The sequence below is a fragment of the Gobio gobio genome (genome assembly GCF_949357685.1).
Source record: "Gobio gobio genome assembly, chromosome: 11".
Lineage (NCBI taxonomy): Eukaryota > Metazoa > Chordata > Actinopteri > Cypriniformes > Gobionidae > Gobio > Gobio gobio.
In genome coordinates, this window is record NC_137104.1 from 21,274,953 (window position 1) to 21,332,604 (window position 57,652).

Below are 57,652 nucleotides of genomic sequence, written 5' to 3' on the forward strand. Positions count from 1 at the left end.
ATTGTAACTGATTTGTAAAAAATGTTGTAACAAATTATGTAACACAAATCTATTTTCTATAATCTCCCATTGATTTCAATGGGTGATTTCTAGAGGCTGTGTGTGTGTGTGTGTGTTGGGGGAAATAGCGGTGTATGTGTGTGTGAGCCTTAGCGTTCCACATTGTGGATGTGCTATAAGGTAGCCACTTCACTTCTATGTATTTGTGTCCTGTGTTGTGGATGATTTAGTTTTTTTTATTTGCCAAAAATGTATCGATTTTTTTAATGTCCCAATTAATTCGATTTAAAAAATATATTTTTTTAATTGATTTATATAAATTTACAAAATACATTAAATCCCCCCAACACAGCACAGATGTAAAGTAAAAACATTAATAAAGAGAGTGATATTACATTTGTTTAAAAAAAAAAGAATACATTACTATGTTACAAAATCACATGTTATAGTCTGGGGTATCAGGAGACCCCGAACATCCTGAGTGTGACTTTTTTTTCACACTAACATGCAACCAGACGTAATTCCAATTCTTTTTTTGTTTGTTTGTATAGCTAGCAAGTGTCAACCACAACATCACAAGTCTCATGCCATTTATATGAAGGGGACATTTTTTACTTTTATTTCAGAAAACGTCATTTGGGGTCAAAAAGACCCTGAATAGCGCATATAAGGGTTTTACTCATACAGAAAAATGCACTAGTCCTCAACACCTAAGAGACATGCAAATGAAAATAAGAAATAGATGATTTGTGAGGAGAGCAATCACTTATTTTCAAAAATCAAAAAAGGCTAAAAGCTGAACACCTCAAAATTGCAATAAATCAAGGTCGACACAGCAGCCTCTTAAACGTCAACAAACACCCAAGTCTCAGGTATAAGCAAAAGTGCTCAAAAAGGGTATAAGTAATCCAATAACCTTAAAAATGTATCTTCAATATAATTGATAAAAAAAATAAAGTTAAGTAAAATTAAATAGTCAAAGCCTACTTGGACTGGACGTTTCGCTTCATCAGCGGCTGCATGTCCTCATCTCTCATAAATGAAACACCTGCGATTCACAACTACCTGCTAATGTACTCACATTCTCGTCAAGTAACCATGTTGACAAGTTTAGGCGGAGTAAGGGCAAAATGCATAAGATTAGTACCTCCAATGACCTGTAGATGGCGATATCACTTCTTTTGTAGCAGAAATAAACTGCTGCAGGAAAAAGTGCAAATTAAATGTAAGGAGCATTAGGCCTACTTGTCACAAATATATTTGAGCAAAGAGTAGCCTACATATACTTATTCAAAAATGTAGTCAAGTAGAGAGTAAAAGTTGCTAATTTATCTTTGATACTCAGTAAAACTACAAAGTAGCCAAAACGTTACTTAAGTACATAACTAATTAGCCTACATTTACTCAAATACTTAACACCACTGACCACATTCTAAAGTCTCGTCAGTCTCAATAATAGACAGTAAAAAATAGGTCGAAATGGGTAATTTTGACAGTTACAATGTTCTTTACCGCTAGAGGGCGCTGTAAGGCTGTTAAAATGACCAGGACATGCATTTTAATGTAACATATTTTTGTTTATTTAATATCTCTTAAAAAAATAGGTGAACGTTTTCATAGAGCACCAGATCCACACGAGATATAATCAAATGAAGAAACACACAAATCCATGCGGTTAACGTCTCATGGATTCTTGACTGGCCGAGATCACACAAACGTCTTGTTTGCCAAATTGAAAATACCTTCATGATTGTAACTTGAATTTAATTTCGTAAGGTGCTGGTGTTGCACACATTTACAGAGGCATAGCACACTAACATGTCTTACATAACACTACTATATATGGTTGCACACTTCATTTTAACCTGAAGGAGGAGCAGGTTGTGACCTGCACAGGTGCCATGGCCTATATGCACATGTCATGTGGGTCAAAACCAATTTCCTTTCCCTTACCAGGCAGAAGTGTGCAAACAAAGAGACTTAACAAGGAATATCTGCACATGCTTGAAACATTAATTATTTACTTGCCAAAGCCTGTAACTTACTCAAAATCCTATAGTTCATCTCTAAAATGTAAGTGTTTATGTCAGTGAACATATTAGTGCCATCAAAATGACAAGTCCTTTTGTCATTGATCACAAACAAGAAAATGCTTAGCCATGCTGTCAATAAAACAGTGTACTCTGGCAATATTTCCTGATATATACAGTGACAGTTTTGATGTCAATGATTGAAAATATACAAGGCTGCACCTTTTGTTTATGGCAAATATTAATTTAAACTGTACAAATTTACACATTACTATATGTGGGGTATTGATTGCAACTTGCAAGAGACCAGTCAGTTTCACTTTTACTGTTGGTCTAACAACTATTACGCAACAATCATTGTGATACAGAAAGGAAAAAGACAAATATTAGACTATACACTCTATATATGTATCTGGGTAAAGTACATTTACTGTAAATTGTAAAATGCAAGTATATAGTATTACAGTAGAGTACACATTGTTGGATTACATACCTGTTGTGTATACAAAACGTTAGAATGAATGAGGTGTCCATTCTGTCCAACATTCGGCTGCATCTGTCGATTTGCCTCGGCCATTGTAACATTGTTTTGTGCTCTGTCTATATCTCTGTCATGAGATGCACCTTGAGCTATTTTAGAAAACTAGTTAATCATTGGTTGATCTAATGCTTTACATTCTCCTATTCTCCTTCTTTAATCATTCACACTCACAAAAAACATCTAATAGAAATGTATGTGTTTGATAAATTATGACCACTAGATCAAACATTTTGCATTGGATATCTTATGCAATGAACTAATGCGATTTTTTTGGGGTAAGACTATTCAACAGAGAACCAGTATAATATGACATAAGCAACTGATAATATAGGAAACGGCAGACAATTATACATAATCAATTGCATGAATGTACCAAAGCATTGGCAATTTGTTCAAAAGGATGAACATGAAAGGATGAAGTTATAATGTGCACAACTGACTAGATGATGTGGAGGTTGAACAAGTAGTTTTGAGAATTTCAATTGTAATCTGAGAAAGGTACCAAAGTGACTGAGAAAAACTGTATATTAAATAAAAATTGTATTTGTTAAGTTCTAAATTTCTAAAAAGTTTCCTAAACTTCTAAAGTTCTAAATTTACGTTTTCTGATATTTTTTGTTGTTGTTTACTGTGTTTTACGTTCTAGCCCACTAAAATAAAATAAAAATAATAATTGAAAATATGTTCATATCTCCTTGGACCAGATGATGTAATCAGGCACTCTAAGGGTATGCTTACAACAACGTATTAAAAACGGAAACGTTTTTTATTTGTGTTTTTCACGTACAGATGACAACGTTGTCAAAACGATTCTGGTTCATACAGATCCACAAAAAGATTAAAAACGCTGTATTCTGCTGCCAGGCCAGTAGTTTGTGACGTCACTTTCTAAAAAGAAACACTATAGACTGAACATGTAATACACATGCACATAACTGGAGACAATAGGATCAATTTCAAAAACTTGCACTATGAAACTATATTAAAAAAAAAGGGAAAAAAAGTGTTTATAAAAAAAAAAAGTTGTTTTGTTGTTGAAAAAAAAACAGAATAAGCATCATGTAAGGCCACAGGTTAAGCCTAAACTGAACACTGGAGGGTGATTGTGTAACTTCATTAGTCTAACCGGAATTAATTTCTTAATGGCTGATGACAGAAGGACTTTTGCCCTCAGAGTCATTTTGACACTCTGGCAGGTTCAGAGGCATCTTTTTATCTCGGCATGTGCATTTATAACTTAACTTGCAGTTTAAAATGTGCCCAAGTAAATTGCCAGGCTCTACCATGTAAAAAAAAAAAAGTAGGAAACTAAGACAAAAACAAACACAATGTTAGTTAAAAAACAGCTTTATTAATACCTCTCGTTCAAAGAAATATAAAAGACTGAGAGTTACTTCTATATTTACAGAGCATAGTTTTTGCTTCAAACAAACAGAAACAAATCCTACTTGTACAAATTGAAAAAATATCCCCTGCTGTGACGGTTCGATATTGTGTCAGCAGTAAAGAAAATAGTCCTCTTCATCTCTCAATAATAATCTGTGCAAAGAAAGAATGCATATCAAACACACTGTGTTGCTGCTACATTAAGGCAAACCCCTAGGAACAATACACTTCGGAAACTCCTTGGTAAAGTGACAGTGTCAATTAGATAATTTCTCTTAAAAAAACAACAACTTTTCAATAGATAACTTCCCACATCTTCCACAAAAACAAAGCGTAAAAAGGTCAAAATCTCTTAAAATGGTTAGCAGATCATTCAGTACCCTTTAAATTCAAAGCTAATCGCTGGTGGACCATGACTGTGAAATAAAAGCTTTAGAATGCATAAACCTTTGAGGAGCCTTTACGGACCAGGTTTTGGAGTGTCGGATATGGAAGCTGTTACTCTACATATGAATGGAGGATCAGTAGTTTGACAACTTCCTCTCTACTCAAAGTGCTGCGAGGGTCTGTGCCCCTTGCCATAAATACCTCTTCATTGGCATGGAAACTATGAAGACAAACTCAAATCCACTGCAAAGGAAACGTGCTTAAAGTGGACATTGCATTAAAAAGCATGACATAAAATTCATTAAATTAAGAAAACAAAAGCTACTCCCTAAACAATACAATTCCTCATGGCATACAGATTTGTGCAGGTTATGAGGCAAAAATATCAGCTTGAACGTTCTGCATGCTGTTGCGTATGGAAAAGTATAAGAGAAAAAAAAAAAAAACACTTTCAAAAAGTACATTTATCAGATCAACTGATACAATTAATTTAAGAGACAAACATTCACAAACATCCTAAGTTCACAGTCTCCTCAATGGTTTCAAAAACAACATTTCTATGAAGGAGCAACTCAACCGCCGCGGCGCTCAGACTCTGTCGGCTACCGCGTCAACTGAAATAAAAGTCCTGTGGAAAAGCGGTAGGCAAGCTTAGTTTTGGTAGATCTTTTCACTGGTGGAGTAGTCGTTGGTAGTGCAGGTGTGGGTGGCCACCCCTCGGTGGATGGGTTCGGGGCTGTTGCCACCGCTGCCGATGGTCAGGTTGAGCAGACTGGTGCACGTTGGCAAGTAGACGTGCTGGACGTGTTCCACCTCTGACCGACACACCGGGCACGACTGTAATGATAAAACAACAGATTTCTGTCAGCATTCAGCGCAATAACATTGTAGGAATATTATTATATAGCTCTTAAATAAAAAAGGTATAAAAGTCATGTGGTAGATGTTTGCAAATAAGGCTGGGCAGCATATGCCATGCTACAGAAGAAGTGTCAATAGTAGAGATTTTTCCTATCGCTTATAATCACAATAGATGTATTTGCACAGCAATCTTTACTTTGTTTAAATACGAGATTGATAAAGAAACATGGGCTAAAGTGAAGGGATGCGTCTCGAACAAGTCAATAAGGTCTATAACACGAAGCAGGGTTTACTTTATTTAAGTGAGCTTTATCGGTTTTATAATTTTGCTGCTTTATTAGGTTTTAGCTGCTTTGAATATTGGTTACATAATGTGGAGTCGTTTTGTACTGATGCCATTTATTATGAATAAACCTTTTGGTTTATGTCCATCAAATTATGAATTAAAAAGATACTTTGCAAATGAAAAATGTACATTATTTAATTCACTGGATTGAACAAAACTAGGCATCACTACATTGTTATTTAACATCGATGGTAAATGTTTTCAGTAAAACAAATATACGACAATATAAATAGCAATGGCATTTTAAAAAATGTCAGTGATTAAGAAACATAATCGTTTGAAAATCTAGTTTAAAGGCCAAATCACACCACACAGACAAATGCCAACAAACTCGTCTGTTGGATCAATGTGATGCCCCCGTCTGCATTTGTTTTCTCCCGACTGAACATGTTCAATCGCCGTTTGTTGGGTCGTGGAATGTCAGAGCAGTGTGGTATAATTTTCCAACAAACGACAACAAACTGACGTAATCTGACCTGGCCACGAACCGTTGCCATGACGATGAAGCAAGTACTTTGCAAAGACTGCATGTAGGTGCTGGGCGTTCTTAGTAAATTATCCTTGTAGTGAAAATGGCAGGTTTCTGGACAAATCAGAAGACTTCTATGTTTGAAAGCGCGCGTCCAGTAAGTCGTGCTATAGAGTGAAAGAATCCCTGCGATTCGTTACATGGATGCACTTTACAATAATGTGCTCTTGACATTTAACGCCATAGAAACAACCTCAAATGAACTATAAAACGAGAAGAAAGTCATGTCTGAAAGCTGCAATCTTTTATTTTTATTGGTTAAAATGAATGAAGAATATCTCGTGTTTTTCCGTGGGTGCTCAAGTTTGGCAGTGTTTAATGGGGCAGTGTGAACATGACTTTATTTTTCATAAAACTCTAAATCCAACAGCCAACTTGTTTGTTGCCGTTTGTCTGCGCAGTGTAAATTGGCCTTAAAACGTGCTAAGTTTGAAAAAAAAAAAATACAAAACCTATATACGAACAAAAACTTTACACGTTCAAGTTTCAATTTAATGAGTCAATTTAAAAAGGTCATGTGGTCCAAGTAAAAAGCCATTTCTTTACACTGAGTACATGGGAACAGTGTTATTTTAAACTAAAATGTAAAACGTTCTGAAAAAAAAAAAAAAAAAAAAAAATTTATTTATATATATATAAAATATTTTTTTTTTTACACAAATATCCTTAATTAATACATATCATTAAATTGTCACACCACATGACATTTTACGACCTAAATTAGTCTTGCCTTGTCATAAAAAGGTTTGAACTCTTATATTTTTGTTTTATTTCTGCATGTTGGTTGCACCACATGACTTTGAACAAATTTTTTCAAATATTAATAAACTGTTTTGCTAATATATATATTTTAAGATATTTATGAAATAATACTAAAAGATTATGCCACGCTACATTTTTCTTCATTGTGATATCAGGAAAGTTTGATCTGTTGTCTGACCTGCAGCTGTGCAGCACAGTTCTGGCAGCACACCATGTGACCGCAGGGGCAGAATGCGGCGTCGATCTCTTCTTCGCAACACAGCATGCACAGTAGCGCCTCCCGGAGTTTCTGCAGCTTCTCCTGTAGCAAGCGGCTCTGCTGGCATCCCCCGCAGTCCAGCGCCTCTTCCTGGTCCCGGGACGGCGAGTGGGACGACGGAGTGCGCTCCCCCGGCCTCGACATCATGTCCACGATACCGGCGTTGTACAATGCGCGTCTGGCGTAGTCGTACACTTCCTTGGAGGTGCGACGGATGTCGAATACATACTTTTTGCCCAGGTTGATGTTCTCATTGAGGAAAAGTGAAGCCAGGTGACCCTTGAAATCCCGGCTGTATTGCATCATGACAGCGTTTGTCACGGTGTCGCACCTGCAGACAAAAGCAAGAGTGATTGGTTAGCAAGACGGCATATTACACATTAGCACATTTTCTGCCCAGCGCCTGCCACACAGCAGCTCAAATGATCAGTTATCCATCAGAAATAATGAGCTTTTGAAAAGCTGCTGTAGTTGTGAAAATGAAGGATGGTGCTGCTTGTTAGAGTTCAAGGGCAGAGAGCAGCGGCAGGCTGGGTTCTTCCAATATCTTCGCAATAAAAGCTCTTATTGAAGGCTGAAGAAACAACACCTCACAGGTGAAAGCGGTATATATAGGTCTCAATCAGTTTTTTGTTGTTGTTTTTTTTGCTCCTCAAAGATTGAGTTCAACTCAAAAGCAACAACAACACAAAAAAAGCATAATCAGTGAGGTCTGGGTCATACATTTCACCCCAAATCAAGAGACAAATTACTTTGCATAGAGAAGCCTTTTTTTTTTTTTGCATATTATGACAACTAAGCATTCCCCCCTACCCCATCATTACAAATAATTAGAGTAAGGAAAAAAGCACCACCACCAACCATCTGAAAAATATCCAGACACATTAATGAGATTTTTAGGTGGAAAATAGATTGTCATGAAAATGGTGCATAGCAAAAACAATGGTTTTAAGATGCATTTTGATTTATATATATTTTATTTTATTTAGGGGATTTTATTTTTTGATTGATGACTTAAAGAATTGTTATAGGATTTTCTTTATTGATCTATAATGAGATTTTATTGATTGAGATATAATTAATATAATATAATTATAATAATATAATATAATTTAAAAGGTACGTTTCCATAAGGCAGACCCACTTGTACTGCTATATTATTGTTAGTTACTTTGTAACATGTTGGATGATGCAAGACGTTTTCACAGCCGTTTACAAATAAAGGCCAAAGTTGGTTTGCAGTAAAATATGCTTAGAGAAAGTCCAATACAAAAGCGGCTAATCCTGTAAAGCACAAAACGCCTCAAACAGAGCAAACTGCTGACACAGAGGCTTTCTACAAAGAAAATACTTTAGAACTTTAACAATAGCCAGGTCAAATAGATTATTACCTCTCTATGATAACAATGCCTAAAAAAAATACATATCAAACAATCATATTTTAAGTGGACCAGACAGGTAAGCTAAAGCATTCCAGACACTAAATGCCTTGAAAAATGTTTTGCACAAGGTGTGTAGCTAGAGTAAAGACTGGCAAAACTGCTTAATAGCACATTAACAAGAAAAAAAGAAATAATGTGTCATTGTGGTCACTGAAGGGTTTTATTCACCTCTGAATGTGCCTGTATAAATGAGTCTCACCTGTAAAAGGCATGCGTCTCTGTGATCGCCCGGTACAGCCCACTAGCTGCTCGATTACTGATTAACTTGAACAGCAGGACCACACTGTCGCTGGTTTCCTTGGTGACAGTCAAGTACACACTCTTCCCTGATTGCGTGGCAATTTGTATTATGGGATAGGATATCCTGCATTGAAGGGAAAATATGACTCATTCAAAAGGCAGTAATGGCACAAATTGAATTAATGTTACATGACTGATCCGGAGATGTGCTCTGTGCATCATTTGATGAAAATTACGCCATCAGGAGCACTTAAGGCTGTGTCACTGCATCACATTCTAACCTGTTAACCAGGGTGAAGTCCTCTCGGCAGATGGCTATGCCCTCTGGTCCCACTCCGATAGCCAACCTCTGTCCTTCAGCGTCCCGCACCCAGTGCCACTCCACCCCATAATGCTCCAGCAGTGACACCAGCTGCAGGGCCTGGTACTCCACCGAGGCCTGACTCAAACCCTCCAGAGCCTTGTGCTTGGCTATGATACTGCCAAAATCAAAAGAGACACATTGAGTCCAAGAGAAAAATGGCACCAGCTGATCACATCAAAAGTGGGAGAGAGGTTGAGGAAGAGGGACAAGAGTGAAAATATTTCGGATTTCAGGTTGCACTATTGCCGTGTGTGAGGTGAGAAAAAGAAAAACAAAAAAAACTAAAACATTAAAGTTAAAATCAACCTAAAGAAATAATAAACAATAATTATTGGACCAATACTGAAATTAGACACTCATTTTTATTATGCCTGGTAAGTTAAATAAAAACAAAATGATTCAAATCACCTCAAAATTATTTAAAAAGAGAATCAGAAAAAAAGCCCAAATATTACCCATTTCTGCCAAATAATAATTTATAATATAGTACAATACAGTAAAACTTTAATTTGATTTAAATGATACTGATAGCTGATGATTACTTTGACTAATTATGGCAGTAGATAATAACAGGTCTTAAGTATTATTTCCTATTATAATCAGCCAAAAACAAACAGGCATGTATAGATAATTTTAAAAGAAAATGTTACTATGAGAGATACCAATAAAGTCACCAATATTTTGGGCATGTCACTGATCTATCACTGACAAAGTCCATGGCTTGGTGTTAGCCTGTATGAAGCTCTTTGATTTTCTTCTGGTAAGCATTAGTCCTAATTTGATTAGTTGACAAGGATAATTAATCACTAGAGACAGATTTCATTTATCCACTTTGATTGTATTTGATTATCATCTGTTATATAACCAAAACAAGTTAAAGAGTCTGAACAGAACTCTATAAAGGAGCTCTGCAATTAGTCAAAAACCATTAGTAGAGCTTTGTTTGCATTCACACAGCCCTGGATAACATGTACGCATGAGAGCACAGATTAGAGCTCAGCTCCATTGACTTGTAAGTAAGTAACCAGTAAATAACCATCTAAACGCCTAACAACCAGTTGACAAAAAAAACAACAAAAAACAAATCTTTACACTAGAGTACCATCTTAAGAAAGTACAGTCTCAGCTTCTCCTGAATGGTGGTTTGTGGGATTTGTCATTCCATTTGAACAAGCTGTGGGTTTCAGTATAATTTTTTTTCTTTCTAATTATTTATTTTTTAATTTGAACACAAATCGTGTTCAAAAACACAACAAATCTTTTGTTATATTATGTACAAATGTCTTTACTATTTTAAATAAATGCTGTTCTTGTAAACTTTCTATAAAAGGAATTCTTTAATAAAATAAATATATTTTATTTATACATCTTCATATTAGAATGATTTCTGAAGACTGGAGAAATTATGCTAAAAAATAAATCACAGGAATAAAATATACTTAAATATATATATATATACACATTTTTTTTTACAGTGTTTTACTACAGTTAGTTTTACTATCATTTTTAATCAAATAAATGCAGCCATGATGAGAAGACTTTTCAAGTCAGTCCGCCAGAAGTTAGTTATTTTAGTCTATAAAGTTAATTATGGATGTTTCTTACACAACAAGAATTATTTTGCTCTACCCAGGAGCTGTCTGGAGCACTTTTATAATGGATAGATGCACTTTTATGGACAAAAACAAAAGTCACTGCCATTATAAAGCTTGGAAGAGCCAGGACTTTAATATAACTCAGATTTTATTCGTCTGAAAGATTGTTATATATACCTAGGATGACAACACTCATTTAATAAATCACCATAAAAGCACAATAAAATGGAAGTTGAAGGTTGTAGAGATAATTGTGATTGGCATGTTGGTTTACCTGTTGATGGTGGCTTGGTTGGGTTCTGTGGCACAGAGTTCTGTGTACCAGTACTTGGCTGTGTTCTGGTTATAGTCACCGAACTCGGCCTGGGCTAGGAGGGCACTGAGCTCCTCGGCTTGTTCGGAGCACATCCGCAGATGTCCACGGTGCAGATCCTCTTTCACATGCATAAAAAACAGGTGCCTGTAGAGCAAGAGAGAAAGACAAAGTGTGAGTTTGTAACGGATAGAAGCAGGTGGCTGGTGGTCCTGTGGAAAGCAAGGGAACTACGTATGGATGTCGACAGGTGGTACAATAGGAAAGCGAGAGCGATATACACCGACTGAAGCAGGTGATGGGGAACTTGAATTACAAAAACACATCTTGCACATGCTGCATCCAACTAGCATTTTAATATTACCCATGGATAGAGATCATTTAGGTGAACGGTCCCTTTAAAAGGGAACCGTGAAAACCAGAAGTGACCAAAAAGCAATTGAAAATGGCAAAAGGCCAAACAAAAAGCAGAAATGACGGTTTCCATTCCAGATGAGAGACAATTTCGCTTCGAAAACACAACAAGTGAACTTTGCATGAGTGTGTGTGAAGTGGTTTGACTTTTGCTCTCGTCTCTCCCTTATCTTTCATATCTGGCACTGGCAGCGAAACAACTCCTGAGGTTATCCGGCCCCTAATGCACAACCCTGCCGGCGTGTTACCAAACGATAAGCATGCCGTCTCATACGTTCCATGAAAAGCACACTCACTGCTCACAGCTGACATACTGACATAAAGCTGACATAAATCCCTGTAGCTATAATTCAGAAGTGCTAATCATGTGTTTTACTGAAGATGGATCTCCTTTCAGCTGTCTGTGGAACTGTCAGGATTTGTTCTCTGATCGATCAATAGCAGGAGAAGTCTCAAGGATAAAACTTGACATTAAAGTCACAAACCAGGCTGGTTTGTTATTGACTTATCTTTTTATTGATTGATTCTCTCTAAGGGAATGTTTTTCACCTTGACTAAGCGTTAGACTGTTTCCTGCTCAGCTACATAGACAGAAATTAACCACATTGCACAATGATTTCCGGGACCAAAAGTCACTAAATGATTAGATGAGCAGGACTTGAAAATCAGGAGAGATTAATCAAAGTAAAAACAAAACTCAAAATGTTGGTCATTGTGTATGATTCAACATATAAAAGGAAAAAAATAGAGGAAAAACACAAATAAATGCAAATAATAAAATGTTAAAGTAACTAATGAAACTGATGTTTGTTTTTGTATTCATAAAAAAAAAGTAAATAAAGTAAATAGAGTAAATTAAGAGTAAATTAATAGAAATGTAAAAAAAAAAGAAAAGGAAAATTTAAACTACGAAACAAATGTTTGGTTTCTTTTCCGCATCATACTATAGTTAAGATAAAACAAATTAGATGAATAATAATAATAATAATAATAATAATAATAATAATAAATATTAACTAAAATGGTAAGTGGCGTTAACATTATTTTATTTATATGTTATTAAAGAGTAAAATTACTGTTATTGTTATTAATAATGTTCTTATTTTATATTACTAACAATAATTTTACATTAACATTTAAATAAATATTTTATTATTGAATATACTATAATATAAAAATAATAATACAAATATATTTTTTTAAATAATTAATATTAAGAAATTGTTGGCATTAACATTTATTTATATTATTAAAGAGTAAAATTGTTATTGCTATGAATAACATTATTATTGTGTGTTATTAATAACAATAGGTATACATTATATAATACAATATTTATTTACATGTTAATGTATTATTATTAAATTCTAAAGTTGTTGTATTCATTTAATAATAACTCATGTTATTAACAATTATTATTATTAATACTAATATTACTACTATCATATTAATACCATTACAAACATATTTGTGCGTGGTTGTATGTCGGCATCATACTCATGTCCAAGGAAAAACAAGTTGAAGATGCCTGTACTATAGCAGCGGTTCATCTGCTCTTGTTCCCCGAAAAAACCTGTTTAGCAGCATCATGGTTAACGACTGCCAAAACCTCCCTTCTTCCTGTACTAACCAGATCTGACTCCTTTAGGTTTATGTATATCTGACCCAAAGCCCTTATGTCCCCATAACCTTATGTCCACTACAATTTTGCAAGTCCCCTGAGATGAGGTTTGGAGACCAAACAGGGCTGATGTTTACCCCAGTATGCCTCTGTTCCCCCAGCCAACAGAAGAGCATGGGAACACCAAAACAGGCTGAGAGACATTCCAGCTCTGCTCACACAGGCGATGACTCTTTAGGAAAATAAACAATCGCATATCAGTTTGCGCAGGGCTGCCGACAAAAGCCCTGGACTGATAAACATTGACTTTGGATGAAAAAAAGAACATTAAAAAGGCGGAGAATGAAAGATTTGAGGTGAATTCATAGACCAGACAAATAAACAAGACCTGCCGTTTGACAAAGGGAGTCTCGCCCGGCCTGACGAGGCACTTCCCTGTGATGACATCAGACTCATGTGATGAATTACCTGGCAGGCAAAACAAAGGAGGCTGATGGGGGCAGGGAGAGAGGCAGGGAGAGGTTACTAGCGGTCAAACTCCAGCTACTCGAGGATGGAACGTGCGGCGCTGGTTCAGTCAGGCTCATTACGCCACTAATCTTAGAAACGCGCAGCTGTGCTGATGCAGCCACTCGTCATCAACAAACACTGCCATACAATATGCTCCTACACTGTGTGTGGGTCTAATGGGTTGGTGTGAACATACAACTGAAAAGATGCCAAATGTTTAGTAAAGCAATATGCCACTAGAGACCACGGTACAGGGATTTTACAATTGTTACCAAGGGGCATGAAACTAAAATGACCAGAGGAAATATCAAACGAATTCACACAAACGTTCCATATCGGCCACACCTGTGAAAAAGTGCACTTAATTGTCATGGATGTGCACTTATAGTGTACTTCAAATCTTAAAAGTATATATATATATAAAAAAAGTTCTCAGATCATAGAATACAAATGAAATAAAAGTGTGTGAAGAAACAGTCATGAAAGTGTATTCCCATTAAGCACACTTTTTAAAGTTTTACTTTAAAAGCAAGGCAAAAGATTATTGAAATATAATGATTTAAAGTACACTTATTTTGTATCTGACTAACATACTGATGCACATGAAAAGTGCAGTTAAAATGATAATTAAGTAGTGTTATTCAACATTTAAAAGTTGAAAGTTAATATAATTGTACTAAATTGCAACGTCAACATTACAAAAATATTTAAATACATGACATATACTTTAATGACATTTCTGTTAAAACTTATGTTTTAGTTGACCGTAAATGCTTGTCAGTACATTCTGCAGAACATAATAGAAGTCATTATGAAATTACATAAAAATATACTTAATTGGGTTAAAAATGCACCCTAAAAGTTCAGCTTATTGCAATTTAATATAAATTTAAACTATAATTACATTTTTATTTAATCAACATGCAATTAAGTGTCCAAAAACATTACATTCAGTTCGCACAAATACATTCTTTCAATGTATATTAGTCCCACAATAAGTCCCATAAAAGTATGCTGCAGTGTCCTTTTTCACAAGGGAAAGCTATGAGCAGCTGAGAGCAGCAGTTGTGTTGGAGTCTAGTGTCTTAATTCCATCAGATTAGTGGGGTTGAGGGGGGGTCTGGGGGCCACAGGTGTGCTCCACTCTCTCACCAATTGTCACTTCATGGCCCTTTCAAGTGAACGTGAAAGCTGTACACTACATGTGCACAAGGTCCAGCCTTCATGTTATAAAGATTCTGTGTGTGGATACGCAAACTGCTTATTAAAGTATCCACAACCCATTATATTGCGTTCACTGCATGAAATCATGTCCTAAACCTAGTATTACCACACCTCAACAACAAAAGTGAAGCTTCCCCAGATATTACCAAAGTAATAAAAGTATCAGTATGGTTTATTTAATGTCATGTCAGCATCTGTGGCTCCAAAATAATAATAATAACAACTAAAAAGCAAAAACCTACATTCCTTTCTTTGAGGTTCCTAAATCAGCTGAGAAGAATGCTACTCTGAAAATACAGTTCCTCACACAAAGGAGCACTTGATCGCGTAGCTGGAAGAATTCAATTAAAAATCCCTGTACTCTTCTGCTGACAAGAAATGGGTCATAGCATGATGTCTGAGAGAGCTTGAGCTTTGCGAAGGAGGGCTTTTGTGGGTTTGAGGTTTTGGCTTCAAATGCAGGGCACTCTCTGCAGAATTTCCTCTAATGTTGGGCTGGAAACTAAGCACTTTCAAATTAGGTTTGTGTTGTGAGACACTAAAGGGTTTGAAAAATTAAATATGAAATATATATATATATATATATATATATATATATATATATATATATAGGCTGAAGTTTGGCATGATTGTAAATGGGTTCTTATTGAATTTGCTTGAAAATGCGAGAAAAAAAAATTACATTTCAGACAAACCTACACAGCCCCTAAAGGGACAGTGGTGGGAAAAAATATAGGATGGGAGGAAAATATACATTTCAAAGCTTTTGCTTTCTCTCACAAAACCTTTCGCAAAGAACTCCAAACTTCTGCGAGAGAAAGCTAAATTTCTTGGTGGAACGCCAAACATTTGCGAGAGAACGCAAAAGCAATTCTCCCCTCGCACCTCATTTTTTTTCCCCATCACCATCTCCCTCTAGGGCTCCGTACAAAACTATTTAAAGTTGCAAGATTAACCTTATAGGATTCTGGTCACTATTTTTTGCTTAATTCTTTCCTTACTAATGGTTCTCTTCTCAGATTCAGGCAAAGTCATTGTGGGGGGCCAGATGTTTTGGGGTCTGACGCAAAGAACAAAACATTCCTCTGAAATGAAACGAGAAGCTTCTGCCCGGAGACAGCAACAAAGAGGGCAATCCGCACAGGAGTTTCATTCTTTCCAGGCGCCCTTTGAAACAATGTGGTTTCAGAGTTAGTCAAATAACATTGCTCTGAGCCATGTTGCGGAGGTTACTCGCAGTCAACGAACTCTAGTAAACCCTGCCATGCATCACAGGTAACCACCTCCTCACTAACCCACAAAGTGTTAATCATCATTCACTCAACGCGAGAAAATTCTGATGAAAACTGAAATCAACAACGGGCATTCAAACAAAGAGATGCTTTGTGAGCAAGCGCCTCTGGTAGGGGATGTGTTCGCTAATAAACAGTAATAATGCTGTGGGCTAAAATGAGAAGAAAAAAAAAAAAACCCTAACAAATGAAATTGGGTGCGGAGACAACCTAACATCATTCCTGAGTAACACACACTCAGCACAGAGGTGTAGGTTACTATAGTTCATCCACAAATGTGGTTAAACCTGTTCTGCTGTCAGAGCGCACGAAATGAAAGTGTTTTATGGACCATTAAAACAAAGAGGTAGAGTGCAAGATACAAGTTAAAAACTGAACAAATAAGTTTGCATTTGAATTTCTATCCGGTTAAATATTATGCTAATGATTTCACCACTTTTATTTAACAAAAGCTGCCTCAGAAAAGACTCAATGTACTTAATTTAGCTTCGATTCAGAAACATGACTTTACTGGAGAACGTTGCACACATTTGCAGGTTGTGTCGTCGTTTCGGTCCTTTTGTCGCCTTCTTTCAGAGTAGCGTGCAGACAGGAAATAAGGTTTGTTTGTTTCGAATTTGGTGACATGTAATCTAGCACACACAAACACACACATAAATAAATAATCTGGCCTCACTTCATTCCTTTCACAAGAATCCTAGAGTCATCAAAGTTCATCAAAATATGCTTCAGATATATTGGAGATATTGGTCCAAGGGATTTTTATGGACAATTGTTTTCTAGCACAGGATCGAACGTTTATTTGTCCTACACTGATCCCATTTGGCTTGACATTTGAGGATAGAAGTTTAAAATGAGTTTGAGGTCTGAAGGTGGAATAGGGCAGGAATTAAATGTTAACAAATAATGGAGGGGAATAGGATTTGAACTTGCATTTCCCATGTTAGCGCCACAGCTCAACATCTCAATATATGGCTCTAACAGAAACGTCTTGTTTTGTGATCCATATACAAAGCTTTGGGAGGATCTTGCATGTCACAGTCTTCCTGCGGTAAGGAGGTAATCAGGAGCTTACTGGGATTGCTGGTGACCTTGTTGTCAGGATTGGATGTGGGGTGAGACTGGGGAGATGTTTGCCTCGGCAGTTGTCTGCTTGAGATCGCGTTGACCCTGAATAGCACCCGTACTCCAGTTCCTGCTGACAACACCCAGGGCCCTGACTGTGAAGATAACAAGAGCTGAGATCACCACAGCATGTTTTGCATATTTGCAGGCGCAAAGAAAACCAGTGGTGTTGCAAGTATGAGCGCTCTGTGGATGTTTTCATGTTTCTGAACATGAACCAAAATAGCCGGGGTAAGAGAATATGCATGGCTTAATCTTTTAAACATTATTTGCTGCTCTCCCCAAGGGCTAAAGCTAAACCAGTGCACAGATTAATGTTTAAAGAGCCCTTCTCTTATTTAAAGTGTCCTGTGCCTCTGCTAATGGTGCTGGCCTCTGTGGATCAACAGGATCATTCAGTCCTGATGAGAATGCTAAACACTCAAGCCCTCTAAAACAATAGAGCCATATTTACACAAGCCTGGCACGTATAGCATGCCATAAAGACTAGCTAGAGCACAATCAAAAGCATGCAACTATTATTGAGTGCCAACTACTCAACGATGACCTTATTTCTCCCCCATAACACCATAAATGTTAGCTGTGCATAGACAAACCAACCATTTTTCAGCCATAGGTTGCCTCGCGGATGGGTTAATGAAGGTTAGCTAGGTAGCATTAAGGCCACTACATACAAGCTTATGTCATGTCAGTTGAAACTGTCAAATCTATTGATAATGGCTTGTTGCAGGGATATAGATAAAAAGCAGTGCTTTAACACATCCACATTTTTAAAAATAGGTACCATTTTCAAATACACTGTAAAAAAAAGTATTTTTCAAAGTTGTACATTTTAATAGAGCAGAATATATTTCATTTTTTTCTACTTCAAAATGTCACTTAATTCTATGTATTACTTGCTGTTTCTTTGTAATTAATTGTAAAAAAAAAAAAAAAAAAAAGTGTACCGCGTGAGAGCTTTTGCTACTTTTTAACAACCTTTTTGGGGGGGGTCCTCGGTTACATGAAGCTACATTCGTTTCTGAATCGGAGATAGCATGAAAGAGTTGAAACATATCAACTAACACTAGGCTTGACGTAAGTGTGAGCATATCTGATTATGCATACTGAAAATAGAGCAGGACAGATTAAGAGATGCTGTTTTTTGGGGGTGGGGATTTCTTTAAGACATGCAAGTGATTGTGGTTGGGAGAAGTTGGACCGCTCAGATCCTCAAAGGATACAGTAAAGATGCAAGCAGGATTACGTCCTCAAGGCTGGTGGTTATCTTTAAACTGTGCCTCACTTGAGGATTTTCCCTAGCCCAAAAACCAACAATAACAAAAACATAGATGTCCAAGCACTGGAAATAATCATTTGTTCTGAATCCTTTTGAAGTACTCGTAAACATTTCTTCTATCTGGCACCCATCCACCAGCACGCTCCACAGAGGAAGTATAAAGATCTATTTTTGGAAAATGCACTTATACTAATGAACATGAGGAACTGTCATAATAAATGGACTGCAGAAGCTAGTCTTTCCAAACGGCACGCTCTGGGTCTTATATAAGCGGCTCTTTTGCATTCAGAGGCCTGTGTGCACTGTTTAGTGCATCTTACATAACAGAACAGACAGAGATAGAAAGTAAGTAGGGAAAGTGTGAAAGCATGAGCAGATTTCTAGTCCTGGACAGGAGCTGAGGTGCAGCAGGGGGTCAGTGCATGACCCCTTCTCATTGTGACATTTCCGACTTGGGATTCTGTCAAAGCACAGATTTTTTTGGGTACTTTTTTAATGGGCTAAGGCAGAGTAGATTTATCCTATTCATGGAAAAAAAGGTCTCTCTCTCTTACAAAAAAGTAAACCTTGTGTCAACAATTAAGTTTAAATTCAAAATCTTCTCCCTTCTCAAACCTTCTCAGCTTCATTCTGGTCCGTAACGCCCACTTTTCACAATCTAATCAATTCCTTATAGATAAAAAAATAATGTTTTCAAGAATAGGTTTTGTTAAATACTCGGTTACACTCATAAATGTGGCACATTACGGAAGTAAAATGGCTTATGAAGGTTGTTCCACGTATGTTACAGCACCATTTCAATGCCATGGTACACATAAATAGTAATCAAACAGTACCACGGTATTACCATTTTAATACAGTCACTGAATTATGGTACGGTCACAGTATTTTTTTGTAACTTCCAGCACAGTTTGATTCAGTCACTCTCTCTCGTGCCTGTTCCTAGTGTGCATGTGAGCTAACTTTTAGTTATAAATCATCACTTAGGTGCTCTGAAGCCGTTTTACAAGGTTTGTAATACTATGGCTAGAAGATGTTAACGCAGTTTCTAAGATAACATCAATCAAAAGTACCAGACACAAAACAACAAGAGGGAATGACAGACTTCATGCGCATGCACGATTCCACTTAAATTCTGTGGGGAAATTCATGTGGCTTCAGGCTGCCTTTGTATGAGTGTGTGATAAATACATGCCACAGCTCACTGCCGGTCAATGCGATTGGCAGTGGAACGCAGTGTCGAAGTAGGGCAGAGGTCATTGCGCAAACAAGGTTAGAGAACATGACCCTTGTAGCCGGAGGCAGGGCCGCATCATGCATGCATATGCGCGCACACATACACACACAAATCTACAACACTGCCAAAGAGAAAACAAAGGACTGTTTTCATGTGACCGCAGCCTGTGTTACACTCAGAAATGAGGCAGGCAGCCATCCATATTCTGCCATTGGTGTCATTTTCTCCATTTAGTCAAATAAATTTAACTCTAATATCAAATACATGTATTATAATTTAAATACAATTTATTACAGCAGTACAAATGTACAGTATGAAAATTGTCAATTCAAGTTAAAGACTACATTGAATATTGTTAATAAATTATCAGGGTTTCAATTTACCTTTGATTCACTTTACCTTGGCTTTCTTCTAACTGTTCACCAATATATTTTACAATGCTGTTCTTTTGAACTTTCTATTCATCAAAAAAATCCTGGAGAAATGGTGTGACTTTACACAAAAACACCTCAACCATTTTCACCATAATAAAAAGATTTAAATGGTAGGACGAAATGTTTCTGGAGCAGAAAATCAGCATATTAGAATGATTTCTGAATGATCATGTGATACAGAAGACTGGAGAAATGGCTACTGAAAATTCAGCATTGCCTTCATCCTCAGGGAGTAAAAACTACTTCAGGAATGATAATTGGACTTGTGGGGGAAAATAATGCACATAATGTCATGCGACAATGTAGCATACTACAGTTTGAAATGTTCCTGGTTGTATAACCACATATACGAAAAGGTAGCCAGTATTCAGTGTACACTGCTCAGTAAGCAATATGCTAATATTCCATTCTGAACACTTCCAGCTCCTGCCACATATACCACACAATGCCTGTGTTCGTTGTTATTCAATGTGCTTTACAGTTCCTCTACCAAATATTCAATTTCAGCCTGATCAAAGCATTGCTCTTGTCCTGATGACGACCGAGAAACAAAGTCTCAACCCCCCGCCATCGCAAATTTTCCTAACACGTCAGCCTTCACACTTTCACACAGTGCAAGCTGTTTTTGTGCCCATTTAGAAGGCTGTCCAGGGCGCCTTAACAGCTTGAATGATATTACATGCGGAAGCTCTGGGAGTGTGACGTCCCCCCCGCCTCGCATCAAGAAGTCTTGCGGAAAGAAGCGCAACACATGCAACTTTTAATTAACAGTAAAGTTTCTCCTTCCTCCCCCCCGAAATCCTTCAATCCTCCCATTTGCCATCTGTCAGTGACCCCCACTAATCTCCCTCAGGTCAACAGAAGGCCATCTAAACCAAAAAAAGTGGCTTTTAAATCACAATGCCTTAGAAACGGACAGTGTCCAGTAACCAGGAAACGGAAGCAAGTGCACATGCTACCCTGCCAGAGATGTTCTGTCCAGAGGGCGCATTTGCTGTGGGAATGACCGCGGGAGCTGGCACGCAAGCCCACTTCATTTTATTGAAAAGGACCCAGCACAGCTTGGAGCTCACAGAACGCAAGGCTCCAAAACGGGGCAGCTATCAAATAACAGCACACAGCAGATACCGGAGGAGAGGGTATCCTGTGGGGTAAAAAAGTAATACGCGGCAGGTACATACTCACTGCAAAGACACGCACAACCTGAAGCTAATGCAGTACGAAAGCAGGTCACGAGAGACCCTATTTATAACATCAAACAAGGAGAGAAAGTGGAAAAACAACCTGTTAACACCTGTCTGTGCCATTCTTTGTCAGAGACAAACATTTGTGGGACCAGCATCCTGACAATAAGAGTTCATTTAAATGACAAGCATGACAAGCAACTACTCAGTCAAATTACCTACCAACACTCTGAGGAGGACGTTGACTGCAAGAGTGCTTAAAAACATTGGACTGACAGCTTAATTTCATTGTTGAAGAAATCTAAGCTTTGGATGGGGCTCTGAACTAAATAAATAAATATATTTTTAAAAATCAGAAAAGAAAGGGGGAAAAAAAATGGGCAATTTAATTTTCAGAGAAATCCAGTAATGGTAATCTGTACAAATGTATGGTATAATGTCCCTGACTAAAGAAAATAATTAACTGTTACAGTGAACAGTGGTTACAGTCTGGCACTTATAACAGAGTATACAAGCAAACACATTAAACATTCAAATAAATTATTCCCAAAGACACATTACATGTGACTAGTCAGACTAGTCTGGCCTTGTTAGTAGTCAAACAGGGCCTGCATAGTTCCTGTGGTTGAAAACATCTCAATCTCAATTTTGTCTTTTATCCTAAGATACAAAATTCACCGTCTTTACATGGCCATGACAGGAATCGAAAATATATACAATATGACTAAACAGACAAGGATACCACACTAGTCTCATCTTTACACATATAACACTTAAAAGGTTAGTTCACCCAAAAATAAACAATTGTCATCATTTACTCATCGTGCCAAAACTGTATGTAGACATTCTTCAGCTGAACACAAAAGATGATATTTCGGGAAATGTCTCTGTTTTATTTTTGTCCATAAAACGGAAGTCAATGGTCAACAACACCATTTGGTTACCAACATTCTTAAAAATATCTTAATTTGTATTCCACAGAAGAAAAAATTATTCATACAGGCATCTATACTTTCAAAACAGTGTGCGTTTTAACATTTATTGTGTTGCCCATGTACATTTTTTTAAATGAAATTTGGTCACGAATAAAATGCCAAAAATGTTGCACTAAAGTTGAACTTGTATCCTTTAAGCTGTACTCCACATTTGTCTTAGACAAAGAAAAGTAACAAAACTCTCCAGTCAGAGTGAATAAAAGAGCATGAGGTGGTGGTGACTCTGCCAGCTCAGTCTCTGTGGGTAGGAATCTTTGAGCAGGGGGATCACATTTCCTGCTGCTCATAGTACAACGACCTACAGTAACCCACAGGCAGCAGGGTTACTACAGGGCAAACCACTGTACTGAGGACCAACAACAAAAAAAAAAACCTTTTACAGGCTACTGTGCAAAGTGCTATTTCTCGGCGCAAGACACATGACTTGAACACTCATAAAACCAGCGTTGTTAAATTAATATTTAATATGGAACTTGCCCTAGATTTTTGCTGTTAAATCTTAACTCAGGCACGCTCGAAAAACAAGATTTAGCTCAAGTCGGGCATGGAATTCACATTAGACACAGAGAAATGGTAGAAAAATGGTTTTACTTCCAGTAATCTCACAAATCATTCACACACCCACATACTATGTTGCCTTTCTTCCTGACGTTTTTCTGACATCTTCCACTGTATTGGAACAGAAATCTAAAAACATCTCTACTCACAGACGGTGATGAAATGTTCTCAGTGACAGCTTCCTCAAACAGTTTTTTTTGTAACGCACACGTTGCTCGTACATGCGTTTTTAGCTTACGTACCTTGTCTGCTCCTGCAGAATAAGGTGAGGCTCCACAAAGAACTTCACTCGGAGCCGTAGTCTGCAAGGCGTAAGATTGTCCATCTGCTGGGAGATTCGGTTCCTCAGGTTCAGCCACAGGTTCTCTCCCTTACTGCCAGAAAACTGCAGCCCAAAGTAATCCACCTCAATAATTCCCAACTTCCGACATACCTGTTAAGTCAGATTTCAGATTCAGAGTCAGATTTCATATTGTTAAACATCATTTAATAAAACAGCATAGAATAGAAAATATATACAATATGACTAAACAGACAAGGACACTACACTAGTCTCATCTTTACACATATAACACTTAAAAGGTTAGTTCACCCAAAAATAAACAATTGTCATTTACTCATCGTGCCAAAACTGTATGTAGACATTCTTTTGCTGAACACAAAAGATGATATTTCGGGAAATGTCTCAGGGTTTTATTTTTGTCCATAAAACGTAAGTCAATGGTCACCAACACCATTTGGTTACCAACATTCTTAAAAATATCTTCATTTGTTTTCCACATAAGAAAAAATGATTCATACAGATATCTATACTTTCAAAACAGTGTGCGTTTTAACATTTATTGTGTTGCCCATGTACATTTTATTAAATGAAATTTGGTCACGAATAAAATGCCAAAAATATTGCCACTAAAGTTTAACTTGTATCCTTTAAGCTGTACTCCACATTTGTACTCTGACATTCCATGTCAGATTTCATATTGTTAAACATCATTCGTTTTCTTGTCCCCATCAACTTTTATTGCATGGAAAAGAGCAGGTTGGACATTCCCCCCAACATATTTTGTGGGCCACAGAAGTTTAATTTTTTGTGAGTGAATAATTATTTTAAAGTTTTCATGAAACAGAAGTTGCGATAGTCTGTTCTTCCATATAGTTATCTATATCGGAGTGAAATGGCTTCTCGAACAAGGTCATTTTTTTGTTTTTGTCCATCGGGAATTGATCGTTGGATCGTGCAATCTCATGTGATTGACGTCATTGCAAGAGGGATGCAAAGTTATTTTAATTACTAGGGCATATGAATTACAAAAAAATAAATAAAAAATAACAACGATGTGCATAGATATTGCTGCAATTTTCCATAAAAAAATAAGAATTATCCATTTTGATTTTATGGTCATTTTATGCATAGACTTTACTAAATGTATCTATATTTTACAGATAAATGAAAAGGAAATTATTTCTTAAATTTCGCAGTTAATTTAACAAATCAAGTTAATGATAATAAAAAAAATCTAACAAAGGGTTAGATTCTTATTCTCACGTCTCAGACAATTATTTCCCACAGTGTCTCAGTCATTTATAACAGAGACAAGAAAAATCCCCTTTAAAAGGGCAAATCTGAAGTGGCAAAAATGACACCTTTAACACTATTCTATAAGCAGAAATAAACTTTGTAAAGATACATGCTGAAATGAATTCAGTAATCTGAGCCTTTTTGTTATGAAAGCCCAACTTTCACCTTTTTTGCCAATTTGATTTCTAGCTTTCTAAATTACTGCTAGACTTAAAACGTTTAAGTAGTGAAAATTCAGATAATAGAACTTCGGAGATGTCCCTAAAACATTTAATATAAAGTATAACGTTTTGAAAACCCTTTCACTTTGTCACATACGTTGGAGGTAATGCAGAGCCTCCATGCACGAGCCAAACATCTGCTACGCGAATGAACTTTAGTAACCTCGCGCATGCCATCACACATGCACACTATTGTTTTAGAGTACCCAAAACATCTATTTCTCTAAAAATAATAAAGTAAACGTTTCACATACACATACGGTGTCTGTTAATGATCATGCAAAATCATTTAGTTTTTTTAGGAACGATTATATATATCGAACATTGATGATTATTTGCCTGAATCATTTGACGATAGAAAATAATGCGACTCAAACACTTCAAAATGAAGAACATTCCAAATATAATTTGTCATTTTTACCCCAAATAAACGTATGCAATCAGATACATAAATAGGTTGATATTAAGTTTCCATGTGCCACAAACTCATTCATTCCGCGTTCAGACTACAACTTTTGATTTTCAACATTTGCGTTTATTTTCTATGGAGTAATGCACAAGCGCTAATCGTGTAAAAGGCACATTTCAGAAGCGTTTAATAATAAATATCACATCTATTTCACATTGAGACTTTCATTCATGATCTTACCTTATTCAGACAGTCCTCTCCGTTCGCCTTTGCGTCCACTTCAATCTCCATCACCACCGCGTCCGGTCGAGTAACATGGCAGAGCATTTTGGAGAGGTGTTTTGTCTTTGGTCTACCCGTCCTGTATGAAAAACACTGCAAACAGCTCTCACTGTTGTCCTTTCTAAGCACCCTACATCAGCCCTCGATCACTTTCCTCAAGCCTTCTGTTTCTCTGGTTTCTCTAGTGGCCGAGCGCTTCCTGCTCTATATAAATCAAGCAGTGTTTAAACCCCGCCCACTCCCACCACAGCCAATCACATGAGGCGCATCAAAGCGGACAACGAACGCTCTGACAGCAACAGAAAGCCCTGCCATGATGTCCATTTAGTAGTGAAGACAGTAGACGCCACTAGCGTCCCCTACAGGTGCTTTACATTTATCGTGACGATGCTGACAATGGATAATGAAAAAACAAGATGATAAAAAACGACATTACAAATATATAACATATAGGCTATTTACACATGAACGTACTAGGCTACGCTACACTAAAGTAGGCTATACGCCTACAAATTCAGTAACATCACATCACAGATCACATGACCATATGTAAACCTACAATTTACCCAGAAATCCATCTTCCACAAGTTTGCATCTGATATTCCAGGAATTCATTAAGGTGCCACTGCCAATGATTTATTTATTTATTTATTTTCATCTTCCATCAGCTATCTATAAATGTAATTACATAGCCAGGGTAAAATAGGAAATTTCATGTCCTTTTCAGGTCTATATTTAGTAAAAATAAAAGTCCGTCATTTAACATAATTTCAAACAAACCATCATTTAACAGTTTTACCAAAAGCGATTTATAGCAGGCTATAGTCTTTAGTTCAAGTTCAAATCATGATTAATAAGATTTTTTTTTATTTATTTAGCCTGTGTGCACAACTTTTTGTCCCAAGTATGTATACAAAACTACTTGTTTTGGGAATAAAAATAAATGTTGATCCTAATAATCATGATTTGAACTTTGTCACTATAAAAACTATATAAAACAAATAAATAAATATTTCATACATTTTATACAAAATTATATTTGATACAAAATAATAAAAAATATATAATATAATATATATAAAAAAGAAAATAATATAATAATAAATAAACATATAAAATATACACTGCCGTTGAACTTTCTATTCATCAAAGAATCCTAAAATATTTTACACAACTGTTCAACATTGATAATAATCATAAATGTTTCTTGAGCAGCAAATCATCATATTAGAATGATTTCTGAAGGGTCATGTGACACTGAAGACTGGAGTAATGATGCTGAAAATTCAGCTTTGCATCATAGAAATAAATTAAATTTTTAAATATATTCAAATAGAAAACAGTTATTTTACATTTTAATAATATTTCACAATATTACTTTTTATTACTTGGGAGATTCGGTTCCTCAGGTTCAGCCACAGGTTTTCTCCCTTACATTATGTTTATTTTTAATAAAATAAATGCAGCCTTGGTGAGCATAAGAGACTTTAAAAACATTAAAAATCTTACCGCTCAAAAACTTTTGAACGGCAGTGTAAATATAAAATAAATCATAATATGTTGTCAGACAAAATTAAGCCTTGCAAAAACTTATTTGCTTAATGCTTGTCCTTCTGAGACACCATTTTATGATCACATTTACACTTGAGTGAGTCCTAGCAAATATCTCGAGTGAGAATGCCGCCCTGTGCCAGAGCCTGCGGTCTTGTCCAGTGCCAGAGGACGGTTAGAGTGAGTGCTAGCGTGTTACTGACTTGAGATTACACTTCACATGTATTATGCATGTTTGCCTACAACCCTCCCTTGAGGAGTACCTTGACACTGTGAGTGAGACATCAGCCAAAAAGCTTTTGATTACGAATATTTAAGTGGCCGGAAAAAAGAGATATTGAGTAAAAATAGCATCAATGCAACTTCCATCATGCCAGACCAGAAAGAATCCACAGGGATGTGACTAGATTTTGTAGTCGTCAAAATGACCTTGCAGTGGATTCGTGCGAGACAGCCCCGGGACAGGCGCCCAGCGTTCCAACACCTGTCCTCAAACTCCACACAGTGTTCCCTGAATACATCACATCAGGAAAGCAGTGTGCTTGAGGCTGGTTGGAGAAAACAACAAGCATGAAATGCCAAGACGGATCTGCTCAGTGTAGCCTGCCCACACGTTGCCAGTTCAAAGCTCTTTCTCCCTAAGCATTCAGAGCCAGACATGACAGCGGTTTCACTAAAGTTGGCTGCACAGACAGCAGAGACAGTCCATGTGCCGATGTGGTTGTTAGTGCAAGTCTGCAGGTGTTCTTAAAATTGTCAGAAAGTGATCCAATGGACAAAAAGTAAAATACATTCATATAAAACAAACAGGAAAATGTGGCGTTGATGGTCCAGGCTCTTTATATAAATTGATGGCCAACTAAATATCATTATATGGCGCCCTGTACATGACATGGAAGAAAAAGTAGCCACAATTTAATTCCCACGCTTTACAAATTTGTTCCATCGTTTTAAGTAAATTGAGGCCATATTAATTCTAAATACTAATTAGTAATTAATTCCACTTATTTTAGTTCAATTGTGGACATGTTTTTCTAATTCAATCCCTTTGTTTTAGGTCAACAATGGACATTGTTCCCTCATTTTAGTTCAATAGTGGCCAGATTATTATTATTATTATTATTTTTTATCCATCCACTGTTTTAGTTCAATAGACATGTTCAAATTTGTTTAAAACCTGTGTCGTTACCTGGATAATCACTGTTTTTTGTTTGTTTGTTTGTTTTGTGATGTTTTTCATGAGTCACTGGTTTGTCCCGAGCAGTTAAACTGCCCACTGTTCTTCAGAAAAATCCTCCAGGTCCTGTACAGTTTTTGTTTTTCCAGCATATTTTGAATATTTGAACCCTTTCCAAAAGTGACTGTATGATGTTCAGATCTGTCTATTCACACTGAGGACAACTGAGGGACTCGCACACAACTATTACAAAGGGTGAAAGATAAGTTATATTATAGATAAGTTAAAGTAGATGACAAACATGTCTGATGTTGTTCATTACAATGTGCTCTTAATTGTTCTGATATGGTCAATTTTACTTTTAAATGTCCGATTTCTAAAGAAATGTTTAATCAATTAATTAATTTTACTGCAAGTATTGTAATTGTATTTTTATTGATTAAATGTTAATTATTAAGTCAGTATACATCATAGAAGGTCAGCTATGTATGTAACTCTAAAGGCCAAAGTATACTTTTTTTATAGACACAGTCAAACACACAGCCTTGCAAAGTATACTTCTTTTGACCCGTATGCACAGGCATTCGACGCATGCCCAGTTTTGAGCAATGAGTTACAAATACTGCAAAAAAATGTAATGCGAATGTGCGAAAAATTCGGATAACAAAAATGTGGTGGTGCGCACTGTACGCTGACCCTCCTGTACACGTAAAAAGTGAAGTACTTTGGCCTTAATTAAGCTGTTGTGAAAACAAAACTAGTTTTAATGATTTATTAATGATTTAATACAAGATAACAGAAAAATATAAACTGGAAAGTTTGAGTTTAGTCTATTTGCCTTTTAAGTTATCTGTACTTAAACGATTTAAGTTAATTTAATGAAAAGACCACATTAGGTCAACTCAATTAAATTGAGTGGTCCATTTTCCCATTACTCAATTGAACTGAGGGAATCACTTTCCTCAAATCATTTGAGTAGTCTCAGCTTATAAAGTGTTCTAGTCTAGAATCAAAACATGCACATAAATACCAATAAAAAACATAATGGAAAGAAATAATTACATATGTTTTCTTGTATTGATCAGATGAGCTGCCTGTCACAGTACTGCTTGTCATATTGAATTAACAGTTTTTAATGCATTATGCTGGCACAGCATTAAAGATCTGTTGTATCACATGGTTAAAAAGATGACACATAATAAATCAGTAGCGTGTTAAATGTTACATACTTTAGGCTATTAAATCAAATGCTTAGCATGGTCCAGAATCCTTAAGCTAATGTTGGACCACAGGGGATTTCACAGTATTTTCTCTAGGTTAGGTTTTCAAAACAAACTATTCTAATTTGCAAGGTCTCAGAAAGCAGTACTCAATGCGTGCACAATGTGATTAACCACATAACACACGTTCCTGGATCAACATACATTAGTCATTTCCCTCTGGTTTCAGAGATTAAAGTTAGGAATTGTTTGCAATACCATTAAAAAGGTGAAAGCGTTAGTTCAGCCAAAAAGGAAAATCCTGTCATTAATTCCTCACCCTCATGTCGTTCCAAACCCGTAAGAATTTCGTTAATCTTCGGAACACAAATAAAGATATTTTTAATGAAATCTGAGAGCTTTCTGTCCCTCCATTGACAGCCTACGCAACTACCACTTTCAAGCCCAAGAAAGCTAGTAAAGACATCATGAACAAAATATCTGAACAGAAACATCTGAGGAAAGACTTCTCATCATACTCCTTGACATTGAGTTTGTCTCTTTGAGTCTCTGATGCATCTTCTCTGAGGGGGGGTGTGACAGTAAGTGATTTCTGTAAAAACCTCAGGGGCTGTGTGAGATATTGCAACCCTATGAGCGCAGACAGAGGTGCAATCTTACTCTAATCATTCAGAGTTATTTTGACAGGGATGATACGCATCCTGACACAAAATCATATTTATCTGAAAGAAACACACTTCCTGTATGTAGAGTGGCTTTGTGTTTACAAATTAGGCCACCGTTGCACATCAGCTTGAAGCTCTGAGGAATTCAGACACTTGGCCGTGTTTCCACCGCAGGAACTTTCCCCAGGAATTAGGGACTTTGGGGTGGTACTCGGTGTGTTTCGACCGGTCTAATTAAAGTTCCGGGTAAAAATTTCCCCCTCAAAACGGTCCTGCTTGCGAGGTAGTACTAAATTTCAGGAACTTTCGGGGGTGGGCGCTGAACATGCTGATTGGTTGAGCTCACCCAGCATTTGATTTCAACCTAAAAGTCTGTTGCGGTGCGTACAATGAGAGTTATTTGCTATTTGAATCAACAATTAAGTTTAAAAAAGATGACTGATGGACCGATGACAAGGTTCAGGCTTTATTAAGTGTATTTGCGGAAGACGAAATCCAATGGGCTCTGGAAAGTTGCATGCAGTCCTACGTCACCGCACAAGATCTGGGGGGAAAAAGTTCCTGGGACAAATTGTTCAAGGTAATTTCAGTGGAACAGCTCATGGAAAAAGATGGCCCTTCATGTGAATGTAATTTTAGTGACAAACAATAGAGGGAGAGTGGGGTAAGCTATGCCACCTTTTATTTTATTTATTTTTTGTCCGAAGAGACTGAGCTATTTCATTTACAGTCAATGAGTAAAACTAAACAAAAAAATGTATACATTAACATGTAAAAAGGTTATTACTCTTCTTTTGCAACTCTCAAACAGCTGTTTATGATGCCCACTTTCTAAATATTTGGTCACATGACAAAAATAAATACATTTAAACTGTGTGGGGTGACATCTCTTTTGCTCTCTAACCTAAATGTCTTTTCTATTTCATTAAAATCACACATAAAGTGTCCATACTACCTGACCGATAACACTGAAACGTACAGGACCTGGCTGGAAATCACCTGCAGGAGAAAAAAGACCCACAAATCCGTCGCTTTTACAATCCATTCCAAATGTACTACAGATGTGGCCCATCCCTCATTTTAAAAATCTGTAGTCAGTAGAACAGAATCTGTTGACCAGAAGAAGCTCCCAGTTATGTTAACAAATCTGTTTGTATATTGTTATATGAGTGAGTGAGTGAGTGAGTGAGTGAGTGAGTGAGTGAGTGAGTGAGTGAGTGAGTGAGTGAGTGAGTGAGTGTGAGTGAGTGAGTGACGTGACATCTAGCCAAGTATGGTGTCCCATACTCAGAATTTGTGCTCTGCATTTCACCCATCCAAGTGCACACACACAGCAGTGAGTATTGAACACACACACACACACACACACCTGGAGCAGCACCTTTTTCACCCAGGGAGCAATTGGGGGTTAGGTGCCTTGCTCAAGGGCACCTCAGTTGTGGGTAATGAGAGTGGAAAAGAGCACTGTTCATTCACTCCCCCAACCTATATTTCCTGTCGGTTCTGAGACTCGAAAACTCTCTAACCATTAGGCCACAACTACCCATTAGTGTATTATTATTATGTATTACATTTTTTATGAATTGCTAAAACACATTTCTTGAAACCATCACTCATTTTCTCATAACATTAAACACAAATCTAAATCTTCAAACTACATTCACAAAACCCCTGAAACGTTCAGATCATACACACAAGCCAATAATATAAACACTACAGATCATTCTTTAGACTACATCAAAAAAGGGAGAACACAACATCCAGAACATGAGGTTACAGAAATGTTTTATATTGCATGCAGTAAAAACTGTTGCAATTATGTAAAAAAGTATCAAAAGCTAAGAATGGTGAATATATTGTATACTGTGTACTGCAAGTACAGTATTGTATTCAATATTGCATGGTAATGGACACTTCAACACTTTTACTGTAAAAAATACAGCAGTCTAAATGCAAAAGCTCAAAAAGTTAAAAGAAACTCTAAATGTAAAGTATGTTACAGTACACCATTAAAAAAGTTGTGCAACTGCAATATCAAGGTCAGTGAGAGGTTGATTCTGCCTCAGCATCACGTCTTTGTGCTCGGTCCGGCCTGAGTCAAGTCAAGTCCTCTTTATTTTTATAATGCTTTATACAAAGCAGCTTTACAGTGATAATAGGAAAATGATGATCAGTGACGCAAAGAGAGTTAATTTCGGCTGTACAGTCATTGTTTAGCTGAAGTCAGTTCAGTGTTGATTCAGTTTCATTGTAAAGATCATCAATTATACAGTTTTTTCCTACTGCTTACACACAAAATATGTTCATGTCACACGGTTTTTTAAACCCCTCACTCAAAGTGCAAAACTACACATCAAATCTAAGCTATTTCTCAGCCTTTGACTCTTTTTTCAAAACTACAAAAATAACAGGAAGTGACTTGCTTTCCTTTTCCAAACACAACCAATCAAAATGCTACACTTATTCACCAGGTCACACACTCCTCACATGTGCAAACACTAATTGCTTAACTGATCACTAACCAATCACTGCTTTACTGTAGTATAGGCCTGTAAAGGTCAAAGGTCAGATTACCTGTTTTGAACAATGGATGCTAACAACGGACAGAGAGCAAGAGGAGTAGGAGGGAGAGGCAGGGGACAACAACGAGGACAAATTCAAAGACGAAGAGTTGGAAGAGGAGGAGGAGAAGGAGTTGGAGGAAGTAGAAGATGAGGAAGAGGGCAAAGAAGAGAAGGAAGGAGAGCAATCTCTGATGAGATTAGGGCAACACTTGTTGATCATGTGATTTTCATCTATAAAGCAGCTCTGGAGAAAACAGTGATGTCATTGTCCAGCTCATTTCAGTTCTCATTTAGTAATACTGTCATTGCAGTCAGATCAATCATATTGTTGAATATTATTGAATATTGTTGAGGATTTTGTCCACATCACAGGCAATGTTGTCTCTTGTTGAGGCCTTGAGCCAGATCTCTGTTGTGCCAGATCCAGCCTTGACAACATTCTCCACACCTTGCTCTTTCTGATCCTCAGCCTCTTCCTCCTCGTCCACCATCTCTTACACGTACTCTTCCTCTTGTCCCTCTCAGACAGTTTCCATTTATTGTTGGTATCCTTATTCAGTGCACCTGCACCCACCTTTGCACTCTGGCCTATATTTCCATACAGTTGGTTTCACATCATTAGAAATAAATGTAAACAATTTTGAGTCGTGGTGTATAAACAATGACAACTGTGTTTTAGTTGTGTTTAACTTTTGCCTCTTGTGTTTAGTGTTTTGCGACTCAAATGTATCACAGTGCAAAATGTGTTTTAGTGAGTGAGAATGTGTATAGAGTTTTGAGTGCATGAGATTTGCAAATAGCATATAACTGCCTGAACTTGTTTAACGTTTTGCAGAAAGAGTGATTTATTCGACAAATTGGTTTAGGCTATTGAGAACATGGTTCAGAGAATGGGGTTTAGTGTTATGCAATTCAGAAAAACTGTATTAAGTTGAATACATCAAACTGTCTTAACTGCTTGCTTAAATTCTAGGCTATAATTTAGTGGGGACAGGGTAGAATAGACAATGATTTAATAAGAATTATGTACATTATAATTTTGTCCATCTATTTATTTGTGATATTCTAATACTCTCAATGCTTACAGACTGGGGTTGGTGTACTTTCCATAAAAAATAAGTTAAATATTTTTCATTCCCCTTATTTTTTGTAAGGGTGAGCCACTGAGTTGTCATTATTAGCATTACATTTACTTTAACTTTTATTTCTTTATATTGATATTATGATGATAGTAAGTTGAAATCTGACCAAACTTTCAATGACCTCATCTTATTTGGCATCACTGCTTTAGACAATGATAATACAAGAAGGTGTGGGGCAAATGACATCAGATTTCCAGAAGAGATGTGTCATAGTTATGCCATAAGAACGCAGTCATCCCAGGATACAGGACACAACACCACCCTTCTTTAGAGATCACATTTGGCTGTCTCAACCTTTTCACTGAGCATTGTTCTCCAGACAATCCTTAAAGCATGGACCTGACTGCAAGAAGACAAACATCCAGACAGGACAGGAATGATGAGAAGACGGAAAAAAGGTCAGATGAATCTAAACTGGAGCTAGTAAACAACACACAGCCTGAGAAGTTTGTCTTGCACACACTGAGGAAGGACACAAACAGCCAGACTTCAATACCAGAATATCAGAATCAGCGCTTACCACCAAATCTTGCATCCTGTTTGCCTCTGTGCCACTGTTTGTGGGTCTGTTTACCTAAATGTGTTGAGGACATATCAATCTCAGTGGACTCCTGTTCAGCCACCAACTTTGTCTCTGCTGTTGGCAGCCCCACGAACTCTGAATCCTCCAGTGATATATCAACTTCCATAGATACAGGATTGATGGACGGTTCCCGTGTTGAGCCGCGTACCCAAGGACAGGAAATGGCTCTCATGTCCCCTCTCTTCTGCAGTAATATGGCCAGTGGAGGAAAGCAAACGAAGATGGATTTGGCCCTGTGGGAGATCAACATTGTGCTAAGAGTGGAACTCTGGGATACAGAAAATCAGCACGGGGCCAGACGCTCCATGGCAAAGTGGCAGCTGTCAGATGGAAATACACTGCTAGCAGAGGACTTATGGGTGCCTGGAGTGAATAATTGAGAGGAGAAACAAACACTTCAAGAGTAATTCAGCATTTGTTCATGTTTTTGGAATTATACATTTGTTTTGTGTTCCTTGTTTGTAATGGTTTCTCTGTTGTTATAGCTCATACTTAAGGGTTACTGATTTGAACAAACTTTTAACTAAATTAAAGTGCAATTTGTAACTGTTTGAGCTGCAGACATGAATGATACCTCATATCATACTAATTGTTGAGGAGAGGTGCTGTTACTTTCTAATTGATCGAAATTACAATTTTCACCCAACAGTCAATAAAACACGCAGGCATGAAAACCCAGAACACACTGGCTATAGAAAAAAAATTCACTCAGAACATGTTAGTCACCACATTTCAATGCCCTAGCAACCACCCACAACACCATAGAAACTATATAGCAACAGAAAAAGAAAAAGAAAACAATATGTTAGCAAACACATTTCAATGCCCTAACCACCCACAACACTATAGCAACTGTATAGCAACAGACAAAAAAAACCACTCATATATGTTAGCAAACACATTTCAATGCCCTAACAACCACCCATAATGCCATAGCAACTGTATAGCAACAGACAAAAAAACACAATCTCTCAGAACATGTTAGCAAACACTTAGCAATTCCATAACAACCACCAAGAACCTATTAGCAAATGCAAATACATGTTATAAACCGCATAGTAAAACCTTTGCAACAGAAAAAAATGTACTCTGAACATGTTAACCAACACATTGCAAAGGCAAAGCAACCACCCAGAACACACTAGCAACTGAACAGAAATGACAAAAAACACTGAACATGTTATCAATCACATAGCAACACCGTAGAAACCACTCAGAACACACTAGCAACTGCATAGCAACAGACAAAACATCCCTCAGAACATGTTAGCAGCTACATAGCAACACCATAGCAACAGACAAAAAAAAATCTCTCTGAACATGTTAGCAGCTACATAGCAACACCATAGCAATGGACAAAACTCACTTGGAACATGTTAGCAACCACATAGCAACACCCTAGCAACTACTCAGAACTCACTAGCAACTGCATAGCAATAGACAAAAAAATCTCTCAGAACATATTAGCAGCTACATAGCAACACCATAGCAATGGACAAAAATCACTTGGAACATGTTAGCAACCACATAGCAACACCCTAGCAACTACTCAGAACTCACTAGCAACTGCATAGCAATAGACAAAAAAATCTCTCAGAACATATTAGCAGCTACATAGCAACACCATAGCAATGGACAAAAATCACTCAGAACATGTTAGCATCCACATAGCAACACCCTAGCAAACACACATAACTCACTAGTAACTGCATAGCAACAGACAAAAAAAATCTCTCAGAACATGTTAGCAGCTACATAGCAACACCATAGTAATGGACAAAAATCACTTGGAACATGTTAGCAACCACATAGCAACACCCTAGCAATTACTCAGAACTCACTAGCAACTGCATAGCAATAGACAAAAAAATCTCTCAGAACATATTAGCAGCTACATAGCAACACCCTAGCAATGGACACAAATCACTCTGAACATGTTAGCATCCACATAGCAACACCCTAGCAACTACCCAGAACTCACTAGCAACTGTATAGCAACAGACAAAAAAATCTCTCAGAACATATTAGCAGCTACATAGCAACACCATAGCAATGGACAAAAATCACTCAGAACATGTTAGCATCCACATAGCAACACCCTAGCAAACACACATAACTCACTAGTAACTGCATAGCAACAGACAAAAAAAATCTCTCAGAACATGTTAGCAGCTACATAGCAACACCATAGCAATGGACAAAAATCACTTGGAACATGTTAGCAACCACATAGCAACACCCTAGCAACTACTCAGAACTCACTAGCAACTGCATAGCGATAGACAAAAAAATCTCTCAGAACATATTAGCAGCTACATAGCAACACCCTAGCAATGGACACAAATCACTCTGAACATGTTAGCATCCACATAGCAACACCCTAGCAACTACCCAGAACTCACTAGCAACTGTATAGCAACAGACAAAAAAATCTCTCAGAACATATTAGCAGCTACATAGCAACACCATAGCAATGGACAAAAATCACTCAGAACATGTTAGCATCCACATAGCAACACCCTAGCAAACACACATAACTCACTAGTAACTGCATAGCAACAGACAAAAAAAATCTCTCAGAACATGTTAGCAGCTACATAGCAACACCATAGAAATGGACAAAAATCACTCTGAACATGTTAGCATCCACATAGCAACACCCTAACAAACACCCAGAACTCACTAGTAACTGCATAATAGACAAAAAAATCTCTCAGAACATGTTAGCAGCTACATAGCAACACCATTAGCCTGACAAACCAGAACCACATCAAGATGTTGGGTCTGGGAACTCACCATTGCAGGGTTCAATCCGAGGGGCAGGATAAACGGTTGTCTTTCAAATTCCCTCTGCACTCAATAGGATAGCACTACAACCAACCAGAGCAACGAAGAAGGTGAAGCGGAGCTAGTTGATTGATTAAACTTTCGCCGTATCCGGTCGGCAAAACTCCAAACACATCTTCCTTTCTTAACAATGACTTCAGTGCTGTTCTTTGTTCTTTTCTCAAAGAAAAGCTTAAAGTCTTCCAGAGTCGTGGCCAAAGCCGATTCGAAAGACTGCTGTTCGCCAGCTTCTTTGTTTTCAAGTAGCATGCGGAACTGCCGCAACTCTGCCGTCATTATGTTAAGCCCGCCCACCGACTCTATACATGATGTGATTGGCCTGACTAGAGTTTGGTTTTTCCAGCTCACAAGCCAACAGAGAGTTGCTAGACAACCCTGGCTGCAAATTAGCTTTCTTTAGGATTTTTTTGTTTGTTTAAATTTACAACTAATATACATGGAACAGTTTGAGTAGACTAGTTCAGCATGTGCTCTTTTCCTAATTTCACATTCTCAACACCTCTTTGCAGAGAGGACCAAGCCGAGCAAAAGGGCACACACATAAAAGCTTAAATTCACACGGTACAGCTTAATATTTTTGGCAGACCTAACAGGTTTTTATTCCTGTGGAGAGGATTATCAACCACAATCGTGGCTATTAGGGAAATTCTGCTCCAGTGTATTTTATATGCTGCTCTTGGTGTGTAACAGAGAGCTCACGAATCACCAGCCCTAAAACTGCCAGAAGGATCAAATCCGTCACAGAACGAGGATCAAAGGAGGAAAGCAAGAAAGAGAAGACAAGGGAAAAGAGAAAATTGTCTGCTGACAATGCAACCTCACAGTATGAAATAATTTCTGATAAACTCAGTCAAAAGAAAGCAATGTAGCATAGCTCGAAAATTTTGTCTGAGGAGAATTTGATGAGAAATGTGCATATTGAAATATTTGACTTTTGATTGTAGACTTATCTTGGGAAATTTGACTACAGTTTGTGACATCTCATCTAAAACTCTGGAAGAGGCACATGTGAGATTACTTTTTCTCAGGGGAAAAGTCTGTAAAGTTTGAGACTTGGGCAATTTGCTGTCCATTTAATCTCATTGCTGTCTAGGAGACCATAACCAAATATTCAGGATTAGGGGGACTAAATGTAATAGTTTAAGAATCATAATTGAAAAACCCATATTGGATGACCACTAATCTAAATAATGTGGGGACATGACTAGGAAAAACAATTGAGAGAGATCTTTTCTTTCCTACATGATTTTATTATTTAATATTATATTAAATAATTGTATAATTAATCATCTAATTGCAATTTTTATATTTTATATGACATATTATTAATTATTATATTATTTGAAATATATTTATTTATAAATAGTTAGCCCAAAAATGTAAATGATGTCCTTATTTACTTACTCTCATGTCGTTCCAACCCTGTAAGACTTTTCAATAGACAAATGAAGATAAATAAAGAGAGATTTCTGTACCTGAAAGTCCATTCCACTAAAATGTTCAAGCTTCAAAATGTTCACATCATAAAAGTAATCCATATTAATCCAAGTCTTGACACACAATTGCTTTATGATGAACATATTTAATTTAGGCTTTTATTCACATATAAACATTGATCAACACGCATAGCAGAGCACATCAAATATATACGGGTCATACAGGTCAATTTTTTAAAATTGAGATTTATAAATCTGCAAAAGGTTCAACCCGGCGCTCAGGGTTAAATAGTCCGTAATAGGTGCTCTTGGGGTAGGGAAAAATCCAATGACACACAAAAGGCAGGTCCCAGGCACTCAGATGACTTAAGCCATACCAAATAAAGGCTTTTTAATTAATTCTTTCTCCTGTTCTTACGTCTGACTGAGTGCCTGGGACCTGCCTTTTTTGTGTCATGAGATTTATAAATCATCTGAAAGCTGAATAAATAAGCTTTCCATTGAGGACAATATTTGGCCGAGATACAACTATTTGAAAATCTGGAATCTGAGGGTGCAATATTGAGAAAATCTCAAAAGGGATAGTTCATCCAAAAATGAAAATTAGCCCATAATTTACTCACCCTCAAGTCATCCTAGGTGTATATGTCATTCTTCTTTCAGACGAATAAAATATTCGAGTTATATTACAAAAGTCCAGGCTAATCCAAGCATTATTGGATTTATAGTTGCTCTGTTTTTGAAGTACATAAAAAGTGCATCTGCCCATCAAATAACGTGCTCCACGCGGCTCCGGGGTGTTAATAAAGGCCTTCTGAAGCGAATCGATGCATTTGTGTAAGAAAATTATCCATATTTAAAACTTTATAAAGTAAAGTTTCGGCCGAAGGCCTTCCCTGTTCAATATATGGAAAATTTGTTGAAAGTTCCCCTGCCGATCGAAAGACTAACACGACCTGGTAGGCTCGTCATGACGTCACATACGCATCTTAAGTTTCACTTTCAACATTCAACACTTTTCCACAGAAGGCAGTCGGCCGAAAGTTTACTTGATAAAGTTTTAAATATTTTTCTTACACAAACATGTCGATTCGCCTCAGAAGGCCTTTATTAACACCCCGGAGCCGCGTGGAGCACGTTATTTGACGGACAGATGCACTTTTTATGGACTTCAAAAACAGAGCAACTATAAATCCAATTCTAATTCATATCTTTATCCTAATGATTTTTGCCATAAAATAAAAATCGATAATTTTGACCCATACAATGTATTGTTGGCTAATGACACAAATATACCCATGCGACTTATGACAGGTTATGTGGTCCAGGGTCACATTAGGTAAATGAAGCTTAAACATGCTTGCTTGGCATAGAATGAGAACCTTTTTTTTTTTCTCTTGCATGACAAGCAAGTTTCAGTTTTTAACCGACATGAGGGTAAGTGAATGATGACAGATTTTTTTTGTGTGAACTATCCCTTAAAATATATTATACCATACTAGGATCTACTTTTGTGAGTCTTCTGAGTACGACAGCGACTCATTTATGCATTTGCTGTAAGAAGGGTTAATGCTTGTAATGTGTCTAGATGGTACTGCTCTGTTGTAGTGCGCAGCTGCTGTGGTTTAGAACCGTCAACACTCTGAGATGCTTTAATATGGCTTAATGGCCTCCTGATGTTACATGACACTACAGAATGTAATAGGCAGAGCACAATTTTCTTTCCATTTGTCCAAGCAATAACTAGCTTGCTTTAATCCCTCTGAGGTGTTGGGAAGGTTGTTTTGTTGCGTGCCGGGAAATTAAATCGCATACATGAGCTGTGCAATTTTGCATGTGAGTCATGGCTTTTGTTTGACGGTAAGCCCTCATGCACTCTCAGACAAATGCTGCAATAATGACCCTGACTTTAACACTCATTTAGCTGAGATATGACCCTTAACCTTGTACCGATTAACCTGTGTTTTGCTTATCTTGACAGTCGACTCAAACAGCTTCTAATGATTAGTCAATTAGCAATCCATATAGATTAGAGATAAACACTTCGAGATAAACACTTCACTTAATCTCTGATGATATTACTCCACACTTCAGAAGAGTCTGCTTTTAACACATTAACATGCCAGTAGCTATGTTTCCATCCAAAGCTGCAAAAAGTTGGTGGATTGAATTGGAATCTGACACAAAGTGTAAATGATAAAATTGGAAGTTGCTACAAGCAACTGAGGCTTGATTTTAAATGAAAAAAAAAAGAAAATAATAATTTTTATAATAATTTAGACATTGATTTTTTTTTTTTTGACCGAACAGAGCACCTGCCCAAGTTTGGATGTGAGCACAAACTTCAAATTAATGTTTTTTTTTAAAAATTATTTTACCAAATAATTTTGATGACAGACTTTGGCATTTCAGAATTTTCTAAAACAACATTTAAAATGATTGAGATTGAGATTGGGCAATGAGATTGGCCCACTGATTAGCAGTTATCTATTTACATGATCTGTTGAGGCAAAGTCATATTTGCATTTTGTTGCATATCAAGAATTTTATTTGGTAAATGTGTTTCCATCATAGTTTATGCACGTCTTCTTCTCGGCTAAAAAAATAATCTGTACACAAGAGAGCATTATGCACATCTTGCCGTTTCCATCCAGGGATTTTTTGGGAGGGGTGGGGGGTGGTTGGAAACATACTGTTACAGGTGAGGTAAGAAAAAAATTATTCTCCTCCCATGTTGCTCACGCACAGCCTGAGAGGTAATGGCTTAGAAACACAAGGAGAAGATTGCAGGGTTGTGTCTAAAAGCAAAGGCAGCTACATTTATAAAATAATTTAGTGCTTTCAACTGCTCCGTCAGATGCTATTTTTATTCTGTCAACCATCTGCTGAATAATAGGCTTTGTGAGATCTATAGGCAGTGAAAGTTATGCTGCCTTCCAAAATCTTACCAAGTGAAACCATCTCCAAAATCCAAGAAAATCTCAGTACAATGAGGATTAGTTGACCAACCACTTGCAACAAATGTCACATTGCAAATCATGTACATTTAGAATCAGCAATGACGTCTTAATCATTTTCATATATCCAAAATGCATTTGGCCAAATACAGCCTGTATCTTGAACTGAAATAACTATGCAAACTGTTTTGATACAAACACCAGTGAATCCATGTTGTAAACCTTGCAACGCTGAAGTCCTCTTGTCATTCATCTCCTTCTTTTTATGATTTATATTCGGCATGAGCACACAATACAGAAGAAAAGATCTGTCATTATTATTACATTGCAACTTTAAATATTTGAGAACAGTTGACCATTTCCTGTTATTTACAGCTTTTTACATTCGTTAGGACATATTTATTAATACTTAGGTCAATACAAACATTCTTCCAAATATCTTACTTTGTGTTCAGCAGAAGAAAGAAATTCATACTGGTTTCGAACAACTTGAGGGCGAGTAAATTATGACAGAATTTGCATTTTTGGGTGAACTCTCCCTTTAATTTCATAGTCAAAATACACTAAAACTAACAAAACTCATTCATTCCTCAGGGCTCAGTGCTTGGGCCACTTCTCTTCTCTATCTACATGTCATCTTTAGGATCTGTCATTCAGAAACATGGCTTTTCCTATCATTGCTATGCTGATGACACTTCGTATTGCAGATATTTCTGGCTGAAGGACCACCACCTTCAACTCAACCTTACTAAGACAGAACTCATTCAACTAGGTTCGTCAACCATAACTCCTTCCAGGACAGCCAGGAACCTCGGAGTTGCGATTGATGATCAGTTAAATTCATATTACTATAGTCCTGCAGATTTGCGTTATACAATATTACGAAGATTAGACCCTTCCTACCAGAGCAGGCCACACAACTCCTGTTCTATCCAGACTGGAGTATTGTAATGATCTTTTAGCGGGCCTTCCGGCACGCACTATCAAACCTTTGCAACTGATCCAGAATGCAGCGACGAGGGTGGTCTTCAATGAGCCGAAGAAAGCCCACGCCACTCCTCTCTTCATCAGTTTGCACTGGCAGCCAATAGCTGCCCGCATCAAATTCAAGGCACTGGTGCTTGCCTACAAGACAACCACTGGCTCTGCACCACCTAAACTCGCTTGCTCAGACTTATGCGCCCTCCAGAAGCTTGCGTTCTGCAAGTGAACGACGCCTCGTGGTGCCATCCCAAAGAGGCACGAAATCACTCTCACAGACCTTTTCGTGGACCGTTCCCACCTAGTGGAAAGACCACTCTCAAGCCGATCTCAATTCGATCAGCTGAGTCTAGCCATTTTCAAAAACCGTCTAAAGACACATTTTTTTCCAGCAGCACCTGATCAATTAAGACTAGCACTTACCTATTCAATTAGTTTTTCTTATTTTAAAAACAAAAACAAAAACTGTGTACTGTGCTAGACTGACTGAGACAGCATTTGCATATACTGTTGCCCCTTGTTGGTCTATTGCTCTCCTTATAAGTCGCTTTGGATAAAAGCGTCTGCTAAATGATTGTACCGATTAACCTGTGTTTTGCTTATCTTGACAGTCTACTAGACTCAAACAGCTTCTAGTGATTAGTCAATTAGCAATCCATATACAGTAGATTAGAGATAAACACTTCGAGGGAATCTCTGATGATATTACTCCACACTTCAGTATAGTCTGCTTTTAACACATTAACATGACAGTAGCTATGTTTCCATCCACAGTTGCAAAAAGTTGGTGGATTGAATTTATGCAGAAAATTGGAATATCGCATAAAGCATGTTCAAAAAGAACAAAATCGTCAATTCCTGAGGCTTGTTTTTAAATAATAAAAAAAGAAAAGAAAAGAATAATTTTGATAATGATTTTTACCAAACTGAGCACCTGCCCAAGTTTGGATGTGAGCACAAACTTCAAATTAATGTTTTTTTTATGTGTGTGGTATAAGTAATTATACCAAATAATTTTGATGACAGACTATGGCATTTCAGAATTTTCTAAAACAACATTTGAGATGGTGTGCAATGAGATTGGCCCACTGATTAGTCCAGTTATCTATTTACATGATCTGTTGAGGCAAAGTCATATTTGCATTTTGTTGCATATCAAGGATTTTATTCGGTAAATGTGTACCTATTACCAATTCTATTCGTTTTTCTTATTTAAAGGAAAAAAAACTGTGTATTGTGCTATACTAACTGAGACTGGTTACAGCACTTGCATATTGTTGCCCCTTGTTGGTCTATTGCTCTCCTCATAAGTCGCTTCGGATAAAAGCGTCTGCTAAATGATTAAATGTAAATGTACTCAAATCAGATTATTCTTCCATTACACTGGCAACGTTTGTCAACTAACAAACACACTTTGTCATAAAACAATGGGTAAGGGTTCGTACCAAAGTATTGAGAAATGTGTCCAAGCGATTGTAAAAAATCATTGGCAAACAACATAAAAGAGCCTTATTCATGGTATTCATGACTGCAGAAGTTTGGAGCACAGTTGATTCCAGTTGGTGAGGCGACGGGAGTCCTCTTAATTAGCCTGTTAATCAGCATTTTTGCATGATTGAAATTAAAGCTTTTCAGCATAAAAGAGTCATTTGTTGGATCCCAGTATGGAGGAGAAAACATGACTGAAGGAGGCACGCAGCATGCACCCTGCTATCTTTACATACTCCCTGACAGAAAAAAAACAAGAGAGAGCTTTGTTCTGTGATTATCACACTAACACGAGCAATTAACAAATTTGTATTAATAAATATAGAGGAGTTTTTTGTGGTAGCTAAGATCACAGATGGTTCAACAAGCTCAAAAGGAAAGCTCCTCTGAACATTTCCGCCACCTACTGGATTGGAGTGTAAAGTGCTAGATGGCACACAGGCGAACAATGGATTCAATTATGGATTAACTATTCTATTAAAGCATATGAAAGGAAATAAAAGAAAGAAAGAAAGAAGTAAGTTTATATTTATTTGGCTATATTTTTCCTATTGCTTGTCATTTGTTTCTTTGTTCTTATTTTATTACTGATTTTTTAGTTGTCTTCAATAATTGCTTACATTAGTTAGCCTAGTTTTTGCTGTGGTAATCCATATACTGGTATTGAGAATAGTGAAACGTCACTGGTATCTAAAATCTTAACAACCTTATTTCCAGAAAAAAATGACAATATCATGATATATATTATTAAGAATTAAGAATATGTCCAGACATATTGCAGCCTATTAGTGATACTTCAAATTCACATGTATTTTGTGTATTTTCTAAATGCAAAATACAGTATTTGTATTTAAATGTTTTATTTTGATACATTTCAACTGAGGTATTTTGTATTTTTATTTTAAATATACGTCCATGTATTTATGCCCATCTCTGGCTATACTTTTATACTTTTAAGTGATCACACTTAGGGATTTTACCTGAAACAGGCAACTTGAGCCTTATATAAGCAACTGAATATCCTGTGTGTGAGGCTTCTTTTTCACATTTGCCAATAAGCAACCACCCAGAACAAGCAAGTGGGCAAGCACCATTAACATTTTCATCAGATCTCATCAAATGTAGTTACTTGTGCAATTCCATTTGCTAACGCAATGGCACAGCAATTTACACTTCACCTTTAAGCAAAAAACAAACATTCATCTTAAGATTAATAATGACGTTAAAATGGCTTGTTAAAAGGATTTGTGGTTAAGGGCTTCAAAAATCCCCTTGGCAGTGAGAAATATGATTAGCTTGTTGGTTGTGTTAAGATTTAATGGAACAATAATTGGATTTGATTGCGTGTCTATGATGGCGCATGCCCACTGAATCTTGTGCAAATGGATTTCTGCTGTAAAGGTATGCTGGAATTCATCTTGGCCATATTAAGGAATTCAATTTGATGAAATATGTAAAACTTCCCTTTGTCCTTGGGACAGCTCCCTAAGGCATGACAAGAAACTCATTAAGTTAAATCTCCGGGCAAAAGCATTACATAAGAGGCTGGATTATGGCTCTGAAGTCAATGCCAAACAGTTACAAAATAGTACTGTGGTGGTACAACAGTTGAGTGATGACAGCAATACCATGTTACTTTAAGAAATATCTTAATACTGAATATACATGTACCAAATTCACCCATCACGCTATTTACATGAAAATAAGCTTATTTCAATCTTTAAAGAATAGATTACTGGCAAAACATCAACCTTAATGTAAAATAATAATGCAAAATATTAACTTTTTTATATATTAGCCTACTTAAAAAACATGCTATGAGAACACTTCTGTCCCTAGCATTTAACAAGATATAATCTCACAAACACTATGGGCCAGATTTACTAAACAGGGAAAATTAGCATGAGCGCAATTACAAAAAAATGAATAAATAGAAAATGTGCAGATAGTAGTGGAATGTTCTACATGTGATCTACTGGAGAAAAGCAAATTAAAGAACACAGACGTAGCCAGATCATTTCTATAATGACCAACACAATCTACCAAGAGCAGTGCAAATGAGCATCTGGTTTAAGGCATGTTTTTTTAGCCTTTTAATAATGGTGGGAAAAAAAACCCCAGTGCAAACCTTGGTAAATCAGCTTGCAAGATAACTTTAAATACTCTTCTCCCTTAAATTTTGCGTCTGAAAGTGAAACTCCAACAAATGCATATGCAATAAGGTCAGCCACAAAAATAACCCTGCCTTGTCCTATGTGTCTGTACAGTGCCTCCACTCATTTTGGCACCCTTGCAGGCACGTGCAGAGGGGGGGGGGGCTTTGGGTGCTCGAGCCCCTGCCCTTTTTCAAAATGAATCAAAAGTGCCCCTCTCAGACAAAAATCAATGATAATATCGTGGTCAACAAAACTAAATAAATGTGATTATTATAACATGACAATGCATACAATAGTAACGAACGGCTCAAAAGTCGGACAATTTCTGTTGAGGCGTTGCCTTAACGCGTTGCTATGGATCGCGTGCGTTTTGATTGACAGCTGATTTTCCTCTGTTCGGAAGCGGCTCTCGAGCCAAATATGGTCCTTTCAGAGAGTGTGTGGCCTCACGGGAAAAAAGTAAACCAATATTTTTTTTCATCCATAATCAGAGCTAATGTGTTGATTTAATTACAAATCTATATATTATATATTTTAAAGTATTACACAATTCACCAATGCCCGTTTGTCATGTATATACAAAGTTCAAATTCCATTGGGCGATGTGAAGTGAAGCGGTAATTTTCTGTTCTTATTCATAAATCGGTTGGAAATTACATGGACAGACGAACTAACGTTTGTGGAACGATTTCCTGCGGTTTGTCTCATTTTATAAATTGCATCACTGACAAAATGGATTTTAACAGACAACAAACAAATCCCTGCACAAAACCACAGCAGCAGCAGCAGCAAACGTCTCATTAATGGTAAGTGTTAAATTCACTTGTATTTATGTATATTGATACACCGTTTACCATTTCATGAAACTATCAAAGTTAACAAAAACCAAGTGCCACCGGCATACAGGCCTATTATGTGAAGATACGTGAAAGGACTTTATTATATTACCATTTTTGAATATTATGCAGCATTGTGAAAGTCTCTTATGTTCATCAAGCCTGCATTTATTTGATAAAAAACAGCAATATTGTGAAATATTATTAAAATAATGTTTTTCTATTTTAAAATAATTTAAAATATAATTTATTCCTGTGATCACAGCTGTATTTTCAGCATCATTACTCCACTCTTCAGTGTCACATGATCATTCAGAAATCATTCTAATATGAGGATTTAATGTCAATGATTGAAACTGTGATACTCTTTTCAAGATTCTTTGATTAATAAAAAGTTAAAAAGAACATAATGTAATAAAATTTCACAATATTAGGCTACTGTTTTTTTCTGTATTTCTGATTAAATAAATGCAGGCTTGATGAGCATAAGGATATATATATATCAATGATATATATATATATATATATATATATATATATATATATATATATATATAGCCTATATATATATATATATATATATATATATATATATATATATATATATATATATATATATATATATATATATATATATATATATATTTACATATTGCCCCTTTTTTACATTTGAGCCCCTGCCCATGAAAAACTCTCTGCACGGCCCTGCACCCTTGGTAAATATGAGTAATGTTGGCTGTGAAAATAAATCTGCGTTGTTTATCCTTTTGATCTTTCAATAAAAATAATAAAAATCACAATATTCTAACCTTTCATTGAAGTAAAACAATTGAAAGTGGGGGGAAATCGTATTATGAAATAAATGTAAATGCATGTTGAATAATTGATTGCCCCCCCCCCCCCCCCCCCACACACACACACTTTCAACTGTTTTACTTCAATGAAAGATAAGAATTTTGTGACTTCTTTGAATGAAAGATAAAAAAGGAAAAGGATAAACAAAGCAGATTTATTTTCACAGCCGCCTTAGCTCATATTTACTAAGGGTGCCCATATTAGTGGCACTGTATATGAATGCATTGAGACTCATGTCCTTGGGGCTTGTGGTTGAAAAGCAAAAGCAATTCAGTCAAGAAAAAAAACAGCTCAAGTGTTGACAGAGGAAGTGGAAACTGGGTTCTAGAGATTTTCAGGCAAATGTACCCAACTCTTTCCTGTGTCTAATTGACATCAAACAGCTGTAATACACAAACACATACAGTCAAGCAGTCTAGTTGCCACCATTTGATCGCACTGAATTTACATATTACAGTCAAGTCTAATAATTACACACAGGTCCTCTGCTCAATCACTGACTGACTCTCCCATCTGAAGGTCACAGATGACTTATGAGCAATTAATATCTGGAAGGATGGAGGGGGTCACATTGATTAAAGGCCTGCTAATATATGGGGAAGCACACACAAGTCAGTGCTTCTTATTGATTACAGCTAATGTGATTACATTAAAATGTAATTTTAGATCAGATTAGCATTAGATGCTAAAGCACTAAATAGCTCAGCAAATATTTGTTGTCATGGCCTTTCTGCAGAATCCATCCTGAAATTCGATCGAATTTAGTTTGCATAGCATTTTTCACTTTACATGATGTACCAAAGCAGTTTTACTTAAAGTGCCCCTATAATGCTATTTTAAAGAGTCCCAATTTTGTTTTGGAGGTCAATTACAACAGGTTTACATGCATTAAATGTTTTATTTCCTCATCTTTTTTTGCACATCACCACATTTTTCAATGATTCTCAAACGACTCGACGGAGGAATCAGTCTCTCGAAATCCATCCTTTCCGCGAGCTTACTCTGCTCTGATTGGCTAGACGCCCCAGTCTGTTGTGATTGGTCCGGAAGCTTAACGGCCATTACCATAACTGAACTCCAGCTCTGTCTGGAGGCTTCCTAAAGCTCAGCGATTGTTCACACTGTAAAGACACTAATGATGACATTGATTTTACCAAATCAATCCGAGCAAGAGTCCGATGATGAAACATTGGAAGAACTTATTTAACCCGAACCTCCATTTCAAGGACGACTTGAGTAGGTTGTTTCTCAGTGGTATGGTACTCATTTTGAGGTACATTATGAGATGTCGCAACTGTAATTCCTCATCATCATCATTAACAAGTGCATGTCCATCAACAAACTGATGTGTATATTTCTAATTTCATGCGGCGCACATGTGGGAACTGTATCAATAATGGTGCATACGTTAGCGGAGCACTAACGTGAATGACTGATGTAACATTAAAGTTTGCAAAGCAAATCTTGCTCCATCCTTTATCTTTACTCAAAGTAAGAATGACAGACAATCTGCATTAATAGACAATTTTAAGTAATAGTGGCCCACGGCTGATTTGCAGAAGTATTTCAGTAAGACAGTAATAGCGTGAGTTAGCCGGTTAGCCGGAAACTTACACAATATAAAACATAAAACTACGTATTTTGAACACCCGGTAGAAATATATACATCATTATTCATACTTACAGGTTGTGATTCTGAGGAGCAAGCTGGTTCAAATAAACTTTCAAGAGCAAGTGTTTTGCGAATCCTGCATTTAACTCAGAGATTTGAGAAGCAGTCAGCTAGTTGCCAAGGCAAAATTTCTAATTTTCATCTGGTTTAAATTAAAGTAGTAAAATAACTAAAACTAAATACACTAAAACTAAGAATATATATATATATATATATATATATATATATATATATATATATATATATATATATATATATATATATATATATATATATATATATATATATATATATATATAAAGTGTTATTTAATCAGAATTCACAGTCATTAATGACCGTTGATTAACATACATGCTTTCTTCTCTCATAGTGGTGTAGTTGCTTAATCTACAGCTGAAGCTAACCAACTAAACAAGTCTACAGGGTATATATACAAACTTTTAGCAAATCAATTCAGCGCAAAATTTTGGCTCACACTCAAACTCAAACTCATAAATGAGTTTAGGATCAAGAAAGATCCTTGTACCAAGACCCATCCTTCTCTGCAACTTTATAGGCCATAAAATCGAACTAACCTCAATATATGTGCAGTTGCACAGAAAACCTCACCTCTCTCTCCTTCTGTTCTTACAATGATATAAATTAAGATATTATAGTGGTTTCAAACTAGTGCACAGACATAATTCACAGAGTACAAAGACGTGACCCTGTCGCTGTGTTGCTCCCACTCTCTGCTTTGTTGTTCTTTCTCTCTAAGGACTCTGCTATATTTCACCACTAACACACTCACACACTCACACATACAGTAAATTATGCCACTGGCTGAAATAATGATGCAGTACCACATCCTCACACTCTACACTTTATATTCTCCAGAGCAAAGAACATCACAATGTTCATTTCATAACTGATAATGGTTTGCAGAGAGGGATGCATAAATGTGTCTTGCATTTGTTCAAATAAGCATACCACCACACTCGTATACTTTCTCAACAGAATGCAACATTCATATCATGAACTGTAGGAATGTTTTCAATAAAACATTTTCCACGAAGTTATATTTGAACAATGTTAAATTGTTATTTTAGCAAATTATCAATATAAACTGTTATATGTTTATTATTAGTATAGTTTTCAGTATTTTACATAGTATTTAAAAAAGTTAAAAAGTGTATACTTAACAGTAATGTCAAATTAATTAAAAATGTAAAATACATTTTAAATCATTATGCTTTAATAATCTTTTGTCATTCTAAAGAAGTACACTTATTTTGGACATAATAAAGCACAAAGTTGATTATAATTATAACTGTAGTGTATTAATCGATATTACATATGTTACAAATGTGTTACATACGCTCACCTAAAGGATTATTAGGAACACCATACTAATACTGTGTTTGACCCCCTTTCGCCTTCAGAACTGCCTTAATTCTACGTGGCATTGATTCAACAAGGTGCTGAAAGCATTCTTTAGAAATGTTGGCCCTTATTGATAGGATATATCATCTTGCAGTTGATGGAGATTTGTGGGATGCACATCCAGGGCACGAAGCTCCCGTTCCACCTCATCCCAAAGATGCTCTATTGGGTTGAGATCTGGTGACTGTGGGGGCCATTTTAGTACAGTGAACTCATTGTCATGTTCAAGAAATCTATTTGAAATGATTCAAGCTTTGTGACATGGTGCAGTATCCTGCTGGAAGTAGCCATCAGAGGATGGGTACATGGTGGTCATAAAGGGATGGACATGGTCAGAAACAGTGCTCAGGTAGGCCGTGGCATTTAAACGATGCCCAATTGGCACTAAAGGCCCATTTATACTTCTGCGTCGAGTGTACGTAGTGTACGCCGTAGGCTACGCGCGTAGCCGACGCCGTCGTGAGCATTTATACTTCTGCGCTGTTGTCTGCGTCAATGTGCAATTCCACATGCAGACGCTAGGAGGCAGTGTCCTCGGGCATGTTGGTGTAATCAAGACAACAGCCGAAGAAGAAGCAGCTTGATGTGTAGAATCTGTACATTCATGTCGGAATATCAGCAGCAGTGAGAGAGCGGCTTTTCTTGCAGCTTGAGTTGTTGTATCTAATACAAATTTAGCATCTCTTGTTGATTAGTAAAGTTAAATAAGGCGATCTGGCGCTGGAATGCATTTGTGAAACTATGCGGAGCTCGTGGCCGCTGTTTTCAGCAGCGGTGGCTCAGCAAGCGATTGTTGTTGCGGAGACTTCATTCACGAAATATACCCTAATGTGTCCCTGTTCTTGATATACAATTACTGATTACCATCTTTGGTTTTAATGAGAAAATAAATAAACTATATTCAGCGCATCTATGTATTTATTTACTACCATAAAGAATCGCTGGACTGCAAAATAGTGTGTTATAGCAGACGTAAGGAACTATCATCCAATTTCTGGACACACACACACACACACACACACACACTCCTATCGCAGATTTTTTATTTATTTATTGACCTGAGGGAAGGGTTCTGGCAGACCAATCACAGCGCTTGCGGTCCGCGTAGAATTGACGCGTTGTTACATTTTTGGAGAGGTGCGCGTCAGGCTACGGCGTAGGGTACGGCGTATCCAACGCGTCTATGCGTAGGGTACGCCGTACCCTCTGCGTGCACTCGACGCAGAAGTATAAATTGGCCTTAAGGGGCCTAAAGTGTGCCAAGAAAACATCCCCCACACCATTACACCACCACCACCAGTCTGCACAGTGGTAACAAGGCATGATGGATCCATGTTCTCATTCTGTTTACGCCAAATTCTGACTCTACCATCTGAATGTCTCAACAGAAATCGAGACTCATCAGACCAGGCAACATTTTTCCAGTCTTCAACTGTCCAATTTTGGTGAGCTCGTGCAAATTGTAGCCTCTTTTTCCTATTTGTAGTGGAGATGAGTGGTACTACGGTTGTAATGAGTGGTTATTTCAGTCAAAGTTGCTCTTCTATCAGCTTGAATCAGTCGGCCCATTCTCCTCTGACCTCTAGCATCAACAAGGCATATTCGCCCACAGGACTGCCACATACTGGATGTTTTTCCCTTTTCACACCATTCTTTGTAAACCCTAGAAATGGTTGTGCGTGAAAATCACAGTAACTGAGCAGATTGTGAAATACTCAGACCGGCCGTCTGGCACCAACAACTCAAAATTGCTTAAATCACCTTTCTTTCCCATTCTGACATTCAGTTTTGAGTTCAGGAGATTGTCTTGACCAGGGCCACACCCCTAAATGCATTGAAGCAACTGCCATGTGATTGGTTGATTAGATAATTACATTAATGAGAAATTGAACAGGTGTACCTAATAATCCTTTAGGTGAGTGTACATGTTGCATAGGCTACATGATACATACGTTTCAAATACGTTTATTTTTTATGTTATCAGCCAAGTTATATTCACCAATAATAAGTTATAATGCTCACTGTAAAATCCAACAGTGATTCTAACACTTTTTAATTAATGTCTTGCTTAATGCCTTAATGTCTTAATTTAATTGTAATAATCTCGTAATCTGTACTATTCACATACTATACCTTGTTTACTGTAGAAAACCCAAGTTAAGAATAATTGATTGGTTTGAGTGCCATTTTGCCAACCAACCAACCCACCGACCGACCGTAATTTTATTGCTAGCACTTATGTCATGAACACCTTGTGAAACTTTTAATTGGCTTGATATAACAATAAACAATATCTTGCAATTGACCATGCTTGAATCACACACAGACTTCAACATTCAGCATGAAAAACACAACAATGGTAACAACAATGGTAGCTATACTAAGTCAAGAGTAAATCAAAATTAAATTATCAAGTATTCTCTACAGTTCTTTTTTAGTTTACCAGAACTCTTGTGTAAGTGAACTATGCTAACTAAGCATTTGTTAGCACAACATTTAACTTTACTTGTTTGTAAGGTAATTAGTTTGCATGCTTTTTAAGTAAGTCTAACTAATTTGATTTTACAGTGTAGAGCACTTTTGTTCAATCTTGAAAGTTTTAGCCCCTATGATGGTAATATTTCTCAGTAACATTATTACAACTCATCCTGGAGCAAATTTAAAAATGCTTTTTTGAAAAAATTAGGCACTTGCGAACTAAATCAAATGATCTCTAGAGACAATTTAATATCTTACACATGGAAAAAGTGATTCATGTGCCAACAATTGTGATTCATACTCTGTTTAAAATTGCTAAATTATTCCCTCAGATGTCTAAGAATACCTCTGCCTTTATGAGTCAAATGAAAAATCACAATGGTGAAGATCAGCCAGTTCTCATTGAAATGTAACTGCATTGTGTGTCTGTGCCTGTGCTGTTTAGATCGTGTTTTGGCTTGCGTGAGTTTGCCTGAACTTGCCCCATGAGCTGAGCAACCTGACTGCATGTGTGTGTGTGTGTGTGTGTGTGTGTGTGTGTGTGTGTTTGCAGGTGCTGTGACTTGCCTGTGGCTGAACATTCATGTTCCCTCAGGCCATGCACTGGTCTGCTCCTGTCTAACATCTGTATTGATCTGCTCTAACATGCTTCACTTTGTTCTTCAGTCTGTATTCTGCTTATACCTGCCCAACACACAAACCTTACTCATGCCTACAGATTGCTGCATGTCCTTTGTTGCCGTTGTTTTTGACCTAGTTGTGACCTTTGGGGCAATTTTTATCACTTATAAACAATGAAGGTCATGCCGTTAACTGGAACCCTAAGGGCCCTATCATAAACCTGGCGCAATGCGACGGCAGGTGTTTTTTGCTAGTTTCAGCTGACGCAGATTTCATTTTCACATCCAGCGCCACGTTGTTTAATTAGCAAATGGACTCACGCCCGTCTGTTCACCAATGGGCGTGCTGGTCTGAAAAAGAGGTGTGTTCAGGCGCATTGTTGGCGTTTTGCTATTTTGAGGCAACTGAAAACGACTGCCCCATTGACCAACAAAAACCTGGTCTAAAGTCAATAGCACAGTATGTTTGGGGTTATTTAAAGGTCCATTGGCATGAAATTTTCATTTTATGAGTTTTTTTTTTACATTAATGAGTTCCCCTAGCCTGTATATGGTCCCCAAGTGGCTAGAAATGTCCATAGGTGTATACCGAGTTCTGGGTGCCCTGCTCTGCCTTTGAGAAAATTAACGCTCAGACGAGCCGATCTGGAATCTTCCCTGTATGTCGTCATACGGGGAAAGGTTACCTTCCCTTTCTCTACTTTGCCCGCCCAGAGAATTTGGAGAAAATGGATTCAGTTTATTTTAGTCATAATGTCAGCACAGGCTTTACAAACAGACTTTACGATATGGATTCAACAGCACCGCCAGAAACAGTGAGTAACAGTGTTCATTAATGCCTGATCTGTGATCAGTGATTTCTGATGTGTAGTAAAGTGCGGATCGGGCCGCATTTTTCTGTCCGAGCCCCGCGTCCGACAGAGCAGTTACCGAACCTGACCCGAGCCTGACAGGCATTAATATATTTACTGTATGTCCGAGCCCGACCCGAACCCGAATCTATTTCTTTTCTCATACTAATGACACATGTACGTTTGTTCATGTGGAAAGCCCGCTTTTATTGAGCAACTGTAGGAAGGCATTCTGAAATACAGATGAGCGCATCAGCGCGCAGACGGGGAAACAAATACACATGTTAACACGGGGCCCAATCAAATAGCTAATTGAAATTAAATGAACAAAATTCTATCAAAAATGGCCCAAGCTAACAGAACATACCATTAATGTAACAAAATTCAGCTTATTGAAATGAAAATCACTCTTACCATTTTTCTCGAAAACTGTATGGCTACTAAACTGCAACATGGGATCTATTTACATAATCCATACATCAAAGTTTAGGCTAATCCAGGTTTTTATGCAGAAAAAGGATTGCATCAACTGTGGATGGCTTCAAGGCTGTCCTCCTCTGCTCGATGGTCCAGCCAGCAGCGCTGAAGTTGCGCTGCCAGCCACATGTAGCCTAATATGCAATATGCACACACATGTTGCGCGTTTTCACAGCTACATAAACAAATTTTCAGGTCAGGTATCCATACTCTAATGTGTAGCAAATTATTCAAGTTCACACAGACTTTCTTTCTAAATCGTTTAATACTTTCTGTTAGTAGCATGAAACAAATCTGTTATTTAAAGTGTGTTAAACTACAGAGAGCGATCAAAGAACACTTTCTTTATAATGTTTGGAGCTGTCAATCACACATCGCGAGTTTATCTACACACTTGTCCAAACTGCCGTTATAACAAATGACGCTGTTATGCTGCACAACGAGGCTCTTACTATATTCATATCGATGTCGGGTTTGCTGTTAGTTGTGGTGAAAGCATTTTGTGAGAGAAAACGCGCTGCAATGACGAGATCACTGCATTCACGCGATCAACAGACTGCCTGTGTACTCAATGCTCATCACTGTAGCCTTTCATGTGATGGGAAAAGATCTAAAAATAATGCTATAATCAACACTTTCACGATTCGTTCATCTCGACAGCTGTAATGGATAAAAAAAACTAAGTAAAATTATTCGAGATGGGTTCCACATGTTGCAAAGTTCGTAGAATAAGGAGGAAGAAGACAGGGTCGGCGTGACGGGACTATTCTGTCTATTCAGAACTCTCAGATACAAACAAAATAAACTCGCGCTCACAGCGCTCTCAACAACTCAACACAATATAACTTTCTCAGCAATCTTTCTCCAGCACTCCGTTTTTCTGGTCCACATGCAGTCCGTCTCTCTCTCTGGCAGTGCTTGACCTCGCTAAACCATGCCCCCTCCGCCACATAATCTAATACTCATTTCAAATGCAAAGATGTCAGCCAATCACAACAGTGGTTGCTCATATAGCCAGGCTTCCAGAGATGAAATATGGATTTGTCTTTCATTTTATTTTATTTTGTTTTATTTTATTTATTTTATTTTTTATAATTTCCTTTTACTGAAGCCATAAAGAATCGAGATGAATATGGTCTGCAGTGATGGGAATAACGGCGTTACAGATAAACGGCGTTACTAACGGAATTATTTTTTTCAGTAACGAGTAATCAAACGAATTACTGTTCCTCCCGTTACAACGCCGTTAGCGTTACTGAGGGAAAAAAAGCGGCGTTAGTCGCGTTACTATAATTGAGCTCACTGAAGCGCTTTTCATCCGAACAGGCTCTCTGTCAGTCGGACCTGCAACGTGTGTGTGTGTGTGTGTGTGCGCGCGCACCAGCCATGCGTGTTGGGGGTGGGTGCGGTGGTGCACATAACTGATGATGATTGGTGGGTGGGAGACAAGGTTGAAGTTGATAGGTTGAGTTCACACCTATTTTTTTCACGGTCTATGGTTCACTCACACACACACACACACACCAATGACGCACATGCACATTCAGCGATGGTCCAACGACTTCAAAGGTAGCTTTCGCAAACTGGAAGTATAAGCGCTACTTTTCCCTCGTTGAGGTGAAAGGTAAGAATATTTATGTAACATGCAACTTATGCCCAGGAAGAAAGAGTCTCTCCACGCCGGTGGCAAGTGATTCTGAAGCGCCTCACATCATCATATGCCACAAAATTAGTGGCTAAAAACCCAGGTGATAACGTGAGCTCCACTACCAAAGGAAAGTATAGTACTGATAATATTTACACAATATTTACACTATAGTAGGCCTACTGATAATATTTACAATAATGCATTGAATTTGATAGGTGTCTCTCACATTGTCCCACAGCAACATTACAATAGTATACATTAATGTACAATGTTTTATAATAATAATTTATTCTATTTAGTGTCCAATTCATTCATTTAACATATCTAATATTGGGGGCATCCAAGTTATTTGACATTTTTGAACATTTGAAAAAAAAAAAAAAAAGTAACGCAGTAATTACTTTCCCTGGTAATTAGTTACTATCTATCTATCTATCTATCTATCTATCTATCTATCTATCTATCTATCTATCTATCTATCTATCTATCTATCTATCTATCTATCTATCTATCTATCTATCATCTATCTATCTATCTATCTATCTATCTATCTATCTCTCTAATTGTAGCTCACAATGAACTCGAATCCAGTTTAAACCTGTTTAAA

At 37.1% G+C, this 57,652-nt stretch overlaps 1 protein-coding gene across 1 annotated transcript; it reads right to left on the bottom strand.

The window, feature by feature from the left end:
• Positions 1-3,900: 3,900 nt before the first annotated feature.
• mylipa (myosin regulatory light chain interacting protein a) lies at positions 3,901-25,605 on the bottom strand. Its single transcript, XM_079829605.1, has 7 exons — positions 25,378-25,605; positions 23,171-23,361; positions 11,017-11,202; positions 9,065-9,262; positions 8,743-8,907; positions 7,021-7,432; positions 3,901-5,181 (listed from the first exon to the last, which is right to left on the bottom strand). The coding sequence occupies exons 1-7, from the start codon at positions 25,462-25,464 to the stop codon at positions 4,996-4,998; spliced, it is 1,425 nt and encodes a 474-aa protein (XP_079685731.1). The 5' UTR covers positions 25,465-25,605; the 3' UTR covers positions 3,901-4,995.
• Between the last annotated feature and the right edge of the window lie 32,047 nt (positions 25,606-57,652).

Excerpts from the sequence above, each read along its gene's own strand:
- mylipa (XM_079829605.1), bottom strand. The coding sequence starts at position 25,464 with ATGCTCTGCCATGTTACTCGACCGGACGCGGTGGTGATGGAGATTGAA. Across the intron at positions 8,908-9,064 it reads GACTTCACCCTGGTTAACAG|GATATCCTATCCCATAATAC; the intron begins GTTAGAATGTGA and ends CCTTCAATGCAG. Across the intron at positions 7,433-8,742 it reads GAGACGCATGCCTTTTACAG|GTGCGACACCGTGACAAACG; the intron begins GTGAGACTCATT and ends TTTTGTCTGCAG.